At 39.4% G+C, this 54395-nt stretch overlaps 1 protein-coding gene, 1 long non-coding RNA gene and 1 pseudogene across 2 annotated transcripts; 1 reads left to right on the top strand and 2 right to left on the bottom strand.

Moving 5' to 3' along the window:
- Positions 1–1894: 1894 nt before the first annotated feature.
- On the bottom strand, positions 1895–2986 carry LOC143886207 (uncharacterized). Its single transcript, XR_013253703.1, has 2 exons — positions 2701–2986; positions 1895–2075 (listed from the first exon to the last, which is right to left on the bottom strand). It is a non-coding gene; the product is annotated as an uncharacterized LOC143886207 (long non-coding RNA).
- Positions 2987–13106: 10120 nt separating this feature from the next.
- On the bottom strand, positions 13107–44742 carry LOC143885970 (uncharacterized; annotated as a pseudogene).
- Positions 44743–44812: 70 nt separating this feature from the next.
- On the top strand, positions 44813–48079 carry LOC143885969 (uncharacterized). The gene is made up of 2 exons (XM_077389995.1): positions 44813–45955; positions 46064–48079. Exons 1-2 carry the CDS (start codon positions 44813–44815, stop codon positions 48077–48079), a joined length of 3159 nt encoding a protein of 1052 aa, XP_077246110.1.
- The last annotated feature ends 6316 nt before the right edge of the window (positions 48080–54395 follow it).

Below are 54395 nucleotides of genomic sequence, written 5' to 3'. Positions count from 1 at the left end.
CATACCTGCCTGTGGGGATGGACACTAGCCGTGATCACGAAGACCATGGCCGAAACTTGCTTGCCCACAGCGTGAAGTTGTGCCATCCTTAGCCGTCTATGTTTCGCTGGCTACCTGTTGGCCATGTGGGGCGGGACACCAGTATTGATTCGCTGGTGTGGATTACTGCGCACGTTCTTAGACTTGCGAGTCTGTGAGAACGTGTGTTCGCTTTGGGTACATTGTTTGATAAGACTGCGTTTCAAGTAATTCATTCAAACTCTCATTGAATAAATGACCTCAATTATGTTTAGTACTCTCATTGCTTTTTGATAGACTTATTAGTGGGATTGGATTGATGTTATTTAAATAAGCTTTTCATTTATGATTTAAATCCTGCAATTTAGATAATTCTATTAAATTAATGAATGAAGATAGAATTGATTAATTAGCCTTGCGTGCTCGTGGGGGTACCCCTACGGGTATGCGGCAGGCTGTTGGGCGTGCCGGCCTTAGACCTCGGGTCGGCGTGTGACACTCACAAAGGTGGGATTACCTTTTTTTATAGCTACAGGACAAACACAAGTTTAGAAAAATCCAAGCTAAGATAGGGTGTAAGCGTATACGATAACTAAAGATATGAGAATAATTTCTTATTCTCATCTGTCTAGCCTATCCTTATTTTTTCTCTTATAAGTGTCTATGCATACAACACTGTAACCCACATTGGGGTACTTAAATTTTCAAAATTTACGTCATTTAGGGCTTAGGCTCTGTTCACTTGTTTTTCCGGGAAAGGAAAAGAAAAGGTTTCCCGGGAATCTGACGTGGCATTAGGAAAAAAAAATCCAGGAAAACTGTGTAGGAAAAGGTTTCCAGCGCTTGTTCACGTGCGCATGAACTATGCAGGAAAAGGTTTCCCGAGAAACTTCTTGCCCACCTTTTTTCACTAGTTTTCCCGGGAAAGCAAATCCGACCAAAATAGTGGGATTTGGTTTCCCACACTTGTGAGAAAAGAGACATTTCCACTTCATTTTTGGCAATTTCCATGTCATTATTTGACATTTTCCACCTGGGCTTGTTACTTTCTCAGGAAAGCAAGTGAACACCATAATTCTGTCTTGTCAAGGAAAAAAGAGGTTGTTTCCAGGGATTTGCTTTCCTGGGAACGCAAGTGAACAGAGCCTTAAGGAAATGTTTCGCAACCATGAAAATTATTCCATGGAATATTCATGTGCCCAATTTTGAGAGAAGGAGGGAGAGAATTTAGTTGGTAAGAGTGGAGAGAGCATCACAAACCCTTAAAAAATAGTGAAAGAAAATACCTACTTAAAATTGGTGTTTTGTTTGAGTAATGCAAGGGAAACCAATTTTACAACTGAGGTTGAAACCAAACAAATCATTTGCTGCCACCACATCACAAGTGTCAACTGTTTCTTTATTTTACCAAACTAACGAAAAGGTTTTTTTTTTTTGTACACATGGCGAGTTCTGATTGTTGGTTTCTCTCTTCAGTTTTGCTCTCGGTTACCATGTCATTTCCCTATTTTTAAGAGATTTTTCAAGCTGCCCTCACTCCCACCCTCTCAAATTTCTCTCCTCTCTTCCACCCATCTCTCACAACTGGCCCCACAAATATTCCATAAAATATTTTGTCAAGGCTCCCAAACATGGACGAATTGTTACATGAGGGCACATTTCATGGAATTGTTGTCATTATCTACAGCTCTGCCTTTAATTCTTTAATTTGGCTTCTAAAGCAAACAACTCTGCCACTGATCTTCTTGTATTTCCAATCTAAAAATCAAAAGCAGACACAAATCTTCACTAATCCAATTTTTTTTATGGGTCCTAAAAACTCTGTCTATGCATGAGTTTAATCATTGGCTTTAACTCTTAATCAAAGTAAAAGAAGGAAGATAAGGTGAATTTATTGCTGTAAACATTAAAATTACAGAACCCCCCTTAACAAATCATCCAATTAAATAAAAAAAATCCCCTATTGTGTAGTTGTTAAGGAAATCAATGGAAGATATAGGTAACAGCCAGGGCTAAAAGTAGAAGGACGTAAGCGATCCCTTGGTCGATTGTTTTGCCTGCAAAAAAAAGAAGAAAAGAAATGAGATATTCAGTCAAATTGATCTAACTTTTTTTTAACTTAGAAAAAAACAAAGATCTTTGTAATTTTATTCAAAACTAAGTAAAACAACTAGATGTGAAATGATATTCACACTCCCATTTATCATTATTGAAGTATAAATGATTAAATAACACCAACTCTAACGGCCTAAGCTTTTTGAGTAATTGGCTGTTTCACATGGTACCAAAGCTATTGACTCATGCAGAGTCTTAGGTTCAAAACCCAATAATTCCTTGATATTAAAAATCCAATGCTAACTCAACCCAAAAAAGAGGGGTCACACATGGTAGAGAACTCCTTGATATTAAAAATCTACATGTATGGCCAACCCAATTCAAAAAAGAGGGTCACGCATGGTACCGGAGCTATTGCCTCGTGGCAGGTCCTAGGTTCGAAACCCAATGACTCCTTGATATTTAAAAAAGAGGGAGTGTTAGAGTAATTGGTTCTTTCACAATCATTACCCTTTCCAAAGAAAAAAAAAACCTATGAATATCCAATGCAAGAAGTGTTGAAAAAAAAATTAAATTCCCATGAACTTTCTAGGATGAATTAAGAAAATTAAGAAGAGTGGACATTACTGTCGCTGGTCGGAGAGTCTGCCGCCGGCGAAGGAGGCATAGATTGGGCATGACCCAGATGGAAAATCCCCAACAAGAAGAAACTGATGAGAAGAAGAACGTGCAATCTCATGGTATTCATTTCTCAGACAAACCACAAAAAAAATAAAGGCAAACTGAGAAAAAAATTAAGTGTAGAAGAAGAGAAAAATGGCAAGAGAAAGAAAGATGAAGGGGGAGAAAAGGTTGTGGTAGTATTTATAATATATGGAGGGTGGGTGGCAAGAAGGTGAGTTGTTTGCTTTAAGGCAGTTCTAGGAAGGAGGGGTGGCTTTATGAGGAAAATGAGTAAAAAATACTCGACATGGAATTTTTTTGACTTGAGCCGCCAAGGGTGAACTGAAGAAGAAAAATGTAGACCAAAAGAAGGTGAAGAGGAAAATTCGAATCAGACTTTTTTTTTTGTTATTATTCTTGGTCAATCTGACCGAGTTTTAGTGGAATAAGAAGCTTGCTAGTTTTGTTTAGAACAAAATACGAATGAATTGTATTTTGAGTCTGTATTTACGGGTGGCTGGTTTTCAACTTTTTGCGCCCATGTGTGTGGGGCGTACAGTCCAAAAGACTCTTTTGCCCTCTCCTACTCTTTTGGAATTTTTTCCTTTTTTTTGTCCACCCTTGCCCCCTCCAATGGTCTGCAACTCGAAGGAGGAGAGAGAGAGAGAAGATGAAAAGCTTGAAGAAGAAGAAGAAGAAAGAAAACAAAGAATCGATGTCGAAAAAATTGAAGCCACCGGAAAAAAATAGAAGGCACCAGAAAAAATGATAAAGAAGAATTTGCAAAAAATGGCATCAAATTTAGAAAGAACTACCATAAAATGTGGTTAAATTAGCAAAAATTGCATCGAATCGAGAAAAGACCGGGTTGACTCGGGAAAAGATCGAGTCGACTAAATAAAGATTAGATCAACTTGCAAAAATCGGCACGATCTTTGAAGTTTTGACCCCATTTTATATTGATTTGACCCCCTTTCCTGTTTGCAAATTCCTCTTCTTTCTCTTCTTTTCAATTTTTTGGGACTTTTTTATTTTTTTGTCGTCTTTTATGCAGGGGTGGAGGCACCCCCAATGACTTGCAAAATCCTTTTTATGCTGAATGGCTGTACATGCATGCTTAGCTAGTTTAGTGGCCATTCATATGTAATTTCATATTCCAAATGCAATTTTTTTGTCTTTTGTCTTTTGGCTAAGGGTGTCAATTTTGGCTCGGGCTCGGAAGCTCGCTCGAGCTCGGCTCGAATCCTTAACGAGCCGAGCCGAGCCAGCTCCCCAGGCTCATTAAGCTTAACGAGCCGAGCCTGATTTAGGCCAGGCTCGGCTCGGCTCGGCTCGTTAAGGCTCGTTAAGAATTTAATATATTTAAATATATATATTGTATATTAATATATACACTAAAAGGGTTGTCCAGGGATTGAAAGGGGGAGGCAAAATATGTCACTTCATTTTAGGAATCCCATTTGTTACTTGGACCACCCCCCATAGTGTTAAAAAAGTAGTGAAATTACACTATATAGGGTTGTCCAGGGAAGATGAGAGGTGTGAACTTAATATAACCCAAGCTCGGTAAGGCTCGCTAGCCGCTTGCGAGCCTGACCGAGCCGAGCCGAGCCCGAGCTGAGCTTTTGAGCTTAACGAGCCGAGCCTGGCCAAGCTCGGCTCGGCTCGTTTACACCCCTACTTTTGGCCATTCATATAGGGGAGAGAGAGAGAGAGAGAGCTTTATTTATTAGAGTAAGACATGACCAATGTTTATAGTGGCCCCAACTTCTGGATGATCTTGACCATTCACTTGGTAGACTTTTCATGGGGTTACCATTTGCCTAAGGAAGCCAATCAGCTATCTAATGCCTTTTTTTGTTTTTTTCTCTGTCAATCTGACCGAAGGAAATGTGAAGAAGCTTCCTCTGTTTATTATAGCAAGGCATGACCAATTACATAGTAGGCCCCAACTTTTGGATGATTTTAACTGTTCACTTGTTAGACTTCGCACTGTGTTTCCAATTCCCTACAAAGCTAGCTAATTGGCGATCCAATCTGTTTTTCACTCTCTCTAAATAATTTCGGATCTCACTATATGGATCTAACGGTCCATTAATTTTCGAATCCTGTGGATCCATCGGACCCTTATACGTTGACCATATGGGTCCAAAATAGGGGTGTAAACGAGCTGAGCGGAGCCGAGCTTGGCCAGGTTCGGCTCGGCTCGTTAAGCTCAAAAGCTCGGGCTCGGCTCGGCTCGGCCAGGCTCACGAGCGGCTCGCGAGTCTTACCGAGCTCAGGTTATATTATGTTCACACCCCTCATCTTCCCTGGACAGCCCTACTAGTGTAATTTGACTACTTTTTTTACACTATGGGGGTGGTCCTAGTAACAAATGGGGTTCCAAAAATGAAGTGACATATTTTGCCCCCAGCCCCTTTTCACTCCATGGACAACCCTTTTAATGTATAAATTAATATATAATATATATATATATTTAAATATATTAAATTCTTAACGAGCCGAGCCGAGCCGAGCCGAGCCGAGCCTGGCCTAAATTAGGCTCGGCTCGTTAAGCTTAACGAGCCTGGTGAGCCTGCTCGGCTCGGCTGGTTAAGGATTCGAGCCGAGCTTTTTTGGAGCCGAGCTCGAGCGAGCCTCTTAGCCCGACCAAAATTGACACCCTTAGTCCAAAACATCCACTTATGTCCATATGCGTTTGAAAAATGACTTGAATACCCAACCACAGGAATACAGAAACAGGTGTGCGCACTACGCACCATGCGCATTTAACGTGGCATAAAAACAAGGCGGTGTGCTCAGTACTTTTCCATGTTCCCTACTCTTCTGTTTACGCAGGGGTGCGTACTTCACATCCCACTTTCATAAAAATGTCTTTTCATTTAGTCCGAGCTCTCTTTCTGCTCTTAGTTGGAATTGGTATTGTCTTTTCCGTCTACTTTTACCTACTATGGTGGGTCTCCCGGAGACCTGCCGGATTCCGTCAGCCGGAGAAGGAATCTCCGGCGAAGGGACTATCGGAGTCGGAGCTCGAGAAGATTCCGAGAATAGAAGGACGGCTGAAGGAGACGGAGTGCGCAGTGTGCCTTGAGGAGGTTGAGAGGGGGCAGCCCGCACGTGTGCTGCCTTATTGTAGCCACACGTTCCATTTATCGTGTGCTGACACGTGGCTGTCTAGAAACCCTGTTTGTCCCGTGTGTAGGTCCATTCTCAAGCCTGCCCAGAAGGACTCTCAGGAGAATTGCTAAACCCTCTCTCTCTCTCTCTCTCTCTCTCTCTCTCTGTTTCTGTTTAGGGTTTTGTAGAATGAGGGAAGCTTAATGTTTTGGGTGTAGGAGAAATGGGGTGGGATTTAGAGAGTGGGTTGTTTAAGGGTATTGGATTTTGTATAAGAATTTTAGAATTTGATCGGAAATAGCATTCAATACTGTAAACGCCATGTCTTCTTCTTGTCAAATGGGTTATTGGTTTTGTTTTTATCTTCTTAGCTGGAGCAGTGACCCTCATCAAACCTGAAACAAGTGTCACATCACACCCTAATTCCATCTTGTAAATATTTTCCAGTCTTCCACCCTCCCCGGTTTTGTTTTCCAGCACCACTTCACAATCCACAGAGCCCGCCACTTGTAGATCCTGAAAACCAATCTGCAAAGGGAGAAGGGGAATCCACATATATAGCCCAGAAACTCTCTACATTTATGATATGATCTTACAGCATCAACTACAGAAAGCCCTCAAGGTGGCAAATGGGCCGTGCGGGGTCCGCGGCCCAGCAAGGCAATGAACGACACGGGCCGTGCCGGGCTGAGGGTTTAGGCCCGTGGCATGGCAAAATCAGTGAGAAAGTGAGCATTTAGGGCTATCACAATACGGGCCATAGGCCGGGCCGTGCCGTGCCTAACCTCAAACCTTTCCAAGTACTACCAAGCGCTGTTCAATTAAGTAGGACCAATGATATTTCTATTCAAAATGGATCATGACGAAACTAAAATAAAAACGTAGGTCCGAAAAGTACTTCAAAAGTGTCCGAGGAATGTAGTGTTATGTGTATTTTCTTAGGAAGTATGTGGGGTTAGTTAGTGCATAGTAGTGGGTATGTGTTTTAGTGTAATGTGTTTAGGGTAGTGGGAGTTAGTTAGTTATGATGTGTCTTGTTAGTGGGTAAGTGTGCTTGTGATGTGGCTCTTCCTCTTGTTTGTATTGATGTAGAAGCAATCAAATGAAATAGAAGAGAGAATTTTACAGCACTAAGGAAAACCTTGTTCTAGGAGAGTCAGGGTTCCTCTAAAATCGAGCCATTAGGAGGTCCGGTTGCTTCGAACCAACCTCTCTTCCCCTTATTTTCTATTTTCTTTTTGTTTAATTATGTTACGGCCAATTAGGCACGTAACGTATAGTGGCATCCAAACAGAACCTAATGAAAATCATTCCCATATTTGAGATCCTTAATCTATTTTCTAACTTCTACATGTTTGGATGTATGGAAAAAATTTTTATAAGATATTTTTCTGTAGAAAATGATTTTTTGATGTTTTTCATGAAATTTTGTTTCAAGATAAATTTTTTTTGAATTTTCCAAGGAAAACAACAAACTTTTTTTTTTTGATGGGTGGAAAACAACAAACTTACTAGATTCTATAATTTTATTTTCTGGGATATTTCTTCATAAAAAAATCATGGGATTTGCTAGGGACCATCGCAGAAGGCATTTCACGGTCAGGCTGTTGCTTGAGAGAGCAGCTATGTATGCTTCGATTTTGTCTTATTCACTTAATTCATCTGTCATACAACACCCCGCCCCGAAATGCATGCCTTCTGCGATGGTCCCTAGCAAATCCCAAAAAATATTACTGTCCAAAGTTCCAAACTCACTTCCTTGTTAGTAGTACATTAGATCAGCCCCCACGTATGCCTCATTTTGTAGATGAACGGTCTGGATCTCACATGCATGCCCCCACGTATGCCTCATTTGTAGGACCCAAAATTGCCTTTTATAGTAAAAGTGACTTTTCGTCTACCCAAATAAGACAACTGGCATGGGTGTCAAACCCAATTTGAAGGGTACCTCTCCATTATACATTTATACCCTTACTTCTATAAGAAAGAAAATAACCTCATTGAGCGTTTTCTATGCGCCGCGAAACCCAATCCTTGCTAAAATACGCAGGGTGCGCAATCAGCATATCCAAAGATGCTACAACATTTCTTCTCTCTTCCATGCATAATCGTGGGTGTAGGCCTCATCTTATACTTTTTGATATGGTGCATCGCGGCAAGAGCCTCGTATCGGAGCGAAATTTCGGAGAAAGATCCTTCAAGGAGGGGGTTATCGGAATCGGATCTTAAGAAGATTCCGGTAACGGAAAACGTTATAACGGGCGCGGAATTGCGCAGTGTGCCTTGATGAGATCGAAAAGGGTCAGCCCGCACGTGTTCTTCCTGATTGTAATCATACCTTCCATCTATCATGTGCTGACACGTGGCTCTCTAAAAGCCCTGTTTGTCCTATCTGTAGAGCCAAGCTAGGAAGAACCGAAGAACCAACCAAATAGAAGGGTATTGAGTTTGTTTTGTGTGACTACGTTTTAGGGTTTTGGACTTTTAGTTTTTCTAGAATGCTTCTCTATTTTAGGGTTGAGATTTTTTGGAATGCTCAATTGGGTTTTTGTTTTTACTTTTTTTTTTGGGGTTATGTTGTGTATTCTATTTTTTAGGGTTAAAATTTTGGATTAGGGTTTTGGGAGATCTTTATTTTATTTATTTAGGGTGAAAATCTTTATTTTATCTATTTATTTATTTATATTTATTTTGAATGTGGAGATTATTTTAGTAGAAGGGAAATAATAGGACAGTGATAAATCGACTCCCAAATATCTTAAATCGACTCCCTATGTGTCTTTCTCTCTCCTCTGGGTTAGAGAGAGAAAGAGGAGAGAGATAGAGAAATGGGGGGTCGATTTAAGATATATGGGAGTCGATTTATCACTCCCCAAATGATATTGGCGAGCTCTTGTTTACTCTTGTTTTGGTAATGGTATCGGAAACATGATTCATGCATAAAATATTTATGACATATTTTTTAATGGGAAATGTTATCAGCGCAACCAAATTTTGATATTTGCACAAACCTAGCTGTTTTTTCTTCTTTAATTAGCTATTAAGAGCTTTTTGGGAAATGTAATAACCTTTTGAAAGATCTTTAAATACTAAAACACAAGATGGGTTAGTAAAAAATATCATAGGGTTTTGCTAACGACTGATGAGTTCTCCTGGTGCATTGAAAATATAAATGTACATATTGTTTGAGAAAAAAGACTCAAAAGCCATGTAAATTTATTGTAAATTTACATTTTTAATGAACCATTTATTATTCATTTACCTTTTCAATGCACCTTAACAAGTGCCCCGGGGGCACTAGTTAACAAAACCCAATATCATAATATAGCTGTGCTGAAGGATCTCGAACCTACGTTTGTGTCACGATCCATTTGAATCCTAACTTGTTGCTCATTCTATCAAGTCGAATCTGTAGATCCAATTATTTGTGTGCCACAATCTCATTAAGAATCAAAGTGATCATGAGAGTGTATTAGGATGCATTATTGTTGTACACAGTTAAAATTTTGTACAAAATTTTTAACTTTTAAGTCTATTCTAGCCGTCTACAAAGAAAATCTAATGTGGATTTTTACTATTTTCAGTCCCCTACCAAGAGACCATGCAAGGGAAGCCCCGGTATATAGCACGATGCCTAAATTACAAAGTAAATAACAGAAGCCTATCAAAATACATTTTTTTTTTATGACACAAGGCATCCTCACCCCAATTTCACAAACTTCATGTGGTATTTGGTAGAGAATTTCGCTGAAAGGCAGTTCGTGGCCGAGACTTATTCATGAATGATCAGCCACCTCAGATGAATTAAATGAATAAGACAAAATTTGCCGAAAAGTGAGCTTTTCTGGCTCTTCTCTCATGCAAAACTTAGCCACTAAATGCCTCTCCGCAAAATTCCCTAGCAAATCCCACTTCAAGCAATAAAGAAATCAAAGAAAAAACATAGGATTCTCTTGGGTAGGAGATAGTCCGCCTAACTTTAAAAATTTCTACCTCCTTCTAACAGACTTCAAACTTAAGCTATTATTTTGGGCAAAAGACAAATCGGAAGTGAATGCATCACCATCTTGCCTTACTTTATACAATTGGAAAAGGGATTTGCTAGGGACCATCGCAGAAGGCATTTTGGTTTTGCTAAAGAATTTCATGTTCCATGGATGCTCTGGATCAAAGGAGTATGATCATCCTACGGAGAAGATTTTCTAAGCATACCCTATCTACATCAGGGCCCAACAAATGAATGGTTTGGATCACCCAAATAATGTGGCGCCCTGGTTTTTGGGCTGCGTGTGCCGTCCACCATATAATTTCTCCCCTTTAGGTAGTCGCAATATCGGAAATCTTTGGAAATATTTTGGAATGTTCCCAATACATCGGCCTATTGACATGGTCCGATATGGCCGATATATTCAGACCTTTAAACCTTGCTGGTAAGGTTGGATATTTTTTAAACCTGAAATTTTACTACAACTTTTAGCTGGGAATTATGTGCTAATGGTTAAATTATACAGTTTAATGGGGTATCTTCTAATTGTGTACTATCACAACTTTACAATTATCAAGTGTTTTGAGTTTTATCCATCATAATAGTAAGTTTTATCCGTCATATTCCGGCACTCGTGCCCGTACTGATGGACCATAGTTTTTAAGCAAACCAGTCATGTATTTTCCTTTGTTGGTGTTTATTTTTTTTATCTTAGTGTTCATTATAAGTGATTATTTTGTCTAGGCCACAAATAAAATGTGTAAATTTGCATTCTATAAAACTTAGCTACACAAATCAAGAATGTGGGGCTTTCTCAGACTTTATAAAGATGTAATGGCATACAAGTTAAAATGTGTAACAACTGGCTAAAGGATGATGATTATGGAGGTTACTTTTTTTTTTTGAAAAGGGTAAGCTGGGGTTAGGCAGACCCCGACCAGATATATTGAAAAAATGGAGATTACAAAGATAGAGCAAGAGCGCACCCAAGCCACAAGCGACCGGGAAACAAGAACAGACTAAGTGCAAAGCAGCACGGACAAAAACAAATCAAGAACAACGGCCAAAAACCAACAAGCAAGCAACAACTAAGTGAAACAGAATTTCAAAGCCCAACAGCAAACAGAGGGGACACGAACCCAAAAGCAAGAGGTCCAGACCCCACTTAGGACTTGTAAGATCCGGGGATGAGCCCTTTGAAGGGGATTCGTTGGCCTGGCAGAGAAGGGGGTGGTGGTAAAGCTTTTCCTTTCTTCTTTGAAATGGTTTGCCAAGATCCTCCCTCAGATGTGGAGGGAGAGGAGACAATGCCCTTACCTGGGTCTTCTTTTGAGAGGCATGCCAATGAATCCTTCCCATCAAAAACCTCTTCCGAATTTGCTAAGGACGCATAACGGTTAAGTTGGGCAAATTCTGGGTCTTCTTTATGGAGGTTACTAAGATGAAGATTAATCCTACTTTCCCAGTGAGCCAGCAAGAGAGAACAAAGAACTGCCTCCAATAAAAATTCCAATATAAAAGAGTACCCAACTAAAAGTGACAACTCAAGTGAACCAACTGAATCTAAGCACCTTTATCATTGGACATGGCATTGTACACCCATGTGCCTTGCCAATACATGTGTAACATAAGCACCCAAAAAGGAATATTTGGGCAAGAAAACAACCATAAACATTACAAAGAAAACTCATGCAAGTAACTTGGTAGAAAGCTACCAAAAATAAGTGAGATTGGTTTGTAGCCATTGTGGGTTAGGTTTCCCAAGCCTTCCTGCAGTGGCTACCACTAAACACTACCCTGTGACAGACCCAAGTTGTGTCTTCCAGTTCAAAGTCCGACATGTCTCAGAAATATATAAAAATGACTGAATATGAAGAGGTAGAACCCAACCAAGACCCCAAGTGGATTTAGACCCAGTTGAGTATTAATATAGAAGCTGGGATTGCGTTCGAAGGAGCCCAAAACAGCTTAGTAAAGTCCCATTATATAAGAAGTTCAAATAATGAAACCATGAAATGGACCACAGCTTGTGATTCATTAGAGAAAATCGCCTCCAACAAATATAGAAATTGTAAGTTGTTATTCACATTCTACCCAGATTTTATAAGCTTACAATTTATTTCATCATACTATCAATTACACAATCTGAACAGATATCAACACATGCCATGCTAGGGATAATACTAATTTTTTAAAATTTCAGGATTAATACCTATGATTGATAATTAATACCAATCATTTCAAAATGGCATAATGTATGTAACTAGAAGAATCTCAAAACACTAGGTTTGTAGTTCAAGTGTTTGGGATAATTTGCTTGTAATGGGCTTAAACTTTTCATTTAATGAGTTTGGTTCAGTTCCTGAAATATATGAATGCTAATAAGTTCCTGAAATGTAATAAGATTAACTTATAAATGTCTACTTTCTCCTTCAAATATTGTCTATGAGAGAGACGATTTCATCCATGACCAGGCATAATAACTCAACCGAATTTTAAAGAGTAGTACTTAGGATGAAGAGAAATTGACAGTTTTGTGTATTAGATAAGATAGGTTTGAGAATTTTAATAGCTCTATCTGGCCATTGATTCAATGGACCAAAGTATACACTATCATTGTTTTAAATTTCAACCAAAACCGACTGAAAAGTAAACATAATTTTGAATAATAATCACTTTTGGACTCACAATGGGTTCTCAAAATCCAAAACAAACAGGGCCTTAGATACTCAAATTCTTCTGCATGAAACTAAGCACAGACTAAAAAAAAGGGAAGTTATATTTACTCCCCTTTTGATCACCAGGGACACGGAGTACCAGTGTATCAATGACTAAAGGGGGACAATCTACTTGACGTCAAAAGAAGAATCTGATGGGTTTGATTGCCACGTACACTGGCACTGGGTGTCCCTGGTGATCAAAAGCGGCGTAAATATCATTTCCCTAAAAAAAATTGGTTCATTCGTTTTCAAGTCACAATTAAATTTTTTTTTTTGGCATCCATCAAGATTTATCAAATGTTTACAATGGAACCTTCATTCGTAATCCTTCTGAACTTCACACAACTTGACAAATCAGTTTAATCTTAATTTAAGCATAAATAGTATTAGAAAACCTTTAAGACAGTCGAGCTGTTTGACCAGATTCTTTGAGTTCTCTAGAATTATGTTACATGCAAAAAGATATATTTCTAACTATTGTTAGACAAAAAACAGTTCAGAGTTTTAGACTACTTATTTTGGCTGGATGATGATAAATTGCCGATTCAAGAAGCCTCCTTTGATTCCAGTAGTGTAAGCTTTGCTTCTCGAAGCAGTTCACATGAGCTACTCCAAAGTCTTTCTGCAAGTTTAGTATCATAGGAAAGTGCAGAGGACTTCACTGTCCTACCTTCACCTCAAAAAAAGTACTACCCTGATGCTTCCTGAAACGAATATAAATGAAATGAACAAGATGAAATAATAATAAATATAACCCAGGATTAAATGTCTCAACAATGAGGAAAAAAAACCATGCAAGATTGTACGGGTTGATGGATACTACTAAATGTAATTGCAGATAACCTTATCGCAACTGAATTCTGACTTGTGGTAGATTTTTCTCAATGCTCTTATCATTGCTAAATAGAAATTCTCTTGAATGTTATAAACTCGATTACATAATGATACAGAATGCTTGAAAAAGATGAATTTGGGCATGCTTCTCTGTTCTATACTTTTTAATCTGGCTGTACTTGTATAATATAATAATAAAACTTCAAACAAATCATTGTTGGAATAAAACCAACGAGGTTGGAGGGAGAAGATGAGTTTCAAGAGAAGAAGATTGTTCTCTTGATATCAAAAGCACAAAGAAAATAACCCAAGTTGTTGTACTACTCAAAACCCTTCCAATTTCACTTAAAGAACTTACAAATGAAGAAGATACATTGTCTAAAACATAACCTACATTCCAAATCCGAATTTTAATAAGTCTTAACTAATCTTAGCTTCCCTAAGTACCACTAACACACTATCACATGAAAAGTAAATAACTAGCACAATTCCAAAACACAAAACATAGTCCCTAGGCCATTAAATGCCACAAAGGAGATTTCCAATGTGGTCAAAAATCTTCCAAGCCAAGAAATCAAGTGGATAGAAGATCATGATCTAGTGGTCAAGATTAATTTCCAACAGCCCCCCTTAAGCTAGACCACTACAATACCGAGTTTTGCCTTCATCTTGATGAATGTATCGGTCTTCAAAGCTTTTGTAAAAATATCCGCAACTTGATCTTGAGTCTTGCAAAAACGAACGTTGACAACTCCACCATTTACCAAGTCTCGAATGAAATGATACTTGATCCTTATGTGCTTGCTTTTGCCATGAAAAACTGGATTCTTTGTGAGTGAAATAGCCGAACTATTATCACAAAATAAATGTGTACCACGTTCTTGAGGATGTTTGAGTTCTTCTAATATCCATCGTAGCCAAAGACCTTGACAACCCGCCGAAGATAATGAAATGTACTCCGCTTCCGCCGTAGAAAGAGCAACAACCGATTGCTTCTTTGATGCCCAAGAAATTGCACCCGAACCAATGTTAAAAACATAGCCGGAGGTACTCTTGCTATCATCAACACTTCCGCCCCAATCACTATCACAATAACCAATCAAACTTGAATCTTTAACTCTTCCATAACGTATCCCATGATCAACCGTTCCACTTACATACCTTATGATTCTTTTACCGGCTTCCCAATGACTTCTTTTTGGTGATTCCATAAATCTACTAAACATACTCACCGCAAACATAAGATCCGGTCTTGTAGCCGTCAAGTACATGAGACTACCGACAAGACTTCTATAAAGAGTTGCATCAACTCCTTTCTCATCCTCATTCTTGCATAGTTTCAAACCAACTTCCATAGGTGTGCTAATATGTGTAGCACCTTCCATTCTAAACCTTTTTAGCAAATCCTTTGCATACTTCTTTTGAGAAATAAAAATTCCATCCTCTCTTTGGTTGACCTCAATACCAAGAAAGAAATGGAGAAGACCCATGTCGGTCATCTCAAATTCTTGCATCATATTTCTTTTGAATTCTTCACACATACTTGAACTATTGCCGGTAAAAATTAAATCATCAACATATAAGCAAACAATCAAAAGCTCACCTTTAGTGTTCTCTTTGATGTAGAGGGTGTGTTCATAAGGACACCTTTTAAAACCATTTTTCATGAAATATCCGTCAATGCGACTATACCATGCCCTTGGTGCTTGTTTCAAGCCATATAAAGCCTTCTTCAATCGTCACACTTTGCTTTCTTCACCTTTCTTCACATAACCGGGAGGTTGATCAACATAAACCTCCTCTTCAAGAAACCCATTTAAGAATGCCGATTTGACATCCATTTGATAAACCTTCCAACTATTTTGTGCCGCCAAAGCTAGAACCATACGAATTGTCTCAAGACGAGCAACGGGAGCAAACACTTCTTTGTAATCAATGCCATACCTTTGCTTGTAGCCTTTTACTACTAAGCGAGCTTTATACTTTTCAACTTCACCACTTGCATTCAACTTTGTCCTGTAAACCCACTTCACACCGATAGTCTTTTGCTCATTTGGAAGCTCCGTTAGCTCCCAAGTATTGTTCCTTTAGATTGAACACATTTCTTGATTCATTGCTTGCTTCCACTTTTCTTCTTGACATGCTTCCTCAAAACTAATCGGATCGGCATCGGCAAACAAAGCAAAATTTGCCAACTCTTCATCGGTAATTCTTCTAGACTTTTCATAAATTTCTCTTATGCTTTTCGTCTTCCTTGGAGGAGAGTCAGGGCTTGTTGAAGACGATGAAGATGATGGAGCCGAAGAAGATGGAGAAGAATATGGAGTGATAGTAGGAGCCACATCCTCTTCATTTTCTTCAATTCCACCATCATGAATATCTTTGCTTTCATCCATATCTACCAAAACTTCTTTCTTCTTCTCACTTTGATTCCAATTCCAACATTCTTCTTCATTGAACTTCACATCCCTACTTATGACAATCTTCTTAGTCATGGGATTGAACAACTTGTACGCTTTTGAACTTTCACTATATCCAACAAGGATACATATTTCAGATTTATCATCCAACTTTCTTCTTGTTTCATCCGGCAAATGAGAGTAGGCAATACTACCAAAAATTCTCAAATGAGAAACACAAGGCTTATGACCACTCCAAGCTTCTTGAGGAGTCATACCTTGAACACTTTTTGATGATGCCCGATTCAAGAGATAAATAGCACATGCAACGGCTTCCGCCCAAAACATATTAGGCATCCCTTTAGCTTTCAACATACTTCTAGCCAATTCCATAATCGTCCGATTCTTCCTTTCGGCAACCCCGTTTTGTTGAGGTGTGTACCGAGTGGTAAGTTGATGCCGAATCCCATTCTCTTTCAAGAAATTCTCAAAGTCATGAGAAACATATTCACCACCTCTATCGGAACGCAAAGTTTTCAACATGAAACCACTTTGCTTTTCAACCAAGCTCTTGAAAGTTTTAAAGCATCCAAAGACTTCCGATTTTTCTTTAAGAAAATAAAGCCATGTCTTTCTACTATAATCATCAATGAAGGTGAGAAAATATCGATTACCTCCAATTGATGTTGTTTGCATAGGCCCGCATAAATCCGAATGCACTAGCTCAAGAGGATTTGATGCCCTCCATGCCTTTCCACTGGGAAAAGAGTCTCTTTGATGCTTTCCAAGTGCACATCCTTCACACACTTGATCTTGGCGGTCGATATTCGGCATGCCTCTCACCATATGCTTCTTGTTCATGAGAGATAAAGTGCTAAAGCTCAAGTGGCCATAGCAAAGATGCCATAGCCATGACATATCTTTGACAATAGTGTTGAAGCAAGGAAAAGCTTCACTTTGAAACTTTAGAGGAAACATCTTGTTTTGAGTCATTCTCACCTTGGCTATGAGAACATGATTCTTGTCTTTGATTTCACATACATCTTCCTTGAAATGAACATCGTGCCCTTTCATTAGAAGTTGCCCAACACTAAAGAGATTGTGCTTTAGACCGGGAACATAAAAAACATTGAAGATGCGCTTGACGCCTTTCTTTGTTTGAACAAGAATATCACCTCTTCCCCTTACGGAAAGCCTCTTGTCATCACCCGTTCGAACTTCACTTTGGAGAGATTCATCCAACTTTACAAATACGCCTTTGTTGCCGGTCATGTGGTTACTACAACCACTATCAATATACCACGTCTCTTCAAGAGCCACTTCTTGCACATTACAAGCAAGAAAAAGTGTGTCTTCTTCTTTACTTTCTTCTTTCTCATGCATGAAGGTGGAGTCTTTCTTGCTTTCTTCCGCAATCTTCTTTCTACAATACTTCATTGTATGACCAAACTTTTGACAATGATAGCATTGAATTTGGGATAGAGGTCTTCATCTCCCTCTTCCTCTTGTAGAAGAACCACCTTCATCTTTTTCATATTCTTGATTTCTTTCTCCACCATTTCTCCCCCTTCCACGAAAAGAAATTCTTCCTCTTCCTCTTCCTCTTCCTCTAGAGCCTCCCCTAAAAGAGACTTGAGTTTGAAAAGCTTGTTCTAGAGGAGAAGAATCAAATTGCTTCATTCGTAGTTCATGGGATTGGAGTGATCCCAACAAACTTTCTATGGATAAAGAAGCAAGATCCTTTGATTCTTCAATTGCAACAACAATATACTCAAATTTTCGAGTCAAACTTCTAAGGATTTTCTCTACTATCCTTTGATCTTGAATATCTTCACCGTTTACTCTCAATTGATTCACAAGAGAAATAACACGATTGAAAAAATCTTCAACCGATTCCGAATCTTTCATCCTTAATGCATCAAACTCACATCTAAGGGTTTGTAATCTTACCAACTTTACTTTGTCTTCTCCTTTGTACGATGTATAGAGTGTATCCCATGCTTCTTTTGCCGTAGTCACCGATGAAATTCGTTCAAAGATGACTTCATCTACCGCTTGATAGATAAAGAACAAAGCCTTCTTGTCTTTCTTTCTATTGTCCCTCAACTCATTGAGTTGTTGTGGAGTGAGAGCCGTTTGATCCTCCGGTTCTTCAACGCCGGTCTCAACAATATCCCATAGATCTTGAGATCCATACAAAACCTTCATTTGGATACTCCATTGGTTGTAGTTCTTGCCATTGAATCGAGGAAGTTGAGGTTGCAACATATTGGAAGCCATGATCAACCTTCAACCTATGCTCTGATATCACTTTGTTGGAATAAAACCAACGAGGTTGGAGGGAGAAGATGAGTTTCAAGAGAAGAAGATTGTTCTCTTGATATCAAAAGCACAAAGAAAATAACCCAAGTTGTTGTACTACTCAAAACCCTTCCAATTTCACTTAAAGAACTTACAAATGAAGAAGATACATTGTCTAAAACATAACCTACATTCCAAATCCGAATTTAATAAGTCTTAACTAATCTTAGCTTCCCTAACTACCACTAACACACTATCACATGAAAAGTAAATAACTAGCACAATTCCAAAACACAAAACAATCATCCTATTCACGAATTGCATCTATGTAACCATTAGGCCATGTTTGGATACCCACAAGATTAAGATTTGGATTTAGTTCATATTTTGAACTGGATCAGATCCTTTAGATTTCCAAATCAGCTACGACAGTGCAAAATATTCCAATTTTGAAATCTGTTCTGCGAGACATTATTTGGAAATCAATATTTGTGGCAACTTCCTTCACCGTCGCTGCTCCTCGACGTTGCCCCGGCAGCAGTGAGACATCCCTCCCTGCCTCCCTCCCTCCCCCTCTCCCTCTCTCTCTCTCTCTCTCAAAACATGATCATGAAGATGATTGATGTAGTCTGTATCCAAAACTCAAATCCAAATCAAAATACAAATGCATGAGGTATCCAAATGGGCCATGAAGATGATTGATGTAGTTTGTATCCAAAACTCAAATCCAAATCAAAATACAAATGCATGAGGTATCCAAACGGGCCCTTAATGATTTTATAATCCTATTTGGATTTCAGACTATTGATTGGAAGGCACCAGAATTCAAATGAGCGTCGTCAGGGCTATATAGAGAAAGGATGGTAAGATTACAGATATGAGATAAAGCCATAAAGGTGATTGACTTAGAACGCGCCCAACTTACTTTAGGTGCAAGGGCTGCATCAATAATCGAGTGAACCCCATTTTCAGGAGATTGCAGAAGACCCAGAAACTTCAAAACTGTAAAAGCCAATTGAGAAACACGTGGAGGAAGTTCTCACATGATGCCAGTTTCCATCACCCCAGGATCCGCAGCCCTGACAAATTTAGCAGCAATGGAAAGAGCGAAAAATAATAACTTCACTGAAAATGAGTTCTCATGAACCTAATTGCAGGTTCAACTGAGTATAAGCCCGGTGGATTGAAAAACTCATCATTGTATCCTATGCTTCAAGAATCTAGTGAATCTGGGATTACAATAACAACTTTCATGATGGTCTCATTGTTAAGCAGTGTGTAGCGTGTAACCAATATAACATTTCAAAATTTATATCACCACCCAACATTGCATTTGAAAACTTCAGGTGGTTTTGTTTTTGAGTTTTAATTTCAGTTGTGAGCTATGAAAATGGAGATAGTCTACAATAACGTTGTGCCGATATTCCTAAAGAAAATCTAGAAACAGATTAGAAACAACTCGAGAAAAATAACAGAAAAAATCGGAAGAGTTTTTTTTCTAAAGCCTCTAATTCTGAAATATTAGTATTAATTGCTAATATTGTTTGATAAGAAATAACAACGTTTCAGAAACATACATGACGGATATTTTATGAGACGGTTTCATTGAGCAAAGCTGTCGATGAAGCTCATATGAGAACAGCAGTACGCAAACTGTTAATATGGAAGCAAAGCAACTGGTTAGATGAAAAAAGATGGAATAGATATATTTTCTTTCCCTAAATCAACTTACATTTTGAGTACTCATAAATATGAGCAAAAGGATATTTTTCCAATCCATAGACACTTAAAATTTTTCCCGGTCAATGTTTCCTCAATCTTTAAATCAGATACTGCAAGAAATGAAATAAAAGCATTGAGATTTTATAATAAAGGCAGTATCAGTAGGCCCAAACAAATAAAAAATCTAATAAGTAGCTTCCATGGCCAACTAGAAAATCTTTGGCACCATTGACTAGTTGTACATCCAGCATATCAATGCCTAGAGAAGCCAAAATATGCACCTGTAGAGATTATTGACTACAATTTTTAAATAGCAAGGTACATTAAATCATTTTTATCAATTAAAATTTTGTAGACCTACAAAAAAAGATTTAGAAACATGCTCACCACATCGATGAGTAAATGATGTCACATTGACTATCCGAGAAGGCATAGGACTGTTTCTGAGTAATGGTAAAAGACGATTGGTCAGAGTAAATGCACCAATATAGTTTGTCTCCATCATCCTGGAATGAAATGGCGTTATCAGTACAGCACTTGGTTTCTAAAGAGTGTGATGTCTCCAGTTGATTTTACGAAGGTCTAACTAAATACGAAACAGTTTATTCACTAACATTCAACTGTATAAATAAGTCTTCACCTCAAAGGAAGCACAAAAGAAAATCCAGCATCCAAAACTAACAAACTACAAACAAGCTGATATGGAGGGAATGAAAAAGGCATTGTTAAATGTATAGAAAAGGGAGCTAGCCAATATGGTACATCTGTTAGAGAGAGAAGTTATAGTAGCCTCTTTAATAATGAGTCACAGTTAAAAGAACACCGTTGTTTATTCAGCTAAACAAGGGTGAAAAGGGGAGATTTGCATGCAGTCATAAATGGAAAACAAATAATTAGAATAAAATATCCATCTACTTTTTTTTTGAAAGATGGTAAAATTTATCAAGAAAAAAAAGCAACCAAGCTGGTCATACAAGAAACAAAGAATCAAACTCAACTCAAAAAGCCTTTGTCCCGAACTAGTTGGGGTCGGCTAAATGAATCCTTTAGAAAAAAATCATGAATTCATTTCATAGAAGAGTGGCAAAGTTTTTCGGATTGCTGCCAACCTGACGCTAGGGGTGTTCGTTCGGTTATAACCGAACATAATAGACCGAAATTTGATAACCGAAATAATTTCGGTTATCAAATTTAGATAACCGAAACCGAACTAAAATTTCCAAAAACCGAACCGAAACAGAACCGATTAAATAGTGGGAGAAAAAGAGGAAAAAAAGCAAAATCTCTGTTTGGATCGGAGGGCTAGGATCATCCTATCGAAATGATTTTTTGAGCACAATCTAATTAAGTTGTGATCAATCAAATGGACGGTTTTGATCATCCTACGGTGACCATAAAGCACTTTTTTTGAAAAAATAATGGTTTATCCATAATTTCGGTTATTCGGTTAACCGAATTTTTTTTTGAGATAACCGAACCCAAACCCGAATAACAGAATTTCCAAAAAAAAAAAACTCGAAACCTAACCAAAAAGGAAAAAAACCGAATCGAACCGACCAAACCAATTCGGTTCGGTTATTTGGTTATAATCGAATAATGAACACCCCTACCTGACGCCAACCCTCCTCCTTCATCCTGGCTTGGGACAGGCTGTGAAAAACATAGGCGGAGTTGGATCGGGTTGAGACCAACCCTAACCCAACTTGAGATAGCATTCCCTCAACCCTACCCCGACCCAACCCAAGCCTCGGGGTTGAGGATGGTCAACCCAAACCCAACCTGCCTCCAAATCGGGTCGGGTTGAGTAGGGTTGGGTTTAGGTTCATCTAGGGCCAAACAGAAAAAAACAAGAAAGAAAAACATAATCCTGAGAAATCATGATAGAATTAGAGAACGAAGGTCAGGTTCGGGTTGCCGAGACCTCAACCTAACCCAACCCAAATTTAAATCGGGTTGGCTTTTCCAAACCCTAACCCAACCCAACCCGAGAAAATGCCAACCCAACCTAAGCCAAAATCGAGTTGAACCCGTCGGGTTCTGGTTGAGCCCGATCCAAGTTGCACCCCTAGCGAAAAGATCGAAAGGTCAAGGGGGAGGAAATTGAAAAACTCCAACCTAGCTTGGCCCACCCCCAACCGGTCCAATCAACTCGACAACTCTCCGAGCTATTGGGCAATCTCCGGACATTTCGAAAGCGAGAATGGGAATCCTCCAGCATATCCTAGATCTCCTCGATAAAGTCCGCAAACATACAAGGATAGGGGCATCGCCCCTCAAGCCACCTTATCACGTTAAGGGAATCCATTTCCACTATCAACATGTCCAAATCACGTCTCTGTCAGCATAGCCCTTACCAAGGCATAAAGAACCAGCATCTAGAAGATCAGAGAGTTCAGAAAGAAACACCCAAGTCATTCTGAATCTCTTTATCATATGTTTCCAGGTGTCTTTGGTAACGCTACAATGAAGGAACATATGATCAACCGATTTACCTGCCTCGACACAAAGGGCACAATGATCCACAATTAGAAACCTTATGATTCCTCAAGTGGTCTATCATGAGGATCTTATATTGGCATGGGGTACATCCGAAGGGGCAGACTCGAAGCGGTTTTGAGATGTTCCAAACCCTATGCAAGTGCGAGGAGGGAGAGCTAGGAGCAATGTGACGGTAGAAAGACTTGACTTTGAAGGATCCAAATGAGTCCCAAATCCAAACCCTCTTATCTTTGCTTGACTTTTTAACATAAATGGAATCCAGAGCCTCCAAAAACATAGCAACACGGTCCAATTCTCTATCAAAGAATTGTCACATAAAGTTACCTTTCAAGATATCTGGTCCTCTAGCCACTCCACACAGGTTTAAGTATTGGGGCTGTTACTTTTTCAAAAAGAGACCTTAGCTTAGTAAGTCTTTTATGTTGCAAGAAGTTGAAACTCTATTAGATCTCTAGTAGGGCAGAGGTTATATATATATATATATATATATATATATATATATATATATAAGGAAACTACTAGTAAAGAAGTAGACCGATGGCCTAATTCGGGACAAATCTCTTCCCTGATTGAAAGGGGTGTCCCATCCATAACCATCTCGGGTAAGGAGGTGGAAACAAGGATGGACTCCCATAAGTGTTGCCTCATTGGGAGGAAACAAACTGATGCCGGATCCCTCGACGACTTATGGTAGTGGGCAAAGAGTTCCTGGAATATTCCTTGCCTTCCGTGCCCCTCTGAGTTATCAAGGAATGAAATCTTGTTCACGTTTGATTCGGAGGAAAAGGCTGCCATGATTCTGGCCAAAGGATCGAAGGCATGGATTAGTCATTTGACTTCTCTCTACCCCTGGAACCCAGAGTATAGACAAGGCGTGGAGGCGCCTTGGGTTAACTTCTTTGGCATCCCCCTCCATGTTTGGGCCCTATCAACAGTTGAAGCAATAGGAAATCTACTTGGTCAAGTCTTGGAAGTACAAATGGAAGGGCATCATAATAGCTGTATGACATTTGTATCCGCTAAAATCCTTATTCCGTGGTGGAAGATGCCTCCACCCTCTATTCAGATTCGTGTGTTGGATCAAAGTTTCACGGTGGGAATTGTAGTTCGGAGCAGCTGCCGGTGACCAGAGGATCGCTGATTTCCCCCCTTTGGAATCTCTGGGTAAGGAGACCGTTGACCATAAGGAAACCGTTGACCTAGTGGGGCCCTCGCTTTCAATTTTGAATCCTTTTAAAGCGCCAGGTCATAGGCTTGGTACGGTGCCTACCCCCTTTCGGACCCTTTCTCTGAATGAAAGCAGGGTATCAGAAGTCTCCAACCTCCCCAGTTCAGCTCCTCCCCTTTTCTCGATACCTGAGCCTTCTAAGAGAGTACCCTTTAGGAAAAGGCATGGCCTTCCTCCTAGGCTTGTCAGATCAAAAGTCTTGGCAGAATGGATTTGTGAAGTCACGAGTAGATCTTCAAACCCTTAGGCTTTTGATTTCTCGTTTACCTTTTTCGAGAACTCGCTTGGAGTCTCGAAAGTCAGATAAGGTGGGTCCAAGGATTCTAGGCTGCAGACTGGACAATCCGAATCCGTTGGGGGTGCCATCCTGTGGAAGATTAATCTTAGACAAACTGAGCAACCCCCTGGAATTTCCACTAGGTGGGGCTAAAACTATAGGAAGTTTCAAATCGATTGTTGGGTCCCACTCGCTACCTCAAACACATGTTGCCTGTGGATGAGGGATTTCCTTGTCCCGGTTTAGAGTTGGGATAATAATCGGAGAAAGTGAAATCTCTTTCGTGATACGGATTTTTCTGGATGACGGGTATTGGAGTATGATTATTTTCTTTCGTGAGAAAGTTGGTTGGTATATCTAATGTGACATATGACTAAAGTATCCATTTTTTGGGACTTTAATAATTTTGGAAATCCAAAAAGGTTACTTGTATTAGGGAGTTTGGAAATGGCCACTTCAGCGCAATTAATGTTGTCTCATGATAGCGGGAGATTTTTGTACGCTAGAATAATTACAAGTTTCGTTTCTTGGCCCTCCTTCAGTATCCATCCTGAAGCGGTGCATTTCCTTTTTGGTTCATTGTTTCCTTCGTTTCTTCAGGGTTCAGGGTCCTAAACCTAAGATGGAAAACCAGAGCGGTTCGTCATCCTCCTGCGCTGCTTCTTCAAGATTGCTTCTAGGCAAAAAGAGAAAGCTGCCGATGGACCTTTTTGAAATGGAGACCTCCTTAAAACTTCTGAAAAAGATGGCATACCTGGAGGAATTAGCATCTAAACACTCGCCTACCCATAGAGAAGTTACGAGGGATTTCTTAAAACGACAATGGAAGTTACTTAAGGAGGAAGCTATCAGGATGCCGGAAGAGTTCTTTAGTCTGACTGGTTTGCGTAATGTAAAAGAATCTCACTCTCCTATGCACAAGCACCCCTTATTCATCAAATTATTGAGGATGAACAGACCTCAAGGCGCCTTCGTTGGGAGGAGGATAAGAAAGTGGGAATCCAGAAACTAGAGGCAATGATCTCCAGAAAGAGAGCATCAGAAGAGAAAGCTCCATCTGATGAGGAGCTCTCGGCCTTGAGTCTTGATGAGGAGGTCTTCGCTTCTGAGGTTGTGGGTCTTATTCTGGAGTTAAAGAAATCCTCGCTCTAGTTTGTCTCTCTTGAGTTTTGATGCATAGTGATTTAAGATAAACTTTGAGTTTTGTGATAGTGGGGTCTGACGGAACAAAGATGATTTTTGTCTGGGTTTGATGGTAGCCCTCATGCCTGTAAATACGTTGGGGACTGCTGGTCCCCACCTTTTGTATCTTCTGATTTCTATATTAATATAAATATTCTAGTCGCTTGTCAATATATATATATATATATATATATATATATATATATATATATATAGACACACACAGACACACTCTTTTATTTTAGATGGTGTTTTTTCTTATTGAATAAAGAAAGGGCAAGAAGTTTGATCATGGGTTTTATGACGGTTCTAGCTAATCATGAGATTTTTAATCGAGAAAGAAACTTTCATAAGATATAGATTTCTGCAACTGTATTTGCAAGTTTTCATCAGAACCAAATACGGTTGTAATCAACCTAGTTTGCTCTTCTTCTTTTTTTTTTTTTTTTTTTTTTTGCAGTAGTTCTTCATCTTGGATGCGTTGCAACAAAAATGTGAGTTTTGTAATTTATTACTGTAGAGAATTATTTCAGAAATGAATCTAGATCTGGTTACAGACTACCCTTTGAATTTTTGTTCTATTTTTCGAGAAGTTTCATCACAATCTAGTATCAGAGCATCAATTGTAGATTTGTTCTACATAAGGAGCCTTGGTAGGCCTACAAAAGAATATTTACCTCCACTCTAAAACATGATCGAAAGAAAGAGGATCGAGGGAACAATCTGAGAGAAAGATTATTATCTCTTCTGATATCTAATCTCATTAATAATAAGGCAGAATAAGGTAGCCCTCGACTAGTCAAGTAATCAAGGGTAAAAGCATATAAGCATAAATTAAAAATAATGAGAATAAACAATATAGCTATTGAAAATTACAACCAGATGCTCAATAGCATCTAAATATATTATAATTTTGGTCCTGCGTCACCGTACTTATCACCACTGGCCAATCTATAAATTGTCTAAAGATACTACAGAATCTAAGAATCCTTCGTTTTCAGGGTTTGCCTGATTCAATACTCAGTACTCAAATGCTGGCACCATATCAATGCAATATAGACCAAAATTGGGAGATATATTTTTCTATAAATGTAAATACACCCATCTTTATAATTATAGGTGCTATTCTTTATATGAAATGGTTTTTCTATGTCTTGCACCTAAATCATTAATATTCGTGAACTAATATATCTCCCAAATCTAATCTCAAAAAATATATCTCCCAAAATTATAATTCTATGTCTTGCACCTAAATCATTACTATTCGTGAACTAATATATCTCCCAAATCCAATTTCAAAAAATGTATCTCCCAAAATTATAATATCCAAGGTAAAGACATGCCATGATACTGGGTCCATCATGTTTGTTGTGTGACCTGTTAACCCATATTTGTCTAGGAAAAGGTAAATATGTTATCATTCATAACTTCTGAATACTGACAGTAAAATTTAGAAAGGATCACAATATCTATAGATATGCTGATGTAGGCCAAAGATACTTATTTATGCGAGAAGATTGATGCAAGAAGAAGACGCTTGACTTGCATAAGAAGCGGAAGTTCATGCATTGAAAACTCTAGGGCTTGACTTGGACGAGATTGAAAACCCAATCAGCTAAGGACCCAATCAGCTAAGAAGAAAGTTGTTAGCACTATTGACGAGCCAAACATAGATGATGCTAGTGGTCCGACAGATGATATTGTGGATGAGACCATTATAGACGTCGAGCTCGAGCTTATGTCAGAGACACAGTCCGAGATGGCAGATACAGTGCCAGAGAGTCCAGTGGCTGATGAGGCATTTTCTATGTCTTGCACCTAAATCATTAATATTCGTGAACTAATATATCTCCCAAATCTAATCTCAAAAAATATATCTCCCAAAATTATAATTCTATGTCTTGCACCTAAATCATTACTATTCGTGAACTAATATATCTCCCAAATCCAATTTCAAAAAATGTATCTCCCAAAATTATAATATCCAAGGTAAAGACATGCCATGATACTGGGTCCATCATGTTTGTTGTGTGACCTGTTAACCCATATTTGTCTAGGAAAAGGTAAATATGTTATCATTCATAACTTCTGAATACTGATAGTAAAATTTAGAAAGGATCACAATATCTATAGATATGCTGATGTAGGCCAAAGATACTTATTTATGCGAGAAGATTGATGCAAGAAGAAGACTCTTGACTTGCATAAGAAGCGGAAGTTCATGCATTGAAAACTCTAGGGCTTGACTTGGACGAGATTGAAAACCCAATCAGCTAAGGACCCAATCAGCTAAGAAGAAAGTTGTTAGCACTATTGACGAGCCAAACATAGATGATGCTAGTGGTCCGACAGATGATATTGTGGATGAGACCATTATAGACGTCGAGCTCGAGCTTATTTCAGAGACACAGTCCGAGATGGCAGATACAGTGCCAGAGAGTCCAGTGGCTGATGAGGCATTTCCAGAGCATGAAGAGTTGGAGCATTATGCTGAGGATACCTCTTCCACACCAGGACAGGAGCATAGTGATAGTGTTGAATTTGTTGTAGATATCTAGACAAAGGATTTCAGTACATCGGATGACGGGACTGAGCGAGATGCGGTCCAAGCGGATGACTTTAATGCTGATTTTACAGAGCCTGATGAGATGCCGGCAGATGTTGCCCTTTCAGGGGATGGTCATGGATTGGTATTACCCATAGCTACCACGCCGATCCAGGAGGAGTACGTTGCCATCTTTCCAGCTTCTTTGATTCTCAAGAAGGGTGTGCATTTTTATGGTTCTGCATGGATGATTTCTTCTCTATCGCCCCGCCTCATATCTCTTTTATGGGTATAACGAGCATTATACATGAGAGACTTCGATGAATTACTACTGCTATGACTCGAGTTGATCGTTTACATATTTTATCCAAACTGAATAGAACTCGAGGGCGAGTTCTTTTCAAGAGGGGGAGATTGATGTGGATTGTAGGCCCAATAAGAGGCATATTTGCCCATTATGATTTTTAGGAATTTATTTCCATGTTATTTAGTTTTTAGGACTTTTATCTCCATGGTATTTGGTTTTAGGGATTTTATTTTCCATGTTATTTAGAGTTAAGAGATTTATTTATATTTATTTTCTATGGAATTTTATTTCAATTGCCTATATATATAGGCCTCATGTATTAGGGATTATTAGTTTTTTGTGATTAATTGAAGTGAACACATATTCTCCCCTCTATAGATTTCTCTACTCTTCTCCCCTAATTTCTGTTCTTCTTCTTCCTTATCCTCCTTCCCCCTATTCTCCTCTATTCTTCCTCTTCTCCTATTCTTCTCCATCTCTTATTTTTATTCTTAAAATCTATTATAATTCGACTTGAATGAAAACACACCATGTGAGGCACCTTCCCTTGAGATTTGTTTACTGAATCCTAATGAGTCTCCAAGTTCATCTTGTGATTCTACTCTTATGAGAATTAGAAGTCTTCCAGATATATATGATTAATGCAAATTTGCTTGTTATGCCATAGAGCCTATTTGTTTTGTTGATGCAGTGAAAAAGAAGGAATGATGTGATGAAATGAAGGATTAGAGATAAATAAAATTTGAGAATCAGTGTTCTTCCATTCTTTCATGTTTATGTATTTTTTGTTCTCCAAATTCTACAAGTGGTATCAGAGCAGAAAAGCCTGGGATGTTTTCAAGAAAAGACAAGCACTAGTTTGGTAAATTGTCCACATGGTAGATAATACCAATTTTATAATGAATTCTCAGCAAAGTGTTCATTTGTTTAAAGGTGATAATTATCAATTGTCTTATGATTTATGAGAATTGGTAGAGAGTGGGTATGATGATTTTGTAGAACAGTAAAGATTCATAGGGTACAAAGAATGAATTGAATGAGATACAAAAGAAGGGTGCAAAGGTACTTTATCTTATCCAACAAGCCATGGATGAACTGATATTTCCAAGGATTATGGCTGCAACAAACATCAAAAGAAGGATGGGATATGCTTGAAGAAGAATATAAAGGTACTTCAAAGGCAATCTAGCTAAAGTTACAAAATCTCTGTCGTAGTTTAGAAAAGTTGTTTATGAAAATTTTTGAGACAATTTAAGATTTTTCTTAAGAGTTAGTTCTATTGTGAATCAAATAGAAACATATGGAGAAATGTTAGATAGTCAAAAAAATGTTGAAAGGTGCTAATGAGTCGTTCTCCTAAATACGGTCATATTGTTGCCACTATACAAGAATCTAAGGATTTATCTAAATATTCTACAAATGAACAAAAAGGTTCTTTACAAGCACATGAGCAAATATTGGATAAGGTTGCAGAAAATCCAATAGAGCAAGCGTTTTATTCATGCGTGGATTTGGAGAGAAGATGATGATGCAAACAAAGGATTCCGAAGAGAAAATGGCCGTGGAAGTGGTACAATCCGAGGAAGAGGTAAAGGAAGAAGCCAATTTTATGGTTATCAAAGAGATTAAAATGGAGATAACCATGAATCTACTTCATTATCATGCTCTTTTTGCAAAAGAACAAATTATGTTGATAATGATTAATGGTTTAAAGATAGTGGAAATAAAAAAAGGGTGGCCCAGTGCACGAGGCTCCCGCCATTGCGAGGTCTGGGGAGGGCTAGATGTACGTAGCCTACCCCTGCTTAGCAGAGAAGTTGTTTCCGTGACTCGAACCCGTGACCACTAGGTCACATTGGAGCAACCTTACCGGGTGCCAAGGCTCGCCCTCGTGCATTGGGAAATCAAAATTATCACGATGTCATTATTGCAAATAATATGTCCACAGTGAAAGCAATTGTTACATGAAGGCTAGGGAAAAAGCAAACTTTCATGAAGAAAATAGTATTGAAAAAGAAGAAAATAGTAACAAAGGTAAAACCAAAGATAATTTTTTCATATCATGCTTTGCTGCCAATGATAAAATGCATGATGAAATTTGGTATTTGGATGTAGTAACCACATGACCGGGAACAAGCATTGATTTTTGAAAATTGATAATACTGTTAAACCTCAAGTAAGAACGGGAGATAACAATCATGCTAATACCCAATGAACGAAAAGAAGTAAATTCATGATGCTATGTACGTTCCTGAGTTGGCTCAAAATTTATTAAGTTTGGGCCAATTAATAAAATTGGGTTATCGTGCAACTTTTGATGATGAAGAGTGAAAACTTTATGATAAGTGGATGAAACCAGTGTTGTCGGTTAAGATGACAGAAAACAAAATGTTCTCACTTGTGTTTTAAAGCTTGAAATCAATGCTTTAAGTGCATGTGATGAAGACTCAATGTTGTGGGATAGACGCTATGGAAATCTAAATTTTGGTGGCTTGTCTTTAATGCACAAATTGATATGGCAGTTGGTTTTCCTTCTTTTAAATATGATGGAAAAGTGTGTGAGCATGTGTTTTAGGAGAATATCATCGTGAGCAATTTTCAAATGGTAAATATTGGCGGGCATATAGGCCTTTAATGTATGTACATGCCGATATTTGTGGTCCTACGCAAACTTTATCCATAAGTGGAAATAAGTATTTCATCCTATTTGTTGATGATTACACAAGGATGACTTGGGTTTTTTTCATGAAACAAAAAGACGATGCATTCTCTATTTTCAAGCAATTCAATGCTCTTGTTGAAAACCAATGTGGCCATGCTATTGTTACTTTGCGTACTGATCGTGATGGTGAGTTTATTTTTGAAGAATTTTAGGTTTTTTGCAAAGAAAAAGGAATCAAAAGACAGTTGACAGCGAGCTATACCCCACAACAAAATGGAGTCCTAAAGCGGAAAAATATAACCATTGTTGAGGCGACAAGGAGTGTGCAAAAAGACAAGGGTTGCCATTTGAGTATTGGGTTGAAGCAATTGCGACAACAGTTACCTAAGCAATCGCTCTCCTACAAAAGCAGTCAAAGGACAAACTCCATATGAGGCTTGGAGTGGAAGAAAACCCAATATGAGTCATTTGAAAATTTTAGTTCCATAGCGTATGCGTTTGTTCCATCTAAAAAAGACAAAAGTGAGATGATAAAAGCAAAAAGTGTATCTTTATTGGCTATAGTGTGGAGACAAAAGGGTATTGGCCATATAATTTGATTTTCAAAAAATTGATTATAAGCCGTGATGTTATATTTAATGAAAAAGATGCACATAATTGGGAAAATGAAGAAAAAGCTCCCTTGTGTGTTCTAAATGATAGCACACCATGTGTGGCACCTATCCTTGAGATTCGTTCACCAAATCCCATTGAGTCTCCATGTTTATCTTGTGACTTGACTCCTACAAGAATGAGAAGTCTTGCAAATATATATGAATCATGTGTTTTTTACTGTTTTGCCATGGAGCCTGCTTGTTTTGACGATGCGGTGGCAAAAGAGAGAATGGTGTGAAGAAATAAAGGAAATGATTGAAGCAATTCCTAATGGAGTTGGAAAAAAGATGAGAAGAGTTTTAAAAGGAAAATTGGAGTTAGTGATTGGGCATCCAAGAAGCAATTTACCACAACACTTTTAAGCAAAGAGGCTGAGAATCAAGTTCATCAAAGAAGGGATTCAGCATTATTCTATGTGAGGAGTCACAGCCGAAGAAGTGGATTTGAAGCATTGCAACATTGAAGATCAAGTGGCAAATATTTTAGCATTGTCGAAGAAAAGTTCAAAAGATTTCGTCACATGATTGAAGTACATCAAGCCACATAGTTTGAATTAAGGAGGGATATTGAAATATTAATTCAAATTAGTGGGACCCACCCAAGTTAACTCGCGTTTTAAAAGCTGTGTGAAAGTATTATTTTTTTTGGACGATTGTGTTTTTGTTAGTCTTCTAGATGTTATCTGTTATCTTTATCTTTGGGTGAGAGACAGAGCTTAGAAGCTATTTTATAGGTAGGTTAAGTTATCTACTAGTAAACAAATCTCTGATACTACAAAATGGACGACCAACATATAAAAAACCCACGCGTTTTGGCCTTTTACAATCCTTGCTTAAAAAGCCTTCAACAGATAATTTACCTTAGCTATAAAATAACTTCTAAGCCATACTGCTCAAACAAAGATAAAGATATCAGATAACTTCTGGAAGACTAACAAAAACACAATCGTCCAACATCAAAAGACTACTTTTACACAACTTCTAAAAAGTGAGTCAACTTCGGATTTCTTCCACTCCAAGCCTCATATGGAGTTTGTCCTTTGATTGCTTTTGTAGGAGAGCGATTACATAGATATATCATTGTCGCAATTGATTCGGCCTAATAATCATTTGGCAATCCCTTGTCCTTTAACACGCTCCTTGCCGCCTCAACAATGGTTCTATTCTTTTGCTCTACAACACCATTTTGTTGTAGGGTATAGCTTGCCATCAAGTGCCTTTTGATTCCATTTTCTCTGCAGAAATTATAAAATTCCTTAGAAATAAATTCACCACCACAATCAGTACGTAAAGTAAAAATAGAATGACTACTTTGGTTTCTCACAAGAACCTTAAATTGTTTGAAAATAGAGAAAGCCTCTTCTTTTTGTTCCAAGAAATATACCTATGTCATCCTCGTATAATCATCAACAAATAAGATGAATACTTATTTCCACTTAAAGATGAAGTTCGTATAGGACCACAAATATCGGCATGTACAAGCATTAAAGGCTTATATGCCCGCAAAGATTTACCACTTGAAAATTGCTCATGATGATGTTTTCCTAAAACACATGCTTCGCACACTTTTCCATCATATCTAAAAAAAGGAAAACCAACTGCTATATTCAATTTGTGCATTAAAGACAAGCCACTAAAATTTAGATGTACATACCGTCTATGTCATAACATAAAGTCTTTCATCACATGCACTACAAATATTGATTTCAAGTTTTGAAAATGCAAGTGGTAATATCTTGTTTCTGTCATTATCTTAATAGACAACACTAGTTTCTTACACTTCTTATTATAGAATTTGCACTATTCATCATCAAATATTGCACGATATCTCGATTTTATCAATTGACCCAAACTTAACAAATTTTGAGCCAACCTAGGAACATGCATAACATCATGAATTTCCTTCTTTCCATCAATTGTAGAAACTGCAATGAAATCAATTCCATGCGCTTTAGCATGATTGTTATCAATTATTCATACTTGAGGTTTAACAGTATCATCAATTCCTAAAAAAATAATTTGTGTCCCGGTCATGTGGTTACTACATCCAAATACCAAATTTCATCATTCATTTTATCATTGGCAGTAATACATGATATGAAAGAATTATCTTCGGTTTCACCTTTGTTAACACAATTTTCTTCTTTCTCAATACTATTTTCTTTTTGAAATTTTGCTCATTCCCTAGCCTTTTTTTAACAATTTCTTTCAATGTGGACATATTATTTGCAATAATGACATTGTGATAATTTTTTATTTTGATTTCAACTATCTTTAAACCAAAAATTATCATCAACATGATTTGTTCTTTTGTAAGAAGAGCATGAAAATGAACTAGAGACATGGTTATCTCCATTTTAATCTCTTTGATAACCATTGAACTGGCTTATTCCTCTACCTCTTCCTCGGAATGTACCACTTTCACGATCATTTAGTCTTTAGAATCCTTTGTTTGGATCAATGAAGCACGGGTATGGGTACAGGGTGCGGGTACGACACGATACGGATACGTGGATACGTGATTTAAAAAAAAGAAGGATACGGGTATGTTGGGGTACGCTGAATATAATATATTTTTAAAGTATTCAAACAATTTAATTGGAGAACGATCAAATAACAATAATATCACCAAAATCTAATTTTACTTCTAAGTTGTTAGGTTTTTAATTATGGGATACATATATATTATAGATGTTTTGATATATTCAACCCCCCTTTTGTTAATTGGGACAACCCCTCTATTGTAAATTTGTAATTTTCGATTTACTTTGAACTGGGTACGCACCCGATACGTACACAAACCCAGGTGCGTACCCGGTACGCTCTCAAAGAGTACCCAAGAGCACCCGCACCAGATACGCACCCGACACGGGTACGTGGGCCTCCGGAGAGTACCCGTGCTTCTTGGGTTTGGATCATCATCTTCACTTCAAATGCACCTATTGAATGAAACGCTTGCTTTAGTAGATTTTCTGCAGCCATATTCAATCTTTTTGCTCATGTGCTTGTAAAGAACCCATTAGTTCATTTATAGAATATTTAGATAAATCCTTAGATTCTTCTATAGCGGCAAAAACATGATCGTATTTAGGAGAAAGACTCATTAGCACTTTTTCAACAATTTTTTGATTCATTTGATTCACAATAGAACTAACTCTTGAGAAAAAATCTTCAATTGTCTCAAAAATTTTCATATATTTTTTTTCAAAACTACGACGGAGAGTTAGTAAATTTATCGAGATTCCCTTTGAAGTAGCATGATATTCTTCTTGAAGCGTACCCCATGCTTCTTTTGATGTTTTTGGTAGGAATAATCCTTGGAAATATCGGTTCATCCATGGTCTGTTGGATGAAATAAATTGACTTTGCATCCTTCTTTGCCTCTCCTTCAATTCATTCTTTTGTGCCATGGTCAATCTTCACTGTTCTACAAAATCATCATACCCACTCCCTACAAATTTTCATAGATCATAAGATATAAACAAAGTCTTCATCTTCATAAACCAAAACTGATAATTATCACCTTTAAACAAAGGAACACTTTGCTAAGAATTCATTGCAAAATTGGTATTACCTGCTATATTGCCAATTTACTTAACCAGTGCCAGTCTTCTCTTAAAATCGTCCTAGGCCTTTTAGCTCTGATACCACTTGATAGAATTTGGAGAATAAAAAATACATAAACATAAAAGAATGAAATAACACTGATTCTCAAATTTATTTATCTCTAATCCTTCATTTCATCAACAAAAAAAGTAAGCTTCATGGCAAAACAGGGAAATTTACACGAATCATATATATCTACAAGACTTCTAATTCTCACAGAGTAGAACCACAAGATGAACTTGGAGACTCACTAGGATTCAGTAAACATATCTTAAGGGAAGGTGCCTCACATGGTGTGTTTTCATTCAAGTTGAATTATAATAGAATTTAAGAACAAAAATAGGAGATGAAGAAGAATAGGAGAAAGGAAAATGAAAGAATAGAGGAGAAAATAGGAGAAGAGAATGAAGAAGGAGAATAGAAATTAAGGGAGACGAGAAGAGAAATGTGTAGAGGGGAGAATCTGTATTCACTTTAATTAATAATCAATACTAATAATCCCTAATAGATGAGCCTTGTGTATTAACAATTGAAATAGAATTCCATAGAAAATAAATAAATGTGTGAACTCTAAATAACATGGAAAATAAAAGGCAAAAGACCTAAAACTAAAAACCATGGAAATAAAAATCCTAAAAACTAAATAACATAGAAATAAATCCCTAGAAATTGTAATGGGCCAATATGCCTCTTATTCGTCCTACAATCCCCATCATATGCACAATGCGTCCTAACCTAAAATGAACCTAATTTTATTTATCTCTAATCATTCGTTTCATCACATCATTCTTTCTTTATCATTGCATCAACCAAAAAAGTAAGCTTCATGGCAAAACAGGCAAATTCACACGAATCATATATATCTACAAGGATTCTAATTCTCGCAGAGTAGAACCACAAGATGAACTTGGAGAGTCACTAGGATTCGGTAAACATATCTTAAGGGAAGGTGCCTCACATGGTGTGATTTCATTCAAGTTGAATTATAATAGAATTTAAGAACAAAAATAGGAGATGAAAAAGAATAGGAGAAGAAGAGAAAATGAAAGAATAGAGGAGAAAATAGGGCGGGAGGAGGATGTGTAGAGGGGAGAATCTGTATTCACTTTAATTAATAATTAAAACTAATAATCCCTAATAGATGAGCCCTATATATAGACAATTGAAATAGAATTCCATAGAAAATAAAAAAATGTGTTAACTCTAAATAACATGGAAAATAAAAGACAAAAGGCCTAAAACTAAAAACCATGGAAATAAAAATCCTAAAAACTAAATAACATGGAAATAAATCCCTAGAAATCCTAATGGGCAAATATGCCTCTTATTTGTACTACAATCCACACCATATGCACAATGCGTCCTAACCTAAAATGACGCCAATGAATCCTGTACAAACCAATGAAGGTAGCCCAACAGCTTTTTAATGAGGCAAATGCACATAAGCATTGGTTTAGAAAATACAGTAACATTTTCATGCCTCCTAAGACTAAGACACCTGATTTGCAGAATCAAGCATCTGGGTTTGTATTAGAAAGCAGCTTGAAGCCCTCAGCACTCTGATATTATTTCTCCAATCTTCAATAGTACCAGTTCATGAAACGAATAATTCCAACTTTCTGGTATTAAATAACTTAGATCCATGAAAAAAAACATAGGGGCTCTGTAATTTCTGTAGTTATTTAATATTTCTTGCATTTTTAGATATTTCAAGAATACATGCAGTAGAAATGGAAGGCAATAGAAATAAATAATACCAGCAAAATTTAGCCAAAGTACCTATGAAACGTGAATATATTTCTTATACGAAACTAGATAATTACTGATCATATCCATCAGGGGTGAGTCTAGATGATGTTGCTGATATCCCGGCATTATTTATTAGGAGTTGGATGGAAGGATGAAGATTTGAATCCAGAAGCCATTCTTCAACAGAACTCTTGAACTCCAGCATTGACTGGAAGGACGCTATGTCAACCTGAAATCCTTTCAAATGAGCCTCTTCATGCTGTTCTTTTATTTCTTGAATAGCCTGTTCAGAAGGAGGCAAAAATCAGGAAATAAAAAGCAAAAGCAGCAGCAGGATGAAAAAAAAATGCATTCGACTCCGGATCTGAGCAGTACCATAGATAGCAAATGAAAAGATCGTCCAGCTGTCAATCAAAGACACGAGAAATGAACTTCAGTTACAGAGCCACAGCAATTGTAGAAAACATAAGCTTCACATCAAACAAGAAAAATTCCACATTGTATCATTTTGTGGGGTGGGAATGAGGATAAGAGAGGAATTGCTTTGGTCAAATGGGAGGAGGTTTGTGTTCCCATCAAGTTGGGTGGTTTGGGTATCAGAAGAATTAGAGATTTTAATCATGCGCTCTTGGGTAAATGGTTATGGAGATTTGGGGATGAGCATGATCGTTGGTGGGTCAAGGTCATTAGAAGTAAGTATGGATGTGATATGGGGAGATGGGAATCCTTGGACTTGTTTGCAAAAAAAGGGTTGTCGGTTTGGACAGACATTCTAAAAATATCTTCTCTTTTCAAGTTAAAGGTTAGATTTAGAGTGTATAGGGGTGATAGAATATCTTTCTGGCAGGATGTGTGGTGTGGGGATGTGTCCTTAAGTGTCGATTTCCGAGATTATTCAATATGGCTTCAAATAGGGAGGCCTTTGTTAGCGATTGCTTTGAGTGGAATGAGGGTGTCCCTTCTTGAGGGTTGTTACATTAAAAGGAATGGGGAGGATAAAAGGCTTTGGATTGAGGAACCTTCTGGGACTTTCTGGGTTAAATCTTTCTATAAAAGTATTATGCCCATTTCTAACCCTTCATGTTCGGCAAAGGTATGGAAATTTCATTGCCCACCTAGAGTTTGTATCTTTGGTTGGGCGGTTTGTCGTGATAGAATACAAACTATTAATTTTCTGAGAAACCGTGGTATGTGGCTTATTGATCATTGCCCACTATGTCTGCATGATGGAGAATCTGTGGATCACTTGTTTATGCATTGTTCGTTCACTAGGCTCATATGGCAATTCATCTTCATGAGATTTGGGATTTGTTGGGTTTTTCCAAAATCTATTCCGTCGCTATTGCACCAATGGGGAGGGGTTCCTTGGAAGTAAAAAAGAAAAACCTTGTGGAATTTTTGTTTACTTGCTACGTGGTGGTCTATATGGAAGGAGAGGAACTCTAGAGTCTTTGAGGGGAAAGCCATGAATCCTCATTGGATTTACTTGAAGATCATCACCTTGGTTATATCTTGGGTGAGATGCCTCCCATCCTTTCGGTTTGTATCGGCTTTTGATCTTTGGGAAGGTTGGCGGGAGGTGTGCTTTAGTGTTGAGCGCAAATATCTTATTTTGCATAGGTGGAAGCCCCATGCTCAAAACGTGTATAAGGTTAATTTCGATGGTGCGAGTTCCGTCAATCCGGGTCCGGCAGGAGTGGGAGGGGTTTGTCACAATGATAAGGGGGATGTTATGTGGGCATACTACGGCTCTATTGGTGTGTCTGATTCCTCAGATGCGGAAGTGAGGGCGGCACATTTTGGCATTTTGAATATTGATAGAAGGTTGATGGATCAGACCATTTTTGAGGGAGATTCGTTAAATGTGATTCGTTGGCTGAAAGGTGGGGTGACTCCTCCGTGGAGATTTCTTTCCATTTTTGATGAGATTGAGGACTTAACTGCGGGGTCCGCTATCGGCTTTCAACATGTTAGAAGATCGGCAAATGATAAGGCGGATGCGCTAGCTAAGCGTGGTGTCTCCGGTGGTTCTATTCTGTGGTTCGACCACCTTCCTCCCTGAAAAGGGGTTTTCTCTGTATTTTGTTTTTTCTTCGTTCCTGTTTCTTTCTTGCTTCCTATTGTAGATATGGGTGGTCCATCTCGGCCTCCTAAATTTGCTATATATAATGATTGCCATTTCAAAAAAAAAAAATCATTTAATAAACTAGCAACAAGGCACGAGCTATGCACCCAAGAAAGGAAAGGGGTTGAAAAAAAAGGCTACAATTGCCATAATACTAGAACACCGAAATGGCCATAACGCTGGAACGGGGTTGAAAACTAAGGCCACAATTGCCACTTGCATTTCTTTCCGCTCTGCAACAAATATTTTGTTGAGACATTTCCCCTTCAACAAATTGTGGTCAATGTTGTATGTGCAACAAACTGATACTGCTGCAGCAAAATTTGGTTGCATGAGTGGTTCAATTGTATCTCAAGATGCGTCTACATCATGTGACAAGACTTGGCTAAGATAGATACATCCTCAAGTCCAAGATAGCATGACCTTGCACTTTTTCATTGTCATGCAGTCATGAAGATAGGAGACATGCATTTAGGGTGCAAACAGTATCCTAAGTAAGTGGAACATATATTTGGCATCTGAAGTCTTCTGGTCATTTAATTTGCAACGCCAATGAAAGAAACTGCGTAATGGACAAGATCGCGAAAGGGGTGAAGATAACAGATGGTATCTTTGCTGCCATGATGAGTTCCTGACTTCCTTTTAAGGCAATAGTTGCTATATTAGCTTGGCCAATATCTAGCCCACAAACCAAAAGCGTATGTAAATGAGCTTATAAAAGATCTATGAAAGTTTATCTCAAGGGGCTTTTTTTGGCCATGCTAGCAAAATGGGTTGCAAATGAAGCTAAAGTTTGAGCTTCACTCAAGGGGATCTGGATTTTTCTAGATTCATTTGATGACGTGCTTCAAGACCAAGATGACTCTTTAAACATGATCAATTAGATCAGTGATGATCAGTGTTTCAATACCCGATGAGTATTATCAATAGAATATAGCAGATCCAAAGGAGATTCCCATGGGGCAGATCAAATGAGAAGTAGAAACTACACCTTGTTAGTTGGGAGGAGGCCAGCAAACCTATATGGGTTGGTGGTGTGGGCATTAGAAGGCTGAAAAGGGTCAACAGGGTGCTTCTTGGAAAGTGGCTATGGAGATATGGGGACGAAAGACTCCAATTGTAGACTAGGGTTATAGAATGCAAATATGGGAGCACATCAGGACAATGGGCATCTGAGGACAAGTTTAGACATAGTGGAGTAACACTTTGGAGTGATATTTTTAACAAAAACGTGATTTCAATGAAGGAATCAGACACAAAGTGTACTCAGGTGAAAGAATTAGATTTTGGTACGACAAGTGGCTTGCGGAAGCCCCTCTAAAGGAATTTTCCAAAATTTGTACTCAATGGTAGTTAACAAGGAGGTGTTTGTGAAGAAGTGTTTCGAGTGGGTGGAAGGGAGGATTTCGTGGAAGGTATATTCCAAGAGAAACTTTTTTGATAGGGAGTTAGATTGGGGAGGAAGACTGCTCTAGATACTGCAAACAGCTACATCAAGAGGACTCTAGAGGATAAAAAGCGTTTGTACATTCAGTGTACTCTTCTAGGACATTCAGTGTAAATTTTTTCTATCACCAACTAGACCTGAGCCCCCTAGACCCTTAGAAGCATGAAGTGGGTGCGGGGGCAAAGGCGGGAGTGAGACGGGGAGGCGCAGGGTCTAGAAGAGTCTAAGTTAGGCAGCACCATGGGAGCGTGTATGTCATTTTCTTTATTTATCTTTCAAAATTCGAGTACATAAAAAAATAGTAATTTTTAACCATCATATATAACTTTCAAAATTTAAGTACGTCAAAAAGCAGTAATTTCTAAGTTCTAACCATCTTCATTTTTGTGCCCTCTTTCCTCATGCTTTCTGAAGATGCATTTGTGCTTGCTCCAATGAAGTACTTTGAAGAGTTGGAGTTTGACGCAAGGAAGTTGCTGATGGTGGGATTGATGGAGTAATAGGAGCAAATTGGAAGCATCATGGGAGCAGTTTCCGTCTCATCAGGGTCATGTTCCTTGCAAGCTCCTTCCTAAGGAGCGCTGAATCGCGGTTCCGGGGCGGCAGCGACACCCATGAGGGAAGATTCCTGTTTATAAGCCTGGATGGCTGGACCATTGTGCTCTCTGCATGGCATGGAATCAGGCAAAACAATTGACCACATGTTTCTCCATTATAGGATAGCCAGAGCAGTATGGAGTAAGATTTTGTGAAGGTTTGACATGATGTGGGTCTTCCTAACTAGACTAATTGACCTTTTGGATGAATGGCTATTTGTTTTGTATCGGTCAAAAGGAAGGATTGTGGAAAGTGGTATTGTTAACCACTATATGGGTACTTTGGAAAGAAAGAAACGCACGGGTATTTAAGGGCCTAGTTGACTTCGCACTCTGTCTATATAAAGGGGATCGCATTAACAATAGCTTGGGTAAAAAACCCCTCACAAGCTTTAGGTTTGTATTTACCTATGATTTGTGGTGGGGGTGGAAAGAGTTTTGCTTCAGTAGTGATACGACGCCGAATCCATTGCCAGAATGGTAACCACTAGATCCTGGGAAGGTAAAGTTCAACTTCGATGGATCCAGCCTTGGTAGCCCGAGGCCAGTAGGAGTACAAGGAATATTGAGATGAGGTGGGCCTTCTCGGGCCCTACTGAAACCACATATTCCAATGAGGCTGAGGTGAGGGCGGTTCTCTGGGTCATGAGGATATAGAGTTCAATCATAGACAAACTAACAGTAGGAGACTCACTGAATGTTATTAGATGCTTGGAGGGGAGTCAACCCTATCCTTGGAGGTTTGCACACTAGTTTGATGAGATTCGTGAGCGAGTGGAAGGTGCATCTATCTCCTATAGGGATGTAAGGAGATCGGCCAATGGTGAGGCCGAAAGGTTAGCCAAGGCCATAGTCACAAGAGAAGGCATTGAATTGTTTGATTTTCTTCCTCCTTGAGATCTCCCTCTTTAATGTTTTTTCCTTTATGTTTTTTGTAAGATCCCACATCGGAAAGGGAGAGAACGTACCTGGGCTATATATGTGAACTCTCTTGCTCCTTGTAGACGCATTTTTAGCAATCTCCAAGGGGCGGGCCCTACAGGGTGGGTTGGGCATGGCGGTTAGTGCTCCTGGAAAATAAAACCAGGGAGGGTAGAAGACCCAAGAATCGGACAATATTTACATAGTGGTGTCAGGGCGTGACATTTTTTCTCCTTCCGCATTGCACCAACCATCTCGAACGCTGGGGTAATTTCCCTTTCTTTTTCTTCTAATAAAATGCTTCACCATTCAAAAAAAGAAAAGAAAAGATCGATGATGATGATAATATATCATGTAGGGTGGTAGATAAGCTCCAAGAAACCAAAGGCCTCTATGCCCTTTTAATCTCCATTCCTTGAAACATTCATGAGGCCAATGCAGATGCTTACTTGCTAGCCAGAAAGTAAGTTGAGTGATGTCATTGGCAAGAAACATAGCCCAAGTGGAGATGGGATTCATTTGTTGTTGATCTTTACCCGTTCTTACCTCTTTCTTCTCTCCTGTTTCTCCTTTTGATATTAAGATTGTAATTTTCCTTGTTTTCTCATCACACATTACTACTACTGATAACAAAGAAAACACCAGCAAGACTGCCAGAGCACATATACCAAGTTTCAGCAACAATCAAGCTAAAAATGTATTGAACCCTCAGTAATCAGAAATGCAAAACAGGTATATTGCCAATCACATGTCCGAATTGGTTCTTCCCAGGTTTTCTTAATCTTTTGTGAAATGGGTAGTTAGGGAGTCATAGTAAAATCCACATTCTAATTTTCAGTGTAAGTTAAACTTTTATTTGAAAGAACAATAATTTGAATCTTGTCCCGAAGGATTGTAATAAAATAAATTAATAAACCATATAATCAATCAATTATACACAGTAAATAATTATGATCCTATGGAACTGATTTTTTGGGCACACCCTATCTATGTCAGGCCTATCAAATGAATGCTTTGGATCATCCAAACAATGTGGGCCCACTGTGTTTTGGGTCGGCGGACTAGAGAAGGTCCTCTAGTCCGCCGACTAGAGACACTTTTCTCATATATATATGAGAAAACGGTTCCTACACATATGTGTGGAGAGTTCTCTACACACTAGCTTAAAATACATCCCTATATATATATTGAGAGAACATTTCCTACACACTTGTGTAGGTAAGTTACCTACACACTATCTTAAAATACAGTGGGGGTCCACATTGTTTGGGTGATCCAAACCATTCATTTGAATGGTCCTCACATAGATAGGGTGTCCACAAAAAATCAGATCCATAGGATCATCCCAACCATTCAAACTATGGAGGCAAAAAATGGACTAATTTGTGAAGGTTTATACACGTCCATTTTACCTCCACAAATTGTAGGGTTGGGATGATCCTATGGATCTGATTTTTGGTGGACACCCTATCTATGTGAGGACCATTCAAATGAATTGTTTGGATCACCCAAACAATGTGGGCCCCCACTGTATTTTAAGGTAGTGTGTAGGTAACTTACCTACACAAGTGTGTAGGAAATGTTCTCATATATATATATATATATATATATACACACACACACACACACACCACGCCTTACCAAGAATAACATAGTAGCCTTCATTAGAAAGACATTTTGCAGCGGCTTTACCCAAACCACAAGTAGCCTGTAATATGTAGAAAACATTATAAAACATGCAAAAACGAAGGGAAAAAACAATAAATTGTGATTGGGTTTTTCAAAGGAAGAGTGACTTACACCGGTGATAATGCAAATAGGTGGGCTAGTGGATGATGCAGGTGGGTCCGTGAGTGACGAGGGTAGGAAGAAGGTGTAGACACCCCATTTTGACCTGACCCAAATTTCCCCAAAAATTGAATAAATCCCGAATTTCGAGTCCTGAAACCGAATTCAAGGTCCCCAGAATCAAGCTTCAAGTTCCCGAAACCAATTCCAACATGTCCGGAATCAATTTTGAAATTCTCGAAACCGAGCATAGAGTGCGAAAGAACCTGAGAGACCCAAGAGTGCACATTTGCAGTCCATTTTCGAAATACTCTGAAAGCCCCAATATCCATAAACCCCATTGATATCATCCGTTCCATTGCCCCGACCTTCCCTTTTATTTTTTTCGGAATTTACAAAAATTGCAAAATACCCTGAGTTCTGGTATTAGCACCCCTCTATACAAACCTTGGTATTGGCACCCCTCTGCACGAACCTCCCAAGTGCAGATGATGCTGACACAATCTCGCTTTGATATTTTCACTAACTTACCTTGTCTTTTTGTGTTTAAATCACGATTAAATGATCATTACATTTTCATGAGTTTAAATAAGAAAAGACGGGCGAGTTGGTGTCGTTATCAAAATACGAGTGTGTCAATATCATTTCCCTAAGAAAAGATACAAGAAAAAGAAGTAATTCACTCTTCCCCTTTTTTTGCTTAACCCCCCCTATAGCTAGAAAATATGCTAAAGAGGGCTGTCCGAGGAAGAAAGGGGAGGCATATATTTTCCCTTTTTAGAAGAGGGGGGTGAAACAATCAAGTGGGGGTGCCCATTGATAGGAAGAAAAGGCAAGTAGAGCCTAATGGTAGGAGGTTGTAAAATCACCTTGTCCTAGGGGTATTTTAATAAAATGAGTGTTGCTTCCTTTGTAAGCAATAAACATGGGCTGTTGGATAAAAAAAAAGTGAAGTGTAGGGCTTGGATTAGACTAGAGCCTTCTAGATTTTTAGGGTTCCTAAGATGGTATTAGGGCAAAGACAAGGATCAAGGGCTAGGGGAAATCAAGAAGAATAAGATACCAAATGGAGGGTAGGGATTGGATAAAAAAATAAAAAAAGAATATAAAACAAAGAGAGAGAGCTCGTGAGAAAGGAGGGGGGAGGATTTTCTTTCCTCATTTTTACAGAGAGTGAGAGAGAGAAAGAGTGAAGGAGAGAAAGAGAGGGAGAGAGGTGGAGATCGAATCACCACCTCCGACCACCTTGCTGCCACCTTGTTGCCGCCGGCCGAACCACCACCTTCATCTTCCCCGACGATCCTCATCGGAATCCAGTAAGCCCCTTCTGAACAAGGCATCTTGGCTTATGATGGTACGAGGCGTGATGTTGTTGGGACTTTAGCCACAGAAATCCAGATTGGAGGTGGAATGTTTGAAATCGAATTTCAGGTGTTAGACATTAAACCATCATTCAATTTGCTCTTGGGCCGACCTTGGCTTCATAAATACGGAGTGATACCTTCGTCATTGCATCAAAAGCTGAAATTCATCAAGGGTAACAGTGTGATAACAGTTAGAGGAGACCCAGACCTAGAAGTTGGCCAAATTTCTCAGGAGCTCATCATCCCGGCCGCATTAGAAAAGAATGAAGATGTCAGCCTTACCGGTTTCGCACTGGAGGTCACAGCTATATCAGTGGAAGAAGCTATGAATGAACCTCTCACCTTCCTTACAAGCTCGAATCCCGTAGTAGTCCGAATGATGCGCAAGCAGGGCTATGTTCCAGGAGCCGGGTTAGGTCGCCACCATCAGGGTGTAGCTGAATGGCCGAACATGGGCAGAGCAATTGGACTGTTTGGTTTGGGCTATGAGCCTACAAATGAAGAGATCAGTGAGATGAAGAAGTATATGCGCAAAAAGGTTGAACTTCGTCGGTTGGGGATAGATGAGCTGAGCAGGTTTTACAGTTTGTTGAGAAATGGATGTTACAGGAAAGAAGGGGAGGATTTCGCCTTTTGTGATTTTGCTGAGCCTTGGGTCGATCCAATAACTCTTGAAAAGCTGCCAGGGTTTGAGATCTTCTTTGAGATGGAACTACCAGATGAATTCTCCTCCTTGCAGATCAATGAAGAGGAATCTGATTCAGACTGGGCTGACCTTATGGAACCGTACCTTCTGGAATCTCTGTTTAAGATCGATTCACCGGTTGTAGCTATGATCGGAGAAGATGCGCCACTTCTGAACCCGCAAGCCATGATCACCTCAGCTGAAGGAGACCTCACCAACTGGAGTTCTTATGTCTTTCCTCAGGTTGTTATGGAGTATGATGACATTCTTGTCAATAAGTCTTCCAATGTTATGGAGTCTGGTTATGAGTCAGAGTCTGTTGATGTGTCTGAAGTTGAGTTTGAGTTGTCTGATGTAGCTACTGTTAAGCTCGAGTCCACTGATGGGACTGATGCTGAGTCTGTTTCTTCCCTTATTGAGTCCGATGTTGAGCCTGAGTCAGGCGCGTCCGAGGATGTACTTGCAGTTTCTGATGAAATGAATATCTCTTCTCAGTATGTCTCTGTGTCTGCTTCTTTATCTGATGAATTCAATAATAATAATAATAAAGAACCCTCCTCGGATGAGGATGCCGACGAAACTCCCCCTGAAATCAAGTATATGATTAAACAGGGGGAGGAGCGTCGAGCAAAGCCACTTGAAGAAGAAATCGAGACCATAAATATTGGCGATGGAACCGAAACTCGGGAAATACGAATTGGCAAAACATTATCCCCTGAGGAGCGGGAGGAATTAACTGACTTACTTAGGGAATTCAAAGAAGTCTTTGGTTGGTCCTATAAAGACATGCCGGGATTAAGCGAAGACATTGTCCAATATCGGCTTCCCTTAATCCCGGGTGCCAAGCCGAAAAAGCAAAAGCTTCGGAGAATGAAACCTGAGTGGGCCTTGAAAATTAAAGATGAGATTACTAAGCAACTAGAAGTGGGTTTTCTCGAGGTGGTGGAATACCCTGAATGGCTTGCAAACATAGTACCGGTGCCTAAAAAGGATGGAAAAGTTCGTATGTGTGTAGACTTCAGAGACCTGAATAAGGCAAGTCCGAAGGATGACTTCCCTCTGCCACACATAGATATCCTGGTGGACAATACGGCTGGTCATGCATTGCTTTCCTTCATGGATGGGTTTTCAGGATACAATCAGATCAAGATGGCGCCCGAGGATATGATCAAAACAGCTTTCATAACCGAATGGGGAACATATTGTTACAAGGTGATGCCGTTTGGACTTAAGAACGCAGGAGCGACTTATCAGAGAGCTGCTACTACCTTGTTGCATGATATGATGCACAAAGAAGTAGAGGTTTATGTGGATGACATGATAGTCAAGGCTAAGACCAGAGAAGAGCATGTTGGGTCATTGAGGAAGTTCTTTCAGCGTATCCAAAAGTATCAGCTTCGTCTTAACCCAAACATGTGCGTGTTTGGTGTTACATCCGGGAAGTTATTGGGTTTCTTGGTGAGTCAGAGAGGAATCGAAGTCGATCCTCAGAAGATAAAAGCTATTCAAGAAATGACTCCACCAAAAACGGAGAAGCAAATCAGAGGATTTCTTGGCAAGGTGCAATACTTGAGACGATTCATAGCACAGTTGACTACTATTTGTGAGCCGATCTTCAAGCTTTTGAAGAAGAATGCATCAAAGAAATGGGATGAAGAGTGTCAACAAGCTTTTGAAAAGATCAAGTTGTGTCTGACCTCGCCTCCAGTGTTGTCACCAATTACGCCAGACCAGCCATTGTTGTTGTACCTGTCTGTGACTGATACAGCGATGGGATGCATGTTGGCTCAGCAAGATCCAGAGTCGAAGCGAGAAAAGGCCATATATTATCTCAGTAAGAAGATGCTTGAGTATGAACAGAAGTATACCCTGCTCGAGAAAACTTGTCTGGCGCTGGTTTGGGCTACTCAAAGGCTGAGGCATTATCTGTTATCAAATAGGGTCTTGCTCTTTTCACGGATGGATCCCTTGAAGTATTTGTTTGAAAAACCAGCTCTCACTGGAAGAACTGCAAGGTGGCTGTTATTATTGTCTGAGTTTGACATCACTTACGTCACTCAGAAATCAATCAAGGGGCGGGCAGTAGCGGAGCAGCTGTCTGAAGTACCCGTAGAAGAGGTTGAGTATTTGAAAACAGAGTTTCCCGATGAAGAGATAATGACCGTAGAAGACGAAGCCCTAGGGACGATCTGGTCTATGTACTTCGATGGAGCTGTGAACAAGCAAGGTCGTGGTATAGGGGCAGTACTGGTATCGCCGAGAAAGGAGTATACCCCTATATCAATCAAGCTACAATTTGAGTGTACAAACAACATGGAGGAGTACGAGGCATGCATTGCTGGTCTCGAAGCAGCTCTGGTTTTAAACATCCAAGACATCGATGTATTCGGAGACTCGATCCTGATTATTTGTCAAACCAAAGGATGTTGGAGAACAAAAGAAGATAAGCTGATCCCGTATCACGAGTACTTGGGGTCTCTGGTCAGCAAATTCCGAAACATCTCATTTACTCACCTGTCTCGAGTGAAGAATCATTTCGCTGACGCCCTTGCTACTTTAGCTTCGATGTTGGAACTATCTACGACAATGGAGGTTCAGCCTTTGGCAGTACGATTGCAATTGAAATAGCAGCAAGGTGTCCAGACGACAAGCCATGGTACACAGATATAAGAGATCTCATTTCGGGCAAGGGGCATCCAGCCGAAGCCACGGGAAAAGAGAGGAGAACACTTCAAAGGTTGGCCTCTAATTTTATCATATGTGGTGGAGAATTATATAGGAGATCGTTCGACGGGATCCAGCTCTTGTGTATAGATGAAGATCGAGCCGCTGAAATCATAGAACAAATTCATGAAGGTGTCTGTGGACCACACATGAATGGAAAAATGCTATCAAGAAAGATCACAAGACTTGGGTATTACTGGCCGACGATGGAAGCAGATTGTCATGCTTTTGTAAAGAAGTGTCACAAATGCCAAGTTTATGCTAATCTCATTCACGTGCCGCCATCTCAGTTGCATTCTCTTACATCGCCCTAGCCTTTCTCAGTATGGGGAATAGACATTATTAGGAAGATATCACCGAAGTCATCGAGCGGGCATGAGTACATTCTGGTCGCCATTGACTACTTCACCAAGTGGGTAGAAGTGGCTTCCTATGCCTCATTATCCTCTGTTTCGGTTGCAAGGTTTATCAGAGCAAATATCATATGCAGATATGGAGTACCGCATGAGCTGATCTCAGATAACGGATCTCACTTCAAGAAGGAGGTGGCACACTTATGCGAAGAGTTCAAAGTTAAGCACCACAAGTCTTCGCCCTATAGGCCCCAAACCAATGGAGCTGTCGAGGCAGCCAATAAGAATGTCAAAGTTATCATCAGCAAAATGACCGAAACCTACAAAGATTGGTTAAATAAGCTCCTGTATGCTCTATGGGCCTACAGGACGTCAATCAGGGCCTCCACAGGTGCAACGCCGTATTCACTGGTGTACGGAATGGAAGCTGTCCTGCCTGTAGAGCTGCGAATTCCTTCTTTGAGAGTGATGATGGAGGCTGACTTGCCAGAATCAGAATGGACACAAGCCAGATACCAGGAGCTTCACATGATTGATGAGAAGCGGTTAAAAGCTCTATATCATGTTCAAGGATATCAGCGCCGTATCGAGAAAGCTTTTAACAAGAAAGTTCGCATCAGAGACTTGCAGAAAGGAGACCTCGTGTTGAAAACTTTTCGGGCACCGGTCTATGATCCCAGGGGAAAGTTTAAGCCTAAATGGACAGGCCCCTATATTGTGGACGAAGTCTTGCCAGGAAAAGCCGTCAGACTCCTCGATCAAAATGGTGAAAAATTAACAGAGCCAACAAACCTGGACCAACTCAAGAAATATTATGCTTAGAGCACCAGAAGGCCTCCTTTGGCCAGCCAGAACCTTCAAAAAAAATTCTTAAAAAAATAATAATACGACAATCGTTCGCAGCCCTTTTGAGCCTTAACAAAATCAAAAGTCTTCCAAAACCTCAAACAAGGGGCATTTTTTTTTTTTGCCTTGAACTACGCCCGACCTAATCCCTATTCTTCCAGGGTACGTAGGCAACCTGGTTTATCCATGTTCGGTCGCTCTTCCAAACAAAAATCAATCACCCTCAAACCTTGAACACCAAAGCAAAATCCTATCCTTTGAACCAATAACCCACCTAAAAAGTCCTTTTGGTGCAATAGGCAAAGGTTTGTGGCATGAAAAAAGAAAAGAAAAAAAGAGATGGAGTCTGAAGACCCGCTAGACCGAAAACCCGAAAGGGCGGTCTAGGCAAAAGTTAGGGTCATTCACCCGCTAAGTCGAAAACCCGAAAGGGCGACTTAGGCAAAAATTAGGGTGTTAGCCTGCTGGACCAAAAACCTAAAAAAAAAAAAAGTGATCCAGCCAAAAATCAAGGCAGAGCGGTCTGATAGATCGAAAACCCGCTTGGGCGATCTGGTCGAATGGCAGTGACTTCCCGCAAGAAGCAGAGCATCAGAAAGTAGGCACAACCTTCAGCATTAGAGTTGACACGATTAGAGTTTGAATAGCGCCAGCAAGATCTTCTTTGGCTACTCTATACTAGGGGCATTTAAAACCGAACAATCTAAAGGGTATAATGACCATGACGCAAACACCGAGAGAGGAAAATAATGCCTTTAAACATGGTATTTGAAATCTTCTAAGAGTGGGCGACCATTACCATTTAAAATGCTAAAAATATTCATTGGTTTCATCACGTTCAGAAGCAAATCAAGTTTCTCTTTGAAGTCTCGGTCTTTTGTGTGTTGGGTCGTGTGTAAATCGTTAAAGTCTAGTTTAGTTAGTCCCTTCCTGAAGTTGGGGTGACATGTAGAGAAAGGCCGGCATCTTCGAAGACCAGAACAAGTCAGAGCATGATCCAGAAGCGTTGATGATTACCTTGCCCATGTCTGTCAGAAATCTCAGCATCATAAACAAGCAGAACTAGAAAGAAGACTCTAGCTACATCAGCAATGTGTTTGTTTCTTTCCCTCTTGTAAAAAAAAAAAAGAAAAGAAAGGAAAAGAAGCAAAAGCTCATGTAATCCCAGCGTTCAAGAAATGAAATATCAACTTTACATTGCCTTGTTATACTCTTGTCATGGAAGCACGAATACACTAGGGGCATCATTTATGACTTGCGTCATAAAAGATATCAGACACACAAGGATAATCAGTGTCAATATCTCCAGCAAGTTGAGATGAGAGAGGCATGAGCACATCTCGAGTCAAGCCTCCAAATCCCCAACCGAGTCAACTCCCAGCTGAGTCCGCTCTCTAACAAAATCTACTCCTTAGCAAAATTAGTATCTCAACTGGGTCCACTCTCAAATACAGTGAACTCTCCATCAAAATCAATTCTCCAGTAAGTCATCCAAGTCTTGTTCTCAGCAGAGAGCACGCACTCCTAATTTCTCTTGGCAAGAGATGATCGATCAATCCCCAATGGAAACAGTCAAAATCCTATTCTCAATTCAAATCTACACAAATCATATCTTCTTTGATCCCCGTCTCGCTGACCTCCAGTCCCGCTGGCCGTGTCTCATTCGAAGACAAGTCAATTTCGCGGATAGGTCAATTTCGCAGACAGGCTGTATTCAACCGCCTTCCCAAGGCATTCTTTTCAAAGTCCCCTGCGGCATCATTTCCAAAGTCCCCTGCGGCATCCTTTCTAAGGTCCCCTGAGACATTCCTTCTAAAGACCCCTGAAGCATCCAATCCGGGTTAGACCCTTGAGGCATCTGACCCTTCAAGAATTCAATCTTCACAAAATCATTTTCTTTATGTTTTCCTTCTTTAACCAAATTTTCGGGGCAGGTCAAAATGCGTCGTCCTTTTGGCTTTGGCATTCGTGCGACAAGCACCCTCTGCCAAAGAGGGGCATCTGTAGACACCCCATTTTGACCTGACCCAAATTTCCCCAAAAATTGAATAAATCCTGAATTTCGAGTCCTGAAACCGAATTCAAGGTCCCCAGAATCAAGCTTCAAGTTCCCGAAACCAGTTCCAACATGTCCGGAATCAATTTTGAAATTCTCGAAACCGAGCATAGAGTGCGAAAGAACCTGAGAGACCCAAGAGTGCACATTTGCAGTCCATTTTCGAAATACTCTGAAAGCCCCAATATCCATAAACCCCATTGATATCATCCGTTCCATTGCCCCGACCTTCCCTTTTATTTTTTTCGGAATTTACAAAAATTGCAAAATACCCTGAGTTCTGGTATTAGCACCCCTCTATACAAACCTTGGTATTGGCACTGCTCTGCACGAACCTCCCAAGTGCAGATGATGCTGACACAATCTCGCTTTGATATTTTCACTAACTTACCTTGTCTTTTTGTGTTTAAATCACGATTAAATGATCATTACATTTTCATGAGTTTAAATAAGAAAAGACGGGCGAGTTGGTGTCGTTATCAAAATACGAGTGTGTCAATATCATTTTCCTAAGAAAAGATACAAGAAAAAGAAGTAATTCACTCTTCCCCTTTTTTTGCTTAACCCCCCCTATAGCTAGAAAATATGCTAAAGAGGGCTGTCCGAGGAAGAAAGGGGAGGCATATATTTTCCCGTTTTAGAAGAGGGGAGTGAAACAATCAAGTGGGGGTGCCCATTGATAGGAAGAAAAGGCAAGTAGAGCCTAATGGTAGGAGGTTGTAAAATCACCTTGTCCTAGGGGTATTTTGATAAAATGAGTGTTGCTTCCTTTGCAAGCAATAAACATGGGCTGTTGGATAAAAAAAAAGTGAAGTGTAGGGCTTGGATTAGACTAGAGCCTTCTAGATTTTTAGGGTTCCTAAGATGGTATTAGGGCAAAGACAAGGATCAAGGGCCAGGGGAAATCAAGAAGAATAAGATACCAAATGGAGGGTAGGGATTGGATAAAAAAATAAAAAAAGAATATAAAACAAAGAGAGAGAGCTCGTGAGAAAGGAGGGGGGAGGATTTTCTTTCCTCATTTTTACAGAGAGTGAGAGAGAGAAAGAGTGAAGGAGAGAAAGAGAGGGAGAGAGGTGGAGATCGAATCACCACCTCCGACCACCTTGCTGCCACCTTGTTGCCGCCGGCCGAACCACCACCTTCATCTTCCCCGACGATCCTCATCGGAATCCGGTAAGCCCCACCACTTCCGACCAACTCCTCTCCACCTTCTTCCACCGCAACCCTCACCTCTGTAACCTCAGCCCCCATTGATTCCGGCGAGAGCCTTGCCGGAATCCAACCACCCTCATCATCTTCTCCTTCATAAACCCGTAAAACCCATCTCGTTTCTACCAAATCTCAGATCAACACCAACCATTGCCCAAACCCACCTCGTTCCACCGATCATCTTCTCCACCCTCTCTACACCACCACCCTCAACCACCTCCATTTCTGCAATCGTAACTCTCAAACCCATTTCATTTTCTTTTCATCTATGAACCCACGTCACCTTCTCCGGTGACATCGGCCGGAATCCGGCCACCCTTCCTCTGTAAATCTGAGCCCAATATACCCAAACCCTCTTCTCCAAATCCCCATTCTCTCCATCATCATTTCCTCCCATTTCTCCACCTACCCACCAAACCCTCTTCTCCTTCCACCTCCTTCTCCAACCTCACAACCATTGCTCAAACCCACCTCATTTTCTACATTTTTTCCGAGGAACCCCATCTTTGTAAACCACTCCCACCTTCTTCGAGCACTCCTTCACCTCTGCAATTCCATCAAAACCCCTTTTCAACCACCTCATCAGACCTTATTCCATTATCATTGCAAATTCCAATCACAACTCCGGTGGCCCCGCCAGAATTCGTTTCCTCTGCAAATCGCCGTGATCCTTCACACCGAGTGCATTTCAATTGCTACCAGTAGCCGCACCTCAGCGTCGCCTTCATCTTTGAACTTCTCCGGTTTCGATTGCCGTCCTCTGTGACTCCGGCAACCATCGCAAGCCAATTTTAAACCATTTCGAGCAGAAGTCCAGGTAGCCCTCTATACTTCCTTTGTTTTGCTTGTGTCTGTTAATTAGGGTTATATCTAGCTATTGTGGCAATGGTTTGGCATTTTCTTTGATTTTCTATGATTGGTTCGAAGTGGCTCGGGTCAAATTATCGAAATTATGGCAATTAAAGGTTGGGAGCTTCCTTACAGCCATTCATATCTCAGGATTGGGGAGTGGTCATGTGATAAGCAAAGAGCTTGGATCATGTCTGTGATCCAATTTCCTGAGTTTTGTCAATTAATGAAGTTCCCCTTAGGTACCCATCTTCGGTAATCACATTAATATAACCAGGTTTGTTGTAGATTCGGTTATGAATTGTTCTCATTTATCCATTTGGTGTATGCAATGATATCAGCCCAGTTTTACTTTAAAAATGGTATGAGCTTAACTGTCCTTTCTATTGTCTTGTGAGAGTGGTTTTCTTGGAATTGTAATAGCATTTTTTTTGTCAACTCTTCAAACACTAAAGGATAAGATAGATTGTAACAACTGCACAAGCTTCGTTGTATCAGTGTTATCCCTAAAAGCTTATCATGAGAATTAGATATTCCCATTTCTTTGCTTCGAAGTTGACATTGGGTTACTGTTTTGGGATGTTGGCATACGTGTTTGAAAAGAAAAGAACACAATTGATCCTCCAAGCTCATTGCCCTTGTCAGTTTATTATGCTTGTTGGGTGTATATGGGATTCGGGTCTTTGGGATCTTAAACCTAAGCTCACGTTAATATGACTCACAGCCCCCCTGTATCCTTGGCTCATTATCAAAGCTTCCTGATTGTACTAAATCACCCTGGGCCTTGTGATTCTTTCAATGAATGTGTTCAATCTCAATCGTTAGATTGTCTCAGATGAATGTTAATTGTTGGGAATTTTACCTTTGAGTAGATACTCATTTGTAAATCATTGCGAATCTTTAT

The sequence above is a fragment of the Tasmannia lanceolata genome, unplaced genomic scaffold (assembly GCF_043159265.1).
Source record: "Tasmannia lanceolata isolate RefF3 unplaced genomic scaffold, GAP_Taslan_0.1 ptg000011l, whole genome shotgun sequence".
NCBI classification, from domain to species: Eukaryota; Viridiplantae; Streptophyta; class Magnoliopsida; order Canellales; family Winteraceae; genus Tasmannia; species Tasmannia lanceolata.
Note: the sequence above shows the minus strand (reverse complement) of the source record. Positions and strands in the feature narration are given on the sequence as shown.

Excerpts from the sequence above, each read along its gene's own strand:
- LOC143885969 (XM_077389995.1), top strand. The coding sequence starts at position 44,813 with ATGTTTGAAATCGAATTTCAGGTGTTAGACATTAAACCATCATTCAAT. Across the intron at positions 45,956-46,063 it reads TCTCTTCTCAGTATGTCTCT|GGGGAGGAGCGTCGAGCAAA; the intron begins GTGTCTGCTTCT and ends ATGATTAAACAG.